Below are 72089 nucleotides of genomic sequence, written 5' to 3' on the forward strand. Positions count from 1 at the left end.
GAGCTGTAGTCTTTTGAGTCTATTTTCTAACGGTATAAAATTTATGATTTTTGGACTTACAAAACTCAAGTTATGAGTTTTCAAAGAGCGTTACAAAAACTGGAATTTTTCTTACGAAATGACAAAAAACTTGGAAGGGTTTTGGAAACATTTTCTGGTTTTTAAACCTAATTTTCTCGATTACTTGCACTCCATTTCATACTTGGATCATGAATTTATTATGTATATGAGTTTTTCAGCTTTCACATGGGACTTTCTAGTTTTGATATAACATAGTAAGCTTTGAAATGTGATTTTTAACTTGGGTGTAGGGATTTCCAGCTTTGAATCGAAATTTCCAGCCTTGAATTATAATTTTCCAACATTAGTTTGTAAATTTCCAGCCTAGGGTTTAATTTTCCAGCTTAGATGTATTATGTTTGTATGCTAGAGATAAGCCTAAATTAGTTGGTTTTGTAGTCTAGTGTAAGAACCCCTTTTTTCTTATGAGTTGTGGAGTTGATTTGGGCTGTTTTGCCATAAAGTTTAGCTTGAAAAATTGGAGAAAAAAATTGAAGGAAGAATAGGGGAATTGTTGTCCATTTCATTTCTTGAAGGATAAGTGAGTAAAAGTGGACATGGAGGTGTACTTTGTAATCGATTTGGACTTCACTTCTTTAGAAATGTTTGAGTTAACCTTGGAGGTGATATGTAAGCTGAAATTTTGTCAAAATTATTTATTTTGTAAGGTGAAAGTAATGACCATTTTAAACCATGATTTTTAGTTGCGTATGTCACATTTTAAACTTAAAAGTTTCGATCGTTTTCTTTCTAAAACAAAGGCAAGCATGCATGTATTTTGCTTGGGGTTAGTAAGTCAGAAGTCTATATATATAAGTTCTATTCACATGATCTCCTTGTGATATTCACAAGTGAGGGTTGGATATTTGGAAACCCTACTTGATTGTATTTTGTTATTCAATATTTGATCGCAGATTTAGAATCCGGCCAAGGAGTTAGGCCTCAACCTGATTTTTCCTAAACACTAATCATTGGCGAGTGTTCCTTGCATGTGTATGTTTTAAATGACTATGTGGAATGTTGTGAATGTTGTCTAAATGTTAAATGTTTTTCAATGATTGCTAAATGAATTTTCGAAGGGCGAGTGTGTACTTTATCGCACTCGACCCACGCAAAAGTGAATTTTCAATGATTGAATGCTACTTGTCCATGAATGTAAGTCTTTTGGCTGAATTGGGCCCTTGCCCTTCGTTGCTAGTCGACTCGAGCCAGAAGCGGACTCGGTCGGACGGCTAGTGACCCTAGGACAATGTTTGGTATACTTGAGTATTACCACGAAATCTGGTGGAGAACTGGCCAGTGAATTCAGTGCAATAAAAATAAATGAATGAATGACATGAATACTGAAGGAGTTTTCACTTGCAGATGTTTTCTAATGTCGAAGGGATAAGGAAAATGGTTGGCGAATGAATGAATGAATGGCTCCAAATGAGCATGTATCCTTTCAATAAATGAATGATTGATTCTTAAATGACTGCTTATTACTATGCCAAGTGTGCAAAGTGATAAATGTAAATGTTTCCGTGTATGCCTGCTTGATTACTTATTTGGGAATCTCACCCAGTTTTTAGCTCATTCCATTAGTTTGTTTTCCTTACAGGGGTGGAGCCCGGAGCAAGTATGCGTGAACTAGTGTATATAATCTCTTGTACTTGTACTTTTGTAGATGAGGTGTATTTGGAATCTTTAGAATATAATCCTATGAATTACTTTTGGTTTGTAAATTAAGTTTGAATTGTTGGTTGGAAATGGAACTTTTATGAGAATTTCGAGGCTTGAAAGGTTATTTCAAGAACGTTAGTAAGTGAGTTCTGGCGAGAGTTGGGTAGGCAGTCTGCCAAACCCTTGGATACGCCCTAGGGGGTGGTGGGGTCGTCACATCCAGGGCATTGCTTCATATCCTAAGTCCACCAGGTTATTGTCTTTGATAAAATTCTTGAAATCTCTAAAACTGCTATCTGGTCTATCTCTCTCTCCCCATTTTTTCTCATTTGATTCTATGTTATTCAAGTCTCCAGCAATGATCCACATTTGACCCCATTTTTCTTTATCCTATTGGATTTTCGTCCACTGCTCTCTTCTTTCTTTATCATCTGCACTAGCATATATTCCTATGAAACATCATGTGCACTAATTTTGCTTGTCATTAATTTCGACTTCAATGTAAAAGCTAGCACCAGTCACACTTATCACCTTGAGTTCCTTATTCCAAAAACAGTAAGGCCACCTGATTGACCTCTAGAGTTTACCACATAACAGTTGTCATATTTTATTCTTTTCCTAACAGCTTCCATAAAAATTTTTTGGTTTTTTGTCTCACATAGGAAAATTAATTCAGGAGAGTGGAGGTTTATTACCTCCTTCAATTGGGGAACTACCAAGGGGCCTCCTGCACATCGACAGTTCCACACCACAACCCTCATTCTGAGTGTGGAGGCATTTGGGGAGTAGCCTCCATTTTCCCCTCATACTAGCTTTGTCTCTCAAAAAATTTCAACATCTTGCATCTTTGCGCATCAGATTCTTCATGATCCATCTCCACATCCATTTCTTTCACATTCACCTTTCTTTTTACATGTTGTACTTGCTGAGAGTCCTCTATCTTAATGTCTGCTAACGACTGCCTCATTTGATTAAACAATCCTTGTAGCTCTCCTTATTCCCTTATTCTTTCCTTGACTTTGAGTGTTTTCCTTGTTTCCCTCTATTCTCTCTCCCATTTGATCTCCTCTTGTGTTGGAATTGTCCTGCATCTGCTGTGGTTACACCCCTTTACTTTTTCCCTCCCTTGCCTTTCCTCTATTGGTATTTGTTTCTAGCGCGTCCAATGCCACCACTGTTTTCTCATTGCCTTCTGAACTCCTAACCTCCCCATCCATCTCAGGGGTTGTCACTATGCTTCTTTGCACTTCCATCATCTAGATTGCCTGTTCTTCCTTCTTCTTTGGTTCTTTCCCTTGGTCTTCTTTTCCTTCTTGGTCCCTATCCTTGCCAACCCTTGGGCTACTTTGGTAAGTTATGTTGGTATCTTGGATTTCCTTCTCCTTTTTTCTGTTGGCTTCCCCAGGACTAATATTTTCTTTCCCTTTCTTCAAAGTCAGCACCAATTCCTTCCTTTTGTTATTTTGCTGGATGTTGCTCTTGGTTCTTAGTGGAGATTCCATTATGTTTCCAGCTTTCATCCAAGGTCCAAATTGGTGTTCCCTTTGGTTGCCTTCAACAGCAATTTCAAACTTGTAGGATTTGTCCCCATGGCCAATTCTTCCACATCTGTACAAAAGTTTGGGCATTTTTCATACCTGAATTCAACCTAGTGCTGTGTCCTATTCATCTTGACTTTTGTTCTTCTGGCTAGTGGTTTGGATATGTCTATTTCTGCTAAGATTTTCATATGTCTTCCCTCCTAACCTCTCCCAGAAGGTATGATTACTTCCTTCATTGAGTTGAAGACTTCCCCTAGCTTAAATCCCACAGTCTTGCATAGCTAGTGAATTGGCATATTCCAAAATTGAATCCACAAATGCACCATGTTAAAAGCATTGGGATCATTTCTAGCTTTGCTTCCCATTGTCTCGCAACTAAGATCTGGTTATCTAAAATCCATGGCCCCACCTAATACTTTGTCTTTGTCCTGGCCCTTCTTAAAATGAAACTGGTACAAGTTAGCTTTAAGCTCAGTTACCCTTAGATTCCTAGGATATCCCTAGACATGCGAGGCGAAGTTTTTGACTCCAGTGAAGTTTGCCACCTTTTCTCCCATAATTTTTCCAAGTAAGCTTAATCTGCAATCATCTATACCTTTTTCTATATCTTCCAAACTCAGATCTATCCCCTTTTTTTCTACTTCAGTTAAATCAAACCTTTGGAAGGCAGTTGTTATATCCTCAGCCATATTGTGAGTATCCAAGGTGTCTACCGCACTATTCCCAGAGATGAAAAAATCCTTAGTTAGACTTGCAAATGATACAGACATAGCAAAAGTACAGTTTTCAGTAAATGCTATGAAAGAAAGAAAACATATAACAAGATAGAAGAAGCGGTTGTGAAAGAGCTTAATGCATATTTTGTTGAAAGGTACGCTTCATATGTCCAAACAATAACTGTCACCGCAATAATACAGCTATCTAGCAACTAAAAAAAGGGACTTTACTAATAAAGGCTGTCGAATCTAGCATTTAGTGAAGAAGGTTTTCTAAAAGGCTTGCAATTTAAGGTCTGAAAGTTGGTGTTTTGCTGAGATTCAGGTTGGAGTTTTTGAAATTTGAAAGTTGAAAAGTTTGTGCTGGGTTTGCCTCTCACACCGAGGAGAAGAGCTCTCATTTAGAGAGAGAGAGAGAGTCTAAGCACATTTAGTTCAATTGATCAATTTTGAAATCCAGCCACGTGAGTAGCACATGCCAATAGGTAATTTTTTTAGAAAAAATTATAAAAAGATGAAAAAATGTTTTGGCCATAATTTGTAATTAAAGGACATTTTTTTTGTTCCTTTTTTCTATTTGTTTTTTCAAAATTTAGTTGTTGGAATGTGCTACTCATGTAATCGAGTTTTGGTAGCAATTGGCTAAAACTAGTCAATTGGACTAAATGTGCTTAAAAACTAGAACATTTAGGACTGAATTTGCTTTTGTCCAAATTTTAAAAACTAAAACTATCGATGCTCCAAAATTTGGTACTAAAATTGCAATTTTCTCTTTTTCTCAATTTAGAAGTTGCAGTTTGCATGGACTTGACTATTTAAGGAGTAGAAATTTGCATTTTTCTCCAAATGACCTTTCTCAGTAAAATGGAGTTTGATGAACTCTACATGAAAGACAAATTGGAGTGCACTTTTGAATTTTGTTTGGTAATTATTGTACACGAGTGGCTTCATATGGATTAGGTATTTTTAGGAATGTTTTTAAAAAATTTGACCGTAACGGTATATGTGAAAAACTGTTATTGTAAATGATTACGTGTTTTTGAGAATGTATTTTAAAATATTTTTAGAATTTAAAATATTAGTGGGTATCTTTTAAAATTTAATAACACTGTCATCACCTATCACTCCTCACAGCCCCTTTCGCTCTCTTCTCCTCTTTCTTTCCCTTTCCCTCCTTTCTCCTCCCTCTTCCTCTCTTCCCCTCCCTTCGCCAGCAGTAGCTCTTCTCTCTTTTGCGACCAGGCTGGGGAGAAGTAAAAAGAGGAGGTTGTAGGGAAGGAGAAGGAGGAGGAAGGACAGGAAGGAGGAAGAGGAAAGGGGAGGAGAGGGAGGAGGGAGGGGAGGAGTAGTGGTGCCGGTGACGGTAGCGGTAGAGGAGAAGAAGGGAGGAAGGGAGAGATGGTGGCGGTGGTAGTGTATGTGGGTGGTGTGTGGTGGAAGAAGAAAGTGTTGTAGGATTTGGTAATTTTTTGTTATTTGTTATTTTTATTTTTGTATGTTGTATTTGACATTGTAAGTATTCTTGGAGTTGTTTTTGAAATTATTATTTAGATTCCACAAAGAAAAACAGTTTTTTAGAAAGATTTTCTGGTTGGTGTAAATGCAATTAGCACTTCAAGAATTTAGTAAAGGTTCTATTACTAATGGTTCTATTTTAGCCCTTTGATTTACTTTTGTATCCAGATACCCAAATAAAAAAGAACTATTTTTTTAACCCTTCTACAAAATAGATTTTTTAGCCCTCCTATGGATTTGAACAAAACTTGATAGTGGTGAAAACCTTTAAAACTCTTTCCTGACCATTAACTTGATTCCAATGAAAAAAAATAATACTTGTAATGTATCAACTAGAAATTTTTTTTCCAGTTATGTAGTGGAAAGAAGAAGCATAAACCATTTGTGCTAAGGTCTAATAGAAGAGTAAAGTTTTAGATCATGATGATATCCAACTTTCTTAGTTCAACTTAGTCGATCTTTCCATCACATTGCATCAATTATAGTTGGCAAATGTTTGAGCTTTCTGATCAAACATTGTTCTTAGACACAACAGAAAATTTTTCTCAAAAAGAAATTCCTTCCTTGACAAAAATGCCACTAGTTAGTCCCTTGAGATGGCAGAGTTGGTGTCATACATTCCTATCAACCCGGGTTCGAATCTCTCTTGGGACATCTGCCCGTCGCACAGGGCTTACCTAGTGCATGTTACCTCTCCATGTGGTTGGCAAACTATTGTTTTTTTTTTTTTTCCGGAAACGTTAGTGTTGGCAAACTATTGCACGGGATAGAGTTTACCTAGTGCACACTTTCGAGTAGCGGCTGCAGGTTCCATTGTCAACAAAAAAAATGCCACTAATTTATTAGCAAGTGCTTCTTTCTCAAGTGGAGGGATATTGGGTATTCCTTCCTTTATTAAATATTTTTTTGGGAGACAGAGGAAATGGACGACAGATATGCTACCAGCCAATATTGCACCCTTTTCTAGGGTGTGACCTTTTCTATGTTTTCTGTGGTGTTACAGAATCCGATGTTGCTTTCTCGGCATCTCTCTAGAGTAATCGGAATCAGAGCTGATTCTTTCAAAGATGAGGTTGGGGCTATGAGCTATGCCTTTCTCTTTCTATACGGCTAATGACCCACTCTTTGCGCTAGAGAGCCTTCTTTTTCTCATAGCCTTTTGTTCGTCCTGATTCATATTCATTATGAGTGAACAAACATTAGCAATTGGCCCATTTTTCACTTCTTTTTATCACATTCCATTGAGCATAATTAGAAATATTCAAATGAAACTTGGTACTATGTTTCATTGGTACTTTCCTTATGCCAACACAAGTTATCTTAATTAGTAAGAATGGGTTATTTCCTTACAAAAGATTGTATATTTGAGTGCTGCCGCTGATGTAAGAAGCATATTGATTGATGATCTATTAAAAAACCCTTGTAAATGACCTATGGTCTTGAGGGCACGCCATGACTCATGGTGATGATTGGAGCCAAATTCATCCAAAGTTTTAATGACCAAAAATAAAATAAAATCCTTGTACCACTAGTTTGAGTTGGGCATTGAAACAATCGAACCATGTGACTTACTATTTTTCTTTAGTGCTCATTTTGACTATTCATGTGGAAGGAGCTAGTGCAATTGAAGGATTCCCTGATGGATGCCCAAAACTTTTCTACAAGTTGGTTTGGATTGCTATTTTCTGGTTTTTTTGTGGAAAATATATTATAATAATTTAATATATGTGAGGTAAAATGGTGATCAACAAATATGATCAAGAACATCGTAAAAATTTTCTTTAGAACATTGCAATCCAAATTTGAGACAAACACTTAACAACATTTTTGCTTGAAAATTAATTGCACTTAGGAGTTCAATGCTCATAGCGTGAAATTGTTACAACTATATACAACTTCTTTTCTAACAATTGAGTATGTTACACGGAAAAAAAAAAAAGAAAAAGAAAAAAGATTCAACTGATACACTCACTAATTTTTGCATGCCAAGGATCTACTTGTGATTAGCAATCAGAGGTTTTGCTGATACATACATTGTTACACAAAGGAACGCATATGATGGCTAATAGCGTACGGAGACATGCAACTCTCTAGCTTGAAGATAGGAGAACGGCAAGTTCTTTGACCTTTTACTCATTTGACGTGGATGAATTAAACATCACGCTTCTTTTTCTCTTCATGGATCACCAATCTATACGTCAAGTTTGCCTCAACATCCATTGTTTTTTTTTTTGTTTTTTGTTTTGTTTTTTTTTAATTTTCCATTTGCTTTGCTTCTCCGTTTTGAGTTCTCAAAGCTTCAATCGCTTTAAAGATCATAAACTTCATTCTTGAAAATTGTTCTTGTCACTGGTTGAGAGTCGTTTTTACTTCGTGTTGCAATGAAAATTTGCTAGTCCATTTGATTTGAGTTATTTGAAAAAATATTTTTGTGTATATTTATCGTAACACTTTCGTGGGGCAGTTAAAAATGTAATTAGAAAATAATCAAGACAAATTTTTCCCAAATAATGAATTACTTATTTCTTCCTTCCCACCAAGAAAATAAAAAGAAAATGAACAAAAAGCCCTCCCTCATCATTAGGCCCTCTGGACTTTGACCTGCAATTTAATAATTTTGTGACAAACGTAGTAAGACCTATGCATCTTAGGCTGCATAAGAAGTAGATAACCTTAGTGGTAAAGTCTAGCACACAGGACCTAAGACAGATTTTTGCTTATTGAATGGCCAAGTCCAATTTGCATTGAACTTCTTAGGTCACTACGAAATAAATATCTGTATTGTTTGTTCCAATAGTATTTAGAGGTTCCTCCTAGCTGCTTAGTGTTAGTTCAACCCCCACTGGTATGACAATCATTGAATTCTTGTGGCATTTTGTTTAAAAATAATAAATAAATAAATAAACTCCCACCTCCTTCAAGTGTAGCGTCTCTGGCAACATTTGCTGGCATCACATTGCGGGCCAGTATACCATCTACTGATGCACTTCCCACTAATGTGTTTGACTCACCGCTTCAAATTAATTTATGTTTTCTTATATTTCTTGAAACTTTCTAAATGCTGCAATTGTCATAAAAGAGGACAAAAAATGTAAAACCAAAGAAAACTCAGATGGTGTCAAACTCTCAAATACTCTTTTGCAATTGCCCCAAAAAAGAGAAAAAAGAAAACAAACAAAGAAAATAAATTCTGGCCTTGTTTGGATTGCCACTTTTTAAAGAAATTTTTTTTTTGTTTTTCATAAATATTCTTTCTACACATTTTTTAGTGGTTTTTTTACTTCACATACATCACGTCTTAAAAAAAAATGTTACACTAATTTTTTGCCAAAATATTTTCAAAAAATATAATCCAAATGGGCTCTTTAGAAGGTGCCAAAACTCAAAATTAATCTTTTTTTTTCCTCTTTCTACAACCCTCCCAAAAAAAAAAACAATAGGATTAGAAGTTCAACAACTCACGTAAGGTGGGGCAACTAACCACAGATACTGGGACTAATACTTTCAATTACTCAAACCAAAATATATCTCACAAATTCCAATTTTACATTGCTAAGGTGCATTGTCTCTGGGCAACGAAATTTATGTACTGGCTATTGGTTAATTTAGAAGTAAGCTTGATCAAATTATAAATTCATTGAAGTGTTTTGATTTTTCCACTTCTTGAGAATTCATTACAAGATCAACCTTAAATTAACAGCTGATCAGGAGGAAAAAAAAAAAAGAAAACTATAAACTAACAGCATTCTTCCATCAAGTATTTCCAGAGCTGTAGAAAGAAAAATGAAAAAAAAAAACAAAAAGAAGAAGAGGAGAATCAATAAACAGAGAATGACTTGGCTTTGTTGCCTCCAATGTATCTTCAATCCTTCACTCGTCAGATCCAGAAACATGTAAATCTCTATACCAGATAATGCTAATTAACTAGAATTTGCTCTATGAACAGTAAATAATTCTGCACATACTTTTCTTTGTTACCGAATCCATGTGTGTAAATGATTTGCAGCAAAGAATCCTGTTTCTTGCCAGGAAGAGAAGTACTAAGCAAAATCATCTAACGCCTTCGATTTTGCAAAATAATTGACATCCTCATCTTCAAATTCAATCAGGTAACTATGAGAATATCCATTCTCTTGATCTATTTGAATTGAGGCTTTACAGCTTCTGTAGAGCACACAACCAACAACTGTATCCAGGACAAGGAGAACTGAGTACAGGTAGGCGATGAACATTCCCTCGAAAACAATAGAAGATACGGGAGATTCAGCATGATGATAAGCTCTAACTACTCGATACTGAAACAAAGCTTCAATTGCAGCTAGGGCCATGTTGATGGGCAGAGCCAAGGATAATGCTGTGGCAGATCTTCCCCTGATCAGCACACATGCCTTGAGAATCGCAATATATCCACCAGTGTTTTCTATTCCTGACAATATCAGTCCTAAATTGCAGATAATGAGGGTATTGGCAAGAATGATGGAGTAAAGAACAGCGCCTGTAGCTGAAAAGAGGAGGAGCATTTTTGGGTTCAAAAGGCCTAATCCATCAAGACAATTAAATGCAAAGAATAGGAGACAGAAGCAGGTTGCATTTGCAGAGATGATAACTAGCATGTTGCAGATTTGTGTAAGAAAAAGAGGACTATATAGTGATAGAAAAGAGGAAAACTTGGGTTCTGCAGTCGGTTTATGGTTGCAGAAGAATTGAATTATGAATGCCTTAGCAAAGAGAAGGAAGGTCAAGGTGAAAGGAACAACAACAAAAGATGTGGCAATAGTCTGAGAAAGCTTAAGGTTAAGGATGAAAAAGAATTCTGAGGATCGCGGGAACCCTGCAGCATTGAAGAGGGATTGCAAGCGTTTCTGGATTACCTGAAGAAGAGAAGAGGAGGGAATTGAAGCTTCCGAGAGGAGAACAAGTGCTGCAAAAGGAAAGGCAAGAAGTGCAGCAGTTGTGGTGAAAAATTGATACTTCTGAAGGAAAGTATAGATGGATCTTCTCATAATCCTCACTGTATTTGCCATTGGATATCTTGGACACTGTTCCATTAGTATTTTGGGATGGAAATCAAATTGGTGTTTCAGAAGTAGTAGGCTGAGATATCAAAGGGAGGGACTGTTGTGGTGGGAACTGAGGTTTCAATCCTCCTCTATATCAGTTCATCTTTCCCCAATGGAATTGGTTGCCCTGTCTGTAATGGTAGTTTGGAAGAGTTTGGAAGTAGGTATCTTGATAAAGAATGGATGGATAGGCCAACAACTAAAATCTAACAAATCCCACACAAGTGAAATTGTTTGAGCTTTGGTTTCACCTATGAATTTGTTGGAACTCATTGTAAAAATCTTGTCTTCGTGATCTCCCGAACTCATATTGATTAGTTGGCTAACTTAGGAGGTTGGAAAGACCACCTTCTCATGATTAAAAAAAATACTAGCATTATGACATGTATGACCGACCCTATTTCACTGCCATGGCATTTTCATGTCTTGCTTGCTGATGAAAATTTGGCCAATTGTGATGACTTATTTTACACTCCATATTACCATATTTTTTTTTTTTTATAATGCCATGCACTTTTGATGTTGGTAAAAAATTTGGCCAGGATCCACATCAAGCAAAGGTGAATCATGTACTTGTATAAACAATTCTCATTTCTTTTCTTGTTCTACACCTCTTCAAGAAAGCAACCTCTCTCAACCCAACTCACCATATCCCAACTCTCCCTCCTCTTTTAAGTGGGTATTAATGACAAAAAAAAAAAAAATGTTCAATTACATCATTTAGTAAACAACAAGCATGAAACTGAAACAAATGTGAAAAGGGATAATTACACTTTCAGTCCCAAATGTTTGCACAAACCCTTAACTCTTCCCATGAAAATGAATCAGTCCCTTAAGTTTTCAATTTTCATAAGTCTCACTGTTGAAGACCAACAAACAGCCCATGGTTGACTTTTTTAATTAACTAGCTTGTACCCTTATTTCTGTTCAATTTTCCTACCTGAAATTATTATTACTAACCAAAAAATGAAAGCAAAAGAATAGTAGTCATAAAGTGACACGGTTCATGTGGCCTTTTTTTTTCCCTAGTAGATATTAGTTAACATGCATAAGCTTTTTCTTGAATTGTCAATATCTGTATTTAGTTAAAGAACCACCAAAAGCAATTCTTGCAGAATTTGATAGTGAAATTGGTCAATCATCTTATCCTTGATGACTCAAAAATGCAATTAGCCCTGTTGGAAATTTTGCATGTGCTGTATAGCTCTAATTACAATGGCAATTGCCGACCTGCATCATGAAAAAAGCCAAACTTAAAGTATATCATCCACTTAAGAATTTTCCCAATTTTGCTCATGTGATTTTGCCGTCCACTAAGCTTTATTTAGAAAAGGGACTTCAACAATTGCATGGGGTTTCTCAAAATCCTTATATTTGTGGAAAAGCTTTGCTTCTTGTGGATACATCCAAAAGTAGTTTTATTACTGCTTTTGGGATAGAAAACTTTTTAAATGTTAAAAAAGAAGACTATAACTCTTTTTTATTTTTAAACAACCACTAACTAAATCACATCTATACTATGAACCACTCAATTTGATGTTTCTATAATAAATTAATCAATTGAGTTGTGGGTTTTGCCTTAATTGACTAATCGTTTCATAATTAGAGATCTGATGCTGTTTTAGTACTAAAAATGAAGAGAAATCCACTATACCGGTGTATGATTGGGCGACTGTTGGGGATTCTTCTACAAATTGTCATTATTTTAGTTAATTACTAATTGTCAACTATTTAAAATATTGCACAAACATAAAGAAATTGGATTATTTACCACTTCAGAAGACTGTGATATCGAATCTTTTAATTTTTAACCTAAAGGATGATCAGTCTCATGAATTGTCATTATTTTAGATAATTACTAGATGTCTAACTATTTAAAAAATTGTACGAACATAAAGAAATTGGATTATTTACCACTTCAGCAGATTTTGATATCCAATACTTTAACCTAAAAGAGGACCATTCACATGCAATACACATATTCCCGGCGCGTACTGTGCCAACAACGAAATTTAATCCTAGTCTCGTTTCAAAACATAAAAACCAATTCCAATGTTCTAATTATCAGATAAAAATATTCATTCCAATGTATTTTGATATCGATTGGAATTTTTTTGCTTGCAAGGAAATATTTCAGACAATCAGCAACTCCAAATGATTGGGCAAAAGGAAATGGCAGAGATGCAGTTTGAAAATATCTATAGCTAGTTCAGGAGTTACAATCAGATATAGTAGATAGCAACCCTCTTACCATCTAATTATATTATTTAAATTATGTAATTTAATCATTTAAAAAAATTAATCATTCCTTGGTGGTTTGGAAATGGAATTAATGGAGAGTTTATTTAATTTATACAGTATTAGGCCGTGGTCCATTAAGAAGATAGTGAAAATGAGGCATCATTCATCATGATGAGGTTGGTCTGCAGTTTGTGATCAAAATATTTAGATAATTATTGATTAGTTAAGTGTCCCTTTCTCTCTCTTATGAGGTTACCAAATCACTTGATAGTTGATTAGTTAAGAATCCACAGCAAAGTATCCCTCTCTGGGGTTGTTTACGTTGAAAGGAATGTGTATAGGGCCACACTGAAAATTCTAACAACTAAAACAAGTATAAGGTCAATATACCTCATGATCTCCCCAAACAGATAAAGATCCAAGTCAAACACTGAAATGCATGTGAAATTTCACATGTATGTAATTTAAAAATGTCTACTGGAATACTATTTGACAAATGGATTATAATCTAATAGCTTAAAATTCTATTTTGGCTCTGAAATCATAAATGCACTTTTACCTCAGTTGTTATGGATTTCATTGTGAAATCATAAATTCTATAGTGTTCTCAACTATAAAACCTATCATACTTCAATCCTTCTATTTCAATTTCGAACACTTTACTCTTGTAAGTAAGAAATTCATCACACTTCAATTCTTAAATTTTGAGCATTACTTGCTACTATTCCGTTCGTTTTTATAATTTTTTATAACGAATTTCATATTTTAAGGGGCAAATTATCTAAAATTGAAATTTAAGGTCTAAACTAATATCCTAAGAAGCTCAGAACATGTAGTTAAGACAATACAATCACAACAATCTTACTACCATCCAGCTAATGCTTGGAACCTTTTGGTTGAAATATACCCTTTCTCATGCTTTTGGGTGACCATACATTTCATTAGTCAAGTACTACAGTTGAGATTTTTTATCAAAAACAAAAAGCGATAAAAAAAAAGGTGCTATAGTTGAGATTTGCCTCAGACGACCAATCGAGTATAATTAATGCAGCACACATGCACTAGAAGTAAACTCTTGAAATCCATTGATACACATTCTTATCAACAACTCAAAGTAGGTGGAACTCGTGTGGTTTGTGCAGTAACCAATGATCGAAGGTTTTGTGCCTTCTTGTCTAAAAATTGTAGTCAAGAATTAGATTAACAATGGGACGATGTCGATGTTTTTCTTTCTTTCTTTGTTTCTTTCTTCTGTTTTGAGTTTTCAGGCGTTCACATATTTATTGTCTATGCCAAATGAAGCCAAGAAAATGCCTTAGAATTTCAGTAAGGGGCATGACACTCTCAAATTGGAAATTGACAGAATTGTAATTGACAGAATGACCATTTATGATATTCTCAAATGGGAAACAGACAATTTGGTGTTTTACGGACATAATAGTATAATATTACATATTTGAACTTTGTCAATTACGTCATACTCACAATTGTCTTTTTTTTTTAAATTTTTTTAAAGTGTAAGTAAAAGATATCAAACCCGAAACCTCTCACTTACGTTCCCCCCATAATTGTCTTTGTTTAAATTATATTCTACTAACAATGATTGAATAGTTTAGGATACTTTGTCCTTGTTTTTCTCCTCTAGATAAAACCAAACAAGAAAAAAAAAATTTAATGGCAATGCCATAATTAAAAAATTGGTAGTTAGAGTCGGTTGCACGCAAGATTTTAAAATACCATTTTGTTTCCCCTTGAATATTTTCAGACTTTCACTTCTAATTTCTAATGGATTATATTTGGCCTGCTAAAGTTTCAAGGCCCCCAGCGCATAGTTCTTGTGTCTGCCTCCAATAGCTAGCAAACTACTATGCAAGTTTCTTGTAGGTTGTATCACTGAATTAGTACAGGGCATTACTAAGTGCAACATTTTAAATTTTTCAATGTAAACTTACAGCAATATCAACATCTGTTGTTTCTATATTTTGTTCTTTTTTTTTTCATTAGGTGGCTTGCCATTTTTTCTAATCAAATAAAATTGTGTATTGGTTGATAGCCAAATTGTGCTATCTTATTGGTTTTGTCCTTTACATATATATTAATCCTGAACCAGAACCTACCAATGATGTAAGGCAAATATATATATGATAATCTCCTGAAAAGAATTTGTCATTAGGATAACCCCTTTTGCATATAAATGAAAACAACTTTGAAGTGTATTTGTATTGAATTTTATTTTATTTTTTATTTTTTGGTAAAGATGAAAAGTATGTTGGATGTCCGTCTCAATGATTTGATCAATTAAAAGACCACAAATAGAGGACACATTGAAATCATGAATAAATGGTATCTTTCGTCTAATTGATGACAAATGTACTATGTATTAAGAATGTGTAAAAATTAGGGATAATTTCAGAAACCTCCCTTGAGATTTCTGACAATTTCACTGAGCTCGCCTGAGGTTTAGAAAATTAAACCTATCTCCCTTGATTTGATAGTTTTAGTAACAAAACCTTAAAATAATATTGACTTGGTCAAATTTTTAAATGAATACCCAAAATGCCTTTGTATAATGAGTTTTAATTTACTTTCCTATACAATTATAAGATTATATAGTATAATTATAAGAAAATGTGCCAAAATTTTTATGCCCATACCTATTATTTGATAAACAACTATAATAATAATTTTATCACTATGATCAAATACTTTTGATGGTATTTTATCATGGATTTAAATTTATAAGATAGAAAAGAAATGTTGAAATAATTTATTTAGAGTTTATGAATTTTTTGAGTAGTGGGATCATCATAATTTAGTAGAGATTTTAGGCCATTTCCTTTTGATTTATTGTTAATTTTAATATCAAAAAATAGAAAACAAAGATCAACAAAAACATTGGATTGCATATAAAGTTAATTCATAAAAAAAATCACTAGTTCAACATTTGATTACAATAAAAACTAGAGGTCAAAAAGTTAAAAAAAAGGAATAAGAAAGAAAAAGAATAAAAAAATAATTTTAAAAGTCATTCTAAGTATAAACATACCAAACAAGGGAATTTTATTAAAATATTTAAGGATAGTATTGTCATTTTAAATGACAAGGGAGGTATGTATAATTTTTTAAATCTCGAGAGAGCTACATGAAATTGTTAAAAACCTCAAAGGGAGGTTTCTGAAATTATCCCTAAAAATTATTAAACAAGAAAGTAGTATGAACATATAAAACACTTAACTTTATTTTATAGGTTACCTCCTGAAATCCATAGTAAACAAGAAGAAGATGGCACCTCCAACTCTCGATTTTGTGAATTCGTTTAGACAGGGAAACAATGTTGCGTTTGTCTTGTTCGTTCATTGTTTTGCCAGTTGTGGTTGATTTTCCCGTTTGGGAACTCTTATTTATTAAGAAAAACTCTTACTCAACTATGCACTAGTGCATCATGAATGCTTTGGAACAGCTAAGTCAAATAACAATAACCAGCATATTATACTGCGAAAGTCTATTTTATTACATGAGTTAGTGATTTTTTTCCCATTTTAAAATTAAGTGTCTTCCTATTAAAGGAACCTTGGCAACAGATTCGTATTTGAATAAAATTTGACGAAGAGAATTTATCATCTAATGCGTATGGTTTTCATCTATCTATATCGTTAATGTTAAATGTCTATAACATGGGAAGATATTTTCGTTATTATTTAAATATTTAAAAGTCAAATTTAGTTACCTGAACCAAAAAGTGTTACCTTTAATGATATTAGAACCCAAAGTTAAGTGGGTGACATATTTTTGCTGGCTAGTTTTGACAACTTTTAAACCAAACACCAATAGAGTTTGTTGTGAAGGATAATCATGAAAGGAATGGAACATATTTTATTCCTAAAAAAAAGTTTTTTAGCTGTTTTTTCTAAGGGAGACTTTAAGTTTTAAAGTAGAAAGGGGAAAGGATGAGAGACAAATTAGGATTTTGACGATCATTTGAAGAAAATATGTATTATTTTACAACATTGAATGGAAGAAATTATAGAGAAAAAAGAATTATAAAAAGGATAATTCATGTTGTACCCTAAGGGTTATTTTGCACTATGCTGCTTAATGTTATTTCTCTTGTACTTTACCCCTTTAACTGATGGTCATATGCAACTATGCCATAAATTTTTGTCAATAAGACAAATTTATCCTAAAGGTTAATGATGTGGAACATTGAGCCTCGAGGAGAGGAATCCATCCATAAAGCTGTCCAAAATTCTTTTAGGGCTCTTTAATTTGGGTAGTGGCCATAGGTTTCTTTAGTATTTTAATTTATTTTTCTTATATTTCTAATCCAGTTTTTAGCAATTTCGTGTTTCCTAAGTAGTTTTCATTTCCATTTTTGCATTTCTTTATGATAGCTTCCATTAGTTTTTTTTACTAGTTTTTAGCCTATACATTGGCTTAATTATAATACATTATTAGGAGACTTTAACACAGTTTTGTGATCCTAAACGCTTTATGTTGGTTGATTTATTCAACATTTCTTGAGTATGTTCAAGGTTTTAATTTGCATTGATGGAGTCGGCGGTTGTCTTATGGTGCAAGCAATTCTTAATAGCATCGACATTCACCTTGGTCGTTGCGATGCTTGTTTCGATCACAAAGTTTCGTCTTCTTGATAAGCCATCACTAGGGCTTAAATCTCCAGGATGTTACAAGAGACATGTACATGGTGAGCATCCAGATGAGACTTTCGCTTTTGACGAGCCTATTGGTTGTATAGTCCCTTTATGCTGTCATAGTTATAAGATCTATGAGAGTAGATATTAGATCTATCAGAAAACATATCAAATTCATGAAAAGAGGGGGAGAAGAATCCTAAGTGCGAGGTTTGGAAAAGAATCCTATAGTTTCAAAAACTATACATGATCTCTTCATAGTTTGGATTAATGTGTCAAAGTGGCGGAAAGAATATTCTGTAATAGAACTCAAGAAAATGTCGAGAATATCGTTGTTTAAAAACTAAAATAGTTAAAATGACCAAAATACATAAACGTAATATGTATGACACTTTAATGCTTCATGGTTTTGTATTTTACTACATAACCCCTTTATAGTTTAGTAGTTTACCACATAACTATGGTTTTCAAAATATATACATAACCCCTCTGTAGTTAATTAATAATTTTCAATTTTATAGAGGGGTATTTTTGACATTTTAGTTGATTCTATTATGAAATATAAATTCTATTACTTTGACATTTTAGTTTAAACTATGAGAGGGTTATACATAGTTTTTCAAACCATAAGAGAGTTTATGTAAAAAAGTGCTAAATTACGGGGGAGTAAAGTGTATTTTACCCTTGAATTTATTTTTTATTTGTTGTTCCTATTTTTGGAAGCTTGGCACTCAGTTTGGAGTTGATCAAGCTACAACTCTTTGAACACTGACCTGTTTTATTTTACACATTATTGTTGTTGAATTGGAAAATTGGTGTCACTCTAGTTCAACTCTTTCTTTACTTTTTTTTCTCTTTTTTTTTTGTTATTTTTGAAAAGACCTAGAAAAGGAAATGTATTGTATAACAACTGTTGTATTCATCTTTTTACTGCACAATATAAATAGCCTAGGAACTCAAAACATAGCAAGAATGCAAATCTTGAATGTGAATAATTTCAAATAAAGGGTAAATGATTTCAATAGTCGCTCAACTTTTACCAATCATTTTATTTGGTCTCTAAACTTTTAAAAGTATATGTTAACTGTTAAGTTTCTCATTTATCAATTTTGGTTTTAAATGGTTCACTTAACTTAAGTTTTTCTAAGGATGATAATTTTCACCTTACCCCCTAAGGTTTGATTCTATATCTATTTTCCTCATATATGTTTAAAAATAAGGTATATTTGCCATTTCCATAGTTTTGTGTATCAAGTACTTGACTAATTTGTATGGCAAAAAATGACAATACTATTTTTCTAACATTTCACGTGAACAAGAAGTAAAGAAAAAAAAAATACTCTTTAACAAAGTAACAAGCTTAATATTGCTTATATTTACAGAATTTTGGTGACATTATTATTTATGATTACTATTATCATCATCATTATTAGTTGATCTAAAGACTAATAAGTCAGAAACTACATATACAAGAATTAGATTAATCCAAACGGAGTAAAACAAGATTCATTTATGCAATTATACTTTTCCATGATTGAAAATACAAACATTGTGACATTTATGACCCACCCTATTTCATTGCCTTGGCTTTTTCAAGTCTTGATTGCAAATAGAAATAGGCCAATTTTGGTAACTTATTTTATACTCCATGTTACCAGATTTTTATGATACCAAGCACTTTTGATGTAGGTAAAATATTTGGCCAGGATCCTGATTCCTGTACATGCAAAGATGAATCATGTACTTGTATTAACAATTGACACTTCTTTGCTTGATCTACACCTCATTAAGACAGCAACCTCAACCATATCCCAACTGACCCTCCTCTTTTAAGTTGGTACTAATGACAAATAATAATTGTTCAGTTACATCTTTAAGTAAACAATAAGCATGAAACTGAAACAAATGCCACAAGGGATGTTTGCAGCTGAGCAAGCTAATGCCTTAACTGTTCCTAGAAAAAAATAGTTAGTCCCTCAAGTCACTCTTAATTTTTTATGACTCTCACCCATTGAAGATAAATAAACAGATTATCTTTCAACTTTTTCACCGATACCCTAGTTTTTTTCTTCCACTCTCCAATTTTTATTACCAAAAAAAAAAAGAAAAAAGGATAGTAGTCACAAGGTGACATGGTTCTCTTAAGTTTTCCGAAGAAAACAATTGTTCGTTTCTTGTAGATTTTTTCCTAGTGGAATCTAGTCAAAGTGATCCACAAGTTTTGTCTAAAATTTTCAGAATTGTATTAGTTGAAGAACCACTTAAAGCAATTTTTTGCAGGATTTGATAGTCAAATTGTTCAATCGTCTGACCAATATGGACCTAAAATGCAATTAGACCTGTTGGAAACTTTGGAAGTGCTTGTATGGCATTGATTACATTGACTTGCCCACCAACATCGTGAAGAAAACCAAACTCAAAGGATACATCCACTGAACATGGAAGCTTATATACACAGGAATGTATAGATTCTAACTACACACTACTAAATACTATTGAATACACAGGCAATCATAAATTAAAACACATACGAGGCAAGCCGAGTTTCAAAGCTAAATTCCAATTGAAAGATGTCTCTGCTAAACTCAAAGCCGAGTTTCTTAACTCTCCACAATTGATAGACCACAACATTCAAAGCCAATCTCCTGACTTGATCAACAAACGAATTTGAATGACAGTGCTCACTCATCCATTTAAGTTCTGCCTGCCAAGTTAATCTCCCATGGGCTATGAAACATAACTTCTGCCAATGTCAAACAAGCAAAGAAGAGATGTTCCATTGCTTTTTCTGCTAGCTCTGTTAAATAGTTCAGTTCACATTGATCACTAGACAACTGCATACCTCCCCCCCCCCCCCCCCCCCCCCCAAGCTTTGAGTCTGTCTTTGGTGGTCAATTTCCTGTGACATAGTATCCGAGTAATAAAAGAAAATCATACGAAAGAGACTTTGGTCTACTGGTTAAGGTTGAGGTCCCAAAATGTACAGATTTTGGATTCTAATCCGCTTCTTAAATCCCACCTCAACCCTGCTAAAAGAATTTAAAAAATAATAAAAGAAAATCTCGGAACAGTGCCCTTTCACCGCACAAATTTATGCCAAGTAACCTTGTTGCCTACATTCCTGAGTGTTAGGTCATAACTGAACCTTGTCGCCTACATTCCTGAGTTTGGTCATAACTGATTTTAGTGTGAACTTCCCAGAACCGCTAGCGAACCAATATACCTCATCACTGCTGCTTTGACAAGGTATAAAGATGGTGTTTCTTGCATAAGTTTTTTCCACTTCAGCTGTTCTCCTTTCCCTTAGGCCATTTCCACTCTCCACCCTGTATAAATCTAGATACAGAGGCAGATTTGCAAAAGCCAAGGTTATGCGAAAGATTTTCAGAAAAATACTGGTAGAGGGGCATGGGTGCCAATGATCGTACCAGAAATTGATTGCTTCCCCATTACCAACAACAATATATTTAATAAGGGGCTGAATTTCATCCCTCATCATCAAATATGTCCCTCCAAGACCGTGAGCAATCTGTAGGGATCTCAACTTCCCAGATTGTTAAACCTCGTCTTCCTTGGATAATCAGAAATGTTGAACCGAAAGTGTGTTACCACCTTTTTCTTTTTTTGGTAAGTGGGAGGTTTGGAACTTAAACCTCCTGCTTACAATCTCTTCTACCTTACCACCTAACCTAACTCTTCCCCAAGTATTTCCACTTGATGCTTCCTACTTTTCTTAGCACTATGACAAGTCCAGAAGAAAAGGCGCAGAAATTTATTTGCTGATCTATGCACTCACTCTCTGTGGCCGAATGTTAAAAGATGAATCCGTTTCACAAACGTTACGTCTCAATCTTTCTCGGTATCTTGATTAAGCAGAGAAAGTGCTTTTAGCGGGTCTGGCTTCCTTTGTTATCTAGTAATATTTTTCAACCTTTAAAAAAATTAATACTTCTTTAATCTTTGTTTCTGCCACCATGCGGGATGAAACATATCCATGGGAAGATTTAATTAATGTTCAGAGTTCTTAATTTTCATACAGTCATCATCCCCGTTCAAGGGTTGAAATGCGCTGTGTGTTTTATGTACAATAACATTGAAAAAAGAATAAAAATGTCAAAAATGTTGATGATACAGAACTAACAAAGAGGAAGAAGACGTTGGAGAAGTAAAAAATATGGGCGAAGTATGACAGGTGCATTTTGGATTGTGTACGGCTCTCTTTTTGTGAACGTCAAGTTTGCTGCAGAATACACAATACTTACCTCCAAATGCCTCGTGTTCTAGCTCGAATTCATCTCCATCAGAATCTTCTGTGTCGTCCAGGAACTCATCCTCCGACTTCTCCACTGCGTTTACCTTTCCTTCATCATACCTGGTGTAACAGAACCTGTATCTTGGAAAAATCAGCAGCAGAATTCTTTCTACATGCTTATCGGACCAGTCCCTCCCTTCCTTGCAGACAATTAGTGGCCAAACGATAACTGCTGCTCCAACACCAAAACCCAGACCAGTGAATATGAACTGCCAATCAAATCCAGTCTCAATCACTGAATTCGCATCTACAGAGGAAGGCACCGGAGCATGGTTATTGCCCTTGCAGTTGAAGTTCAAAGGGGGGCCGCACAGCCCTTTGTTTCCCTCATAAGAAGTTTCGGTAAACGTTTGAAGCTGGCGCCCCCAGGGGATACTTCCAAGGAGTTGATTAAAGGATAGGTTCAAGGATGAGAGGAATGTCAGATTGGCAATCTCTACTGGTATCATTCCACTTAGCCGGTTCATTGAGAGGTCTAGTGATTCAAGCTGGGTCAAGTTCCCAATTGATTTTGGGATTGTGCCGGTGAGACCATTATGTGATAAGTTGAGAAGATAAAGTGCTCTGAGTTCTCCTATTGTCTCTGGGATGCTTCCTTCAAAAACATTGCTTGAAAAATCAATGGATGCGAAGATCAACAGAATTTTCCTAAACTCCAGCTCTAGTCCTTTGAACGTTACCGTCAAAGTTTCCTGATAGTATATGTTACTAAGCTTCAAGACAGTAAAATGCAGATGGTCCTGTGCTGATTGCCCATTTTCTACATGGCTAATCATTCCTCTCCAATTAGAGAAGCATTTAGGGGATAGAGCGCCACTGAAGTTGTTGAAAGCTAGGTCAATGATTTGAAGGTTTTGCCAGCTATCATCGGCCAATGAACAGCTGAGGTTTCCGTAGAACTTGTTGGATCGCAAAACTAGTACCCGCAAACTAGCCAAGTTCTTTAACATGCAGGAGAAAGTATCTTCAACTCTATTGCTGCCAATATTGAGGACTTCCAACGATGTACAATTGACCAGGGATCTTGGAACCCGTCCTTCTAGAACATTTTTACTAAGGTCTAAACTTTTGAGAACACAGTTAATTGGAAATTTATCTGGAATGATACCACCCAGTTTGTTTCTCCCTAGCTGCAGAACCTCGAGATTCTCCATTTTGTAGAATAGACAGTCTGGTATGCTGCCTCTCAAAACATTGTTAGACAAATCAAGAACTTGGAGGTAACTTGCATAGCATATGGACTGAGGGATAACTCCGGAAATGCTGTTGTTTGAAATAGAAAAGAAAACAGCAAAAATAAGAGAGTTCCCAATATCTTGTGGGATGGAATTGCTGAACTTATTGCTTGAGTAGTCCACATATATAGCTGTTTCTGGTGGTTTTGGAAACTCACCTTGAAGTTGGTTAGAATGCAAGTCAAGCACAGACAGATTGGGCATAGTGGCATTCATGGGGAGATCCACTAGGTGATTGCAGGAAAGGTTCAGATATTGAAGACTTCCGTCACCAACTTCCCATATCCATCTAGGTATTTCTCCAGCAATTTGGTTGTTTGAAAGGTCTAGATAGATCATCCTGGACTGGTTTCTTAGCCCTGGAAACTTTTGCAAGTTGCAAGAAGCTAATTTCAGTACACTGAGCTGAGGGAAGGTGGACACGGTTGAATTACCGCTGCTTGCATCAATTGATAAGTTGTTGTAAGAAAGATCAAGTGTTGTAAGGTTTCGGAGCCCGTTTATAATTTGAAGTGGCAAACTGCCATTAAATCTGTTGGAAGAAAGTGAGAGTACATTGAGCCTTTGCAGTTCAAAAATGGACATTGGAATTGAACCATTAAGTTGGTTGCCACTCAAATCAAGTGTATCTAAGAAAGGGGAGGATGCATTGGGAAATTCGACTGTGCCTATGAAATTATTGTTGGCAAGCTGGAGTTTCCACAAGGATGGAAGAGCAAACAGAGATGGTTATATCCCAAGTTAATAAAGGAAAGATTTGCAAAGCCTTCAAAGTGAGCGGAAGGAATGTTGCCTGTTAGATCATTGCGAGAGAGGTCCAAGTGATTGAGGTTCTTGGACATCCCAAATGACGGGATTGAACCGTTGAACTGGTTGTTTGACAAATCCACATAAACCAGTTCTGTGAGATTTGCCATTGTTGATGGAATCGGTCCTGTGAAATTGCAGTTTTCCAGATCTATCCTTGACAAATCTCGAAGGACACCAATGGAATCTGGTAATGAACCCGAAAAATTGGTAGAACTAATCACTATTGTCTTGAGAGATCCACTCTCGGGAAACCGCGGCAAAGTGCCTGTAATGAAGTTGTTGTTTGACAAATCTATATTCTGCAGCAGTGGCAACCGGAGTATCTTCTTTGGAAATTCTCCCAGCAGATTACAAGAGCTGAGACTCAATGATGTCAAATTCGTGAAATTTGCAAAGAAGTCTGGAACTGTAGTTGAGAGGTTGTTGGTGTTAAGATTGATGATTGAGAGTGAGTGGAGCTCTGAAATGGATGAGCTGATAGGACCTGAAAGATGACAGCTGGACAAGCTGATTTCTCTTAAATGGAGTAAAGATGATAAGGCACTGCCCCACTCACCCCCCGGAGCAGAAATATTGACACCATCAAGGTAAAGTTCTTGGAGCTCCGTGAGGTTCTGAACAAGTGTTCGTAGATTTGGATTCTCCATTTCCAGTGGCGGAACTCCAGGAAAACGGGTTGAGAGATCAAGAGTAACCAACCTGCTCATGCTAGCCAAATCCCTCGGAATTTGCCCAACAAAACCAGCACCAGACAAGTTCAGGTATGTCAGATTTGTAAGTTTAAATAATCCGCTGGGAATAGTAGAGCTGAAGCTGTTGAAAGCCAAATTCAATCTCTCAAGATACCGAAGATTGAACAGACTACTCGAATTCTCCAGTAGTCCAGAAATGGTTTGGTTATCAAGCTCCAGCCTGATCACATGACCCAATCTATCACATCCTACCCCATCCCAAAGGCAACAGTCCTTGCTATTGTTCCAGCGCGCCAGTTTGGTTGAACTCGTGGAGTTGAACGTGGGACTGTTCTTCAGTTCCAGCAGCAGGGACCTCTGATCTTCAAGACATTGACCAGAGGCCAAGAGAATAACATGTCTAACTGACAAAATTTGGAGTAAGGGTATCAAGAAAAGCAAAGGAAAGAGAAGAATCCTCATTGGATACAGTTGTTTGAGAAACCCATGAGCTCGAAAATGGGACAGGCAAAGAGCTTATAACCCATCAACCTGACGACATTTCAAACTTGTGGTTTCATACCAGAAATTGCATTTTGGTTTGGCTGGACTGCGTCTGACTGGTGGAAAAGGAAAAAATGAAAGCAGACGCAACCAGACAAGTGATCATGAGAAGAAGTTAGTAACAGAGGACTGGCGGTCAAAGTAAAACAGGGAGATGCGCGTTTTGTTTATTCTCAGTCCATGGATTTGTACGAGATTGAGGTCGTTCTACGCGTTTCTTGTCGGGCTCCTTTCCTATTCTCTTTGATGACTTTGGAGCCAACTCCAATATGAAACACCAACTAAACAACGACGACTTTCCATTTGGTTGAATTCATCAAAGGGGTAATTCCAGAAACCTCCCCTGAGGTTTTTGATAATTTCACTTGGCTCGCCTAAGGTTTTAAAAATTACACCTACTTCCCTTATCCATTTTTAAAATGACAATACTAATCTTAATATTTTAATAAAACTCTCTTGTTGCCATATTTATGCAAAGGATGGATTTTATAAATTTTTTTTCCTTTTTCCTTCTTATTCATTTCTCTTATATTTCATTAGAAGAATAGAAGAATTATCAATGTTGTCCTTAATATCTATCCAAATCAAACGTTAAACTAGTAATTTTTTTTTTGATAATTGTGAACATCATCCATTTTTTTGTAACTCTTTTTTGTATCAAAATCAAGAATAAATCAATAATAATTAAAAACAAATAGCCCAAAATTACTACCAAACTATGATAAATCAATAATAATTAAAAACAAATATCCGTATGAAGAACTTGACCCTTTTTTATAATTGTGCTAAATTATTTTATAATTATTTAGAAGAACAAATTAAACTTTATTCATTAAATTTTTCACTCTATTTTAAGTTTTGGTTATCAAAATATCAAATTAAGGGAGGTAAGTATAACTTTTAAAATGTCAAGGGAACTAAGTGAAATAGCTAAAAATCTAAGGGGAGGTTTATGAAATTATCTCTTCATCAAATTGAGGTAAGTAACTGGTACTAGTAGAATTTTGGAAGTGGGGTTGGCTCCTCCGCGTTGAATTGTCCGTTGCGCAGCGGCCGGTCATTGACCATCACCATTTTCTGCTTCGACTTGTCTGTCTTGTCCGCCCACTAATACTAATACTACACCTGTAATTTTTTTTTCCTTCGGAAATACTGGAGACATATTGTAGTTAGTGGATACTCAAAGTGAGGTTTGGACTGAAAGCCTGATATAAGTTTTAATGCCTAGAGAGTATCAAAATTTGGATCCTAAAAGAAGAAAGAGATAAATTGAGTGATACAGAAGAAAAGAGTACAATTAAATTATCCCGATTTTTAGACCTCTCACCTATACAGCATAGAAAAAATGAATCCGGGACATAACAAATTGGTGCGCATAATTGGCTCGACAATTATTTGAATACAAGACACATTTTCGGTTTCTATAATAACTTAATCAATTGACGTCTGGGTTTCTTTACAACTTATCTGATACTACATATTTTTGCCTTAATTTAACTAATCGTGCATATTTTAGGATAAGATTTTGTTTCTACAAATTATTTTGAACTACTCAACCTATTCATTGCAATTTATGTAATAGCGAGCGAAAATTTTTCGCTTGCAATAAATTATTTTGGACAATCAATAACTCCGAATTTGGACAAAAGGACAATGTTTTTTAACCCAAACTATTAATTGAATCGGATGAGCTTCCAGTTCATGGTTCAATCTAGTTCAACCGGTTCAATATGGTTCAATTATTCTTCTTTTTTGTTATTCTTTTATTTATTATGTAAATTGGAAAACTTATAAAATTAAAAAAGAAAAAGAAAATTTAGTATGAACCAGTTGAAAAGTCCAATATTTTTACGCATTTTGACTGGTTCAACTCATTTTTGATCGAGTTTGACTGATTCCAATGATTTTCTAAATTACTAATGAAACGAATCGTACCATGATCAGATCACAGTTCAATCGGTCAAACCGACTAATCTGATCCAGTTTTCAAAACACTTGGATTAACTTAGATACAGTTCTGAAATACAATTAGCTAGTTATGGAGCTTAATTAGATAAACGAGAGAGCAGCTTGCCTTCCCTCTAATTAAACTATATGTATAATAAGTCATGAGCAGTTCAGAGTTCAACCGGTCAAACCAGCCTATCTGGTCTAGTTTTCAAAACGGTAGAATAACTTAGATATGGTTCATAAGAATTGTTAGCTAATTCTAGAGCTTAACCAGATACACTAGAGAGCAGCCCTCCTTCCCTCCAAGTAAACTTTATGTAAAATAAGTCATCTAAAATAATTGATCATATATTGTTGGTTAGCCAATGGAATTAATGGAGATTTTATATAAGTTGCACAGTATTAGGTCGTGGTCCATTAGTAAGACGATGAAAATGAGCCATCATTCATCATGATCAAATTGGTCCGCAGACTTTCAATCAAAATACTTGGATAGTTTGATTAATTATATCTTTCTTCTGTTGTTATCCATTGCTTGTCTTTAAATTGCATTTGGCACAGAAAATTTCATTGGTGTTCTTTGGTTCAAGAATTGCACTGCGTTTGTCTGGTGGTGTTTCTTTGACTCGTGAGTTTGGTCTTATGTTTGTCTTTATTTGCTGATTTTACTGCTTTGGTATTAGCTATTAACTTTTGGGGGCTTTGTTGTTGTTTTGCTAGTTGATTGCTGGTAATTGGCTTTGCTCAGAAGTGTTTAATGCTTTGCTGTGATTGGTACTTTTTGGTGGTTTGTTTGACTTTTGTGAATGCATTTTGTTTATAAATATACTTAGTTACTGGTGCATGTTGATTTGGGTTTTTTTTTATCCGGTTGGTACTTTTTGGTGGTTTGTTTGACTTTTATGAATGCATTTTGTTTATAAATATACTTGGTTGGTGGTGCATGTGTTGATTTGGGTTTTTTTATCTGGTTGTTAGTTTTTTTTTTTTTTTTATACAAGGAGACTAACAGGTATATAGACCTCATTAGATCAAAAGAATACTTTGAGGTCTCCTTTAAAAATTTTTCACTGTAAGTAAGGTTCGAACCCTGACCTACAGTTCAAAAAGGGATTTAGTCTCTTTTTGGTGATCACTATGCCAAAGCATAATGGTTTTATCTAGTTGTTAGTTGCTTCAGCTATTTATTATTTGATTGTTAGTTGTATGACTTATTTACTGATTTCTTTGTCTATAATAGTTTATTTTGTGTTGTTCTTTGTTTTGTTTGTTTGAGCAGGGCTTATTGCATTTATTGGTTCCTTTTCATGGAATTTAGTGAGTTTTTGAACGTACAACCCCTTGTTTGTTGGGGTTGCTAGGATCAGTGATTCCTTGTTTTGACTGCTGAGTCACAAATATGCCTTTTGTCCTATTGCTGATCTATTATTTTGGTTTCACCAAAAAAAAAAGAGAGATCTATTATTTTGTTAGCTTATTCAGCTTATTGGATTGGCAAGTTGTTGTTTTGTTCAACTTAGTATCATCTGTACTATTTACTTGGGTTCATCGTGGTATTCCTTGTACAATTTTAGTTTTTGTTTTGGTGGTTTTAATGAAAAATGAAACATAAATCATGGATTTGCTAAGTCGCATCAGGGACTTCGAATTTTTTTTTTTTTAGTTTGATTGTCAATTACCTATATCTGATTTACTCTGTCTTTATTTTTTTTTTAGTTTCGTTATTCTTTCAGTTTATTAAACTTGTTGGCTCTTTCTCATGGGATATAATCAACTTTTGCACTTGCAGTTTTTTGTGATGGTTGGCTGAATATTTTCCCCCTTATTTATTGGCTTGTTTGAATAGGTACTTTCTTGTTTTCATTGTTAATTTAGTATTATTTGTACTATTTACTTGAATTTATCATTGTTTTTAGTTAATGTTTGTGTTTGGTGGTTTAATTTTTTTTTTTTTTTGCTTGTTTGTTGGCCTTGGGATATTAGCTGGTTGTTTGTTTTGTCGGTGTGTCATTTGATAAGGGATAATACTTTGTTTACTACCTTTTTTTTTTTGCATTTCATTTTTGTGCTTTGCTCTATATTAGCTTAGTTTGCTGCATGTGGTAATTTATTTATAAAATAAATCTTTTTACTTGATGTGTATTTGCTTTGTTTTGTTTATCAAGTTGAAGTCCATTTTTTTTTTTAGTATTGCTGAGTGTTACATGAGTTTATAGTCATTGCGGGCTACCATAAACAATATCCAACACTTAAGCTCGACATTCATTCAATCCTAAACAAATTTATCCCCAGCATAGCATGAATTATTTAGGTGCTTAGCTTTTCATATAATGCAAATAATTCAACATTAGATTTGTGAATTGCAATTTTCTGAAGTTTTTATAGAAAATGTCTATAGTGATTTGATATATGTGGGATAAAAAAGTGATTGAAAAATGTGTTCATGAAAAACGTAAAAATTTTTCGATGAAAATTGATTTTCCAAACAAGGCCACTTCGATAATGGCATTCACTAATTTAACAAAAGATATGAATTAGTTTCTTAATATAGCTTATTAGAGTCATAATATATATCGTATAGTTGCTCAACTACTCATATAATATACAAAGTTAAATATCAAAATTTTCTGACTGTTCAAATTTCGCTGATTTTTCTTACCAACATGTCATTGTAAATATAGTGTAAATACCTATCTTTTGAGAATTAATCATTTTTTAAAAAAAATGCAAACACTAAATATTTACTCTCATTATATATAGTAAACTTACAAGTTATAAACTTAAACTTTTAATTAATTGAGTAAATCTTATATACATCAACAGTGTATACACTATCACGGTTAGATGCATAACACATGAGCAAAATTTGGATTTTAAGTTTCAATTCAGATGAGTTGTCATACATCCAATGGTGATAGTTTATGCACTATCAGTGTATAAAAGATTAATCTTAATTATAATCTTAATCTCATAGGCAACGAAATTTCAACATACACAAATGAATTACTCCTTTATATCAACCATTAATTACACCAAATCAATTAGCTCCATCTTCTCCTAATGACTAATGCCATAGCCTCAATTCAGCAACTTGTGGAATACCCACATTATACATGACTAGGAGGATAACACCGCGCGATGCGCGGTGTAATTTTCACGGTTGCCCAAAAATGTCCAGTGATTCAAATTCTTATATTAAGTATGAAAAGTTACACAAATATGCACCAAAAGCTTTGCCGTTCTGTTTTTGTAGTCTTATTTAGTAGTGAATATGAATATTTGTTAAGAAAATGCAAGACAATATCATGATTAGACTACTAAGATCACTAAGATGCTCCTTGCTTCTGCATAGAATGAAAATAGAATTAAAAAAAATAGATACACGTAATCAAGGAGAAGCTAATAATGTTGTTCATAAACTTTAATTTGATTGAGCTAGATCATCACGCACAAGTGTTAAAACATTAAAAGAAATCATCAAAAAACCAAGAGAAAATGGAATTTTTATAGCCACTAATTGTTAGGGTGCATAATGAACAACTTACTAAAAGTATTAGAAAGGAAGACAAAAACAAAGATATTGAGCTAAGAACTCCATACGCTTTCAAGGCTCCAATATCTAGGCTCTTAATCAATCAAAATTGAAAGAAAAAATTAACTGGGTCCTCTTCATATACATATATATATATTATATATATACAATTTTTTTAGAATCGCAAGCAAAATACTGGCATCCATTGACTATAATCCGAAAATTACAAAATGCCATTCCATCTTGCCTCCCAATCTAGCTAGCCCATCTACACATCTATTCACTTCCTGTTGCAACCGCAATAGGACTCTGCAATCAACAATTATATTGCAAACAATGATTATTATGATTACTGAGAGTATTTGATTTCATTAGAGATATGATGTCAAGGCAGTCAACTTCAATATCTAGGAATTGAAAATTTAACTCCAAAGCAAGCAGAATTCCGTCTCTAAAACCCCATAGTTCAGCCAAAATATTGATAGCAATTCCCAAGTTTGCACTGTTTCTACTATAGCCTTCCATCCAACAACCAGAGGAGTCTCTACTGAGTTCTTTTGCTCCTGCCAATCCTGGATTTCTTAAGGCTGTAGCATTTCGAAGAAGTTTAGTTTTGTGCATGTTTCTAGCCTACGAATAGAGGATTCCAACAAAAACAACAAAAGATACATAGTGTCGATAATTATGGCAACCAAAACCCAAAAGGAAGAAGGAAAAAATAAATAAATAAGCACAGTCCATATTGATAAAATCGTATTGGATGTGTGAATCAAGAGCTGAACCTAGCAGGACAACCTATATTAGACTGCATTTGTGGGTTAAATATAGTGCAAAAATATCATCCATTACCTAACACGAAACAAAAATGAATAGTTTCAAATATGGGCGCTTACACTTTCTGATTTGCTGTCCAAATCAAATTATTGCTCATAAATAACACAAAAAAAAAAGACCAATCATGTTTGCCTATAAAATTTATCTAACAATGACGAAATCTGAAATGTTTCATATCTCAAGCTAACCTAATTTTGTTTTTAATCCAAGCAGTGCCAAAGAATTGAAGTTATTGGTAATTGGAAAGGCTATAAACAAATCATACATAAGAAGTAATTTTCAAGGATTCGTGGCAAAGTTCATTACTTGGATCTTGCCCAATGAGAATCAAGAGCACCATAATAATTCTTGCAAACTGCAACAACACAATTGAAATGCAGTAGCTACAAAACAAAAGATACCTGGAAAGAAGATGCGGCAAATATGGCATATATGCCTCAGCCTAAAAACAAAAGTGGAAGAAATAATAATTGTATTCTAAGATCCTGCAAAGAAGTCTATACCATTTTCTCTCAAAGTAGAGGGGTCTTCTTCTACTGGAACATCTAGATGCCATATTTGGCATGGATTATGCATCCTACTGTAATTTACAAGAGAGTTTAGCAAATCTACTTCAAAAGTAACATTTCCTTCCATTAAGTTCTTTCTCGTAGAAAAACTTAAAGGTAGATTGAAAATCTGTTTAACATTCACTCATTGAATCTTTCAATTGGCAATTCGAAATTTAATTGTTGTCCGTTAACCTGTTTAGGCTTCTTTCTCAGTTGAATCCAATTTCACAAAGTACAACAAACTGGCTATAAAAATCAGACTTTCCAAACTTAATCATACTAAAATGTTACAGGGAACATCATGTTTAGCAAATACAGATTTAAAACACCCAAAACTGAATTACCTAGTAATTATTTCCATGCTAGTCCAAGTTATTAAAAAGTATGGTGATGTCAAAGGGTATGTTTAAAATAATAGTAGTCTATCAAACCAATGACATAGGGATCAACGGAATAAGAATTGATAACATGGCAGCCGAAAGCTTGCCATGGATGCAATTATAAATGAGATTTTCATGTTAAAATTTTTAGAAGTGGTAAGAGGCAATTTAGGGTCATGAATTAAAAGCATAGAGCATTGAAAGCAGAGCACTTTCCAAACAAAATACGGCTATCATTTCTTTTATGATTCAAGGCAAGAAAATGTTATATAGAGGATGAAGTCTAGTTAAGCAAGCAACACATTAGCAAACCTCTTGGATGGAAACAGATTGTAACAAAAAATCTTAACTCCAAAAATAAAGTAATAACCGATTCATTGAGTACTAAATTTGCTGGTCACTTGCATACCTCCATTGCTTAACTAATTACCAGTGGGTGAGAAAGTCCGGACCCTTCATTTGAGATCAAACTCTTTTTTCAGTACACTTTTGCTGAGGCATATATGAACCACTAAGCTAATTTTGTTCATACATTCTAATTGCATATGCATTTTTTCAAGGTGAAATCCTACTTTTGTCCCTATTTAGTAAAAACTCAATCAAAAAGTGCAATTTTTAAGCATTTGGAAAATAAGAGCATATGTGTCATATTTAAAGATTCTTCAATTAATTCAATTTGACAACCCCAACAATATTTAAAATAAAATGAAAATGTTAATTTCTAAAGTTTTCCAAGCACATGAGTTTCAATTGAACTTCAAAACACACAGCAAGTACAAGAAATAAGAAGACCACGTTTTCTTTTCTTCTATTTCACAAATTCAAAAATGGAGATTTATACAAACGCTACCTGTTTGTTTTGGTATTTTGCAAATATAAGATCCAGTATGTTGTGCTACTTGAAGTGAATGATTAGGAAATAAGTCAGAGGGGAAATTTTGAAAAAATCATAAAAAACTTTTCAGCAAGGAAAACAGATATTAAGACATTAAAATCCATTATATTTGCATGAGTTCTTTTAACCTTGAAGATAAAAACATGAAATCAGACAAAAAGGTAATAACCTTTTTTGCCACGTTTACTGAGTTCTTTGACCTTGAAGATGAAAACCTGAAATCAAATATAAAGGTAGGAACTACTTTTTGCTACTTATATATAGAGAAAAAAATTTAGAAACCATAATTGCAAATTAAAAAAGTGGACAAAACAAATCCTCCAAATATAAACAGCAACAACACTTATAACAATAATAAAAAACTAAAAATAGAGCTCAGGAAAAAAAAAAAAAGTAAGCACGGATGCAAAAATTAGAAAACTCACCATGAGGAACGAGAATGCGGGAGAGAAGAAGCACTAAAAATTTTCTAAAAAGAAAAAGGCACATATCAATAACAAGTGAGAAAAAAACAGCTAGCAGAATAACCATATAGATGTTCACACAAGAAGAGAATAATCACACAACAATAAAGATAATAGTGTATAGGAAAAAAATCAATAATAAAAAATGTATTTGTCAGATCTTAAAGATGGAAGGAGAAAATAGCCGACTCTCCAAGATAGAAACAAATGATCACGAATTAATCTGTAGGAAAAAAAGCTCACCTCTACCTTTTTCTCATAAAATATGAGACGAACAACTGTTGCCTTCCAATCTGCCCAAAAAAAAAAGAAAGAAAAACAATGATTGAGTAACCTAAAGTAATCATAATTTTTTCTCTCTTGTATTAAAAAGATAACTCCATGAAACGAAACAGGAAACATCGAACAGTAGAAAGTTGTGAAAAAAAGAATGCAAGATTTGAATCCCAAGACTGGAGCAAAAGCTAGCGAATTTCTAATATCTGGGCATCCCTAATTTTGATACAGACCATCCATATTAAAATTGGGGGTGTAAAGAAGATATCTTTGGGACGAATATTACAGCAGATGGGCTCGAGGAATCATGCGCGGAAAAAACGAAAAGGGGAAAAAAGATTTTTAATATGGCTAAGTAATATGAAGAAAAAATTATGACTAAGTAGCCTAAAATAAAATAAATGTTTGCTTCCCATTCATTGTTACACCTTGATCAACGGAGAGTAATGGAGCTGGAGAGCCACGGAGAGGCAGATCTGGACAACAGCGAATCAAGGAAAGAAAAGAAGTAAAAATGAGAGAAGAAAAGGAGAAAGAAACCAAGAAGAAGGATTAGATAGGGAGGCCCATTCATTGTTATCACCTTGATCAATGGAGAGTAATGGAGCCGGAGAGCCACGAAGAGTAAGATCTGGACAACAGCGAATCAAGGAAAGAAAAGAAGTGAAAATGAGAGAGAAGAAAAAAAGAAAGAAATCGAGGAGGAGGATTAGATAGGGAGGCGCAAAAGAGACTCTCGGCAGCAGCTTCAGAAACCCTATCTATTGAATGATGAGGTGAAATCTCGATTTTGTCCTCAATTCAATTCATCAGCTCAATCAACGGAGGATTACCATCAATCGACCAATCACAGCATGCCACGTCAGCAATTGGGTTCAATTGGAGGGATTGGCATTCACACATTTACTATATATGTTAACTAGGAGGTGAACACCGCGCGATGCGCGGTATGACTTTTCAGCTTGCCCAGAATGCCCAGACATCTTAGTTGAGATAATATGTTTCGGTCCGGAGGTACCATATGAAATATATATTTACCAAGTCTTAACTTCAACTAAAAGTAATAGAAGGACATCAGTTCATAGTTAGCAGGGTTAAAATGCATCATCTTCCAAGATTAGAAACCGCAAATCAGGGAAATTACTCTTAAAATAGCAATCCATCGTCATGATTTTCTGCTAACTAATGCAGATATAATTCCACCAGCTATAAGTACCACAGCAGTAACTGAAATACCAATTCCAATGACACCAGCTGCACACAAACAATAGATAGTTTTTAGCAGTGAGAGTAGTTTGTAATTCGTATTTAAATCAAATTTAAACACCAAAACTCCAATTGCAGTTCTCTGCTTCCAACTTTCTAAAAAGGTCATACACTCTCAGAACAGTATTTTTTATAGTATGACAAAAAATTACCATTCTATGCAAGTAACAAGCACTACAATTAAATTTATGTAAAATTTTGATTCTTCTACTTGTGAAAACCCAACAAACTCTAACACAGGCAATGACATAATTCCTTCATAGAACATAGCAGATGCTTATGACATGCAGTATTATAAAAAGAAAAAAGAAAAAAACTCTTAATAACATCATTGCTTCTCTGGATAGCAAAAATCTATATTCCAGTAGTAATATCTATATTACTTCTCTAGTTTTCACTCTTTTGAAACATGATTTGAAGTTAAAAATAAATCAATAATGATCATGAGATCAGTGCACAGGACAATTTATAAATTATAACAATCATGTAGATTCACAACTTCTCGAAAACGTGGAATTATAAAAATCACTGATAATGACTAAGTTGAGAGGCTGAGATCTAAAACGAATGAGGGAAAAATTATGTTGATACTATTAACATGTTCAATTTAAAATGTTGGAAGTACGCAGGGGAAAAAAAAGGTGCAGATGGTTACAGTTGGCTGTTGTCACTTTGACTCTAATGGCAATGATAACTGTGAAGGGATCATGCTCAGTTGCAATAGCATCATCGTGAGCTTCCTCAAATTGATTACATTTGGTTTAAACCATTGGCTTCATGCTGCAGAGGCAAAGAAAAAAAGACTACTGATTATAAATCTATCTAATACGAAGTCACGAATTCTTGTTTTTCTCAAGCATTGATTTACATTGACAATACCGGAAGGCACAAAACAACAGATCTTAAGAAAGGTAAGCTAAATCAAAACAAATTATCAAGGGGCAAAAATATAGAAACACAACCTAAGATTCCCAACAAAATTTTTAGCCAGCTAGTTGGTATAATAAAAAGAAGCAGCCGCAGCACTTACTGAATGAAAAGGTAATCTTCACAAAAGATTAGAAATTAATAAATAGAATGAAAAGCAATCACACTTTAAAAATGTTGTTTCTATGTCAGGCTTATTACCAAAGTCCGAATTTACTGCTATCATTTCCCTGTTCTATGTTGTGGCAGCATACAATATGACGAAACAATACACTGATGTTATATTCTAACAGCATGCAAACATCATTAAAATTTTGGTTCCCTCTTTCGACAGCATACAAAGTGACAAAATAGGTCATTATTATTAATCTTTATCATGCACCTTTCTAAAGACCAATAATAGCATAAAGACAGCAAAAACTTACAATAAAAGTGCTAGGGAAGAAATCCGTTAATAAAAGGAAAAAATACGAAGACAAAACCTTGGATCTGCACGAAACAGACCATTTCCCTTTTGTTTTTTTCCTTTTGGTTCAGGAAAAACACCCAAATAAAACTCACCTTGAGAAAAAAATTCCCCCAATCCTTTTGTATCATACAGCAAATTTTAATAGCTCAACCTGTAACAAACATTTAAAATCTTGGATCTGCACGAAACAGACCATTTCTTTTTTTTTTTTTCCTTTTGGTTCAGGAAAAACACCCAAATAAAACTCACCTTGAGAAAAAAAATTCCCCCAATCCTTTTGTATCATACTGCAAATTTTAATAGCTCAACCTGTAACAAACATTTAAAATCCAATAGAAAATAAAGACGCCTATAACAAAAAGAAGAAAACAAGAGGAAGAAAACAAATAATCTGTAATTTAAACAAATAACAAAAAACCTAAAACTTAAAATAGCAAACAGTTAAAACTTAGAAACTTTTAAGGTTACTTTTGTTGCACCATAGGTATTCATGAAAGAATTTTGAACCACCCTAAGCAAGTGGACAACAAAACAATGCACCACAAGAAAGAACACATAGAATCACATAAGATTTTCACTAATACACAAGAAATCATAAGGGGAAAAATTACAAAGAATAAATTAGCATTTTTGTAAAGTTTTTGTACTCCCTATAACAACATAACAAACTTTCCAAACAATCTGATATGATAATTACACATCAACCCTAACCAAGCTAGCAGATATAGTAGCATCAGTAAAAAAATCTTTCTAAAAATGCGACAGAAACACTAAGATAACATGAAGCCACCAATTCTTGTCTTTTGTTAAGAAAACAGGAGGTGAGCAGTTAAACATCTTCATCTTTTGTTATTTTTGGCTGAAAAAATACTACTGTTTTAAATGCAGAAATGACTTTCAAACTTCATTCTATTATTAGTGCAGAAACCCAATAATGATCTAAGAGGCTTTAAGCGAAGAAATTAAGGGGGAAAAAGGTAAAACATAAAGCAAGAAAATAAGAAATTAGGGCACAAAAAGTTTACCTTTTGATGATCTCTTCAACCTAAATTAAAAAAAAAATACAAAACAATTGAGCAAATGATGAGATACCAAATAGGGTAAAAAAAAATCTAAGATTAAGAATTGAGGATGTTAGGGTACCTCAATGTTAGATCAATCGATTTCTTCCTTCTGTTGCAATAGAGACCTGTTGAAAAGAGAGTTTGAGAGGGAGGTACGAGAGGTAAGGGCATTGGAGGATCAGAAAATGAAATCACGTTTGAATCTTATAGGTAGATGAATAGCACAGCCTCCGTATCCAAACACATCCTTATTTCTTAATCTCTCTGATATGATCAGATAAAGGTAGAAAAACACTAACAAATATACATAAAAATAAACGGATATTCCTGTTTGATCTTGTCAACACAGGCCTCCATATCCAAATCCATCCTTATTTGCTTTCTTAATCTCTCTTATGGGATCTAAACAAGGGGAAAAAGACTAACAATATACATAAAAATAAACGAAAAACTCAAAAATTTTAAGAGATTGGATTTTTTTGGAATTTTTTGCTTAGAACAAGCGATTTTTTTTTAAAATTTCACCAAAAAAAGTTAAAATACTTACTGAGCTAAAAAATCACTTGTTCTAATAAAGATGCTGAAGATCCAGTTTTTCACTTGTCTGCTTCTTTCCATGTGGCTTTTTTTTTTGTCTATTTTCTTGTAGCCAAAAAAAGTATCAATACTTACGAAGCAAAATCCAGACGATGAAGATAAATTTCACAAAAAAAATAAAAATACTTATTGAGCAAAAAAATCATATGTTCTGATGAAGATACCGAAGATCTATTTTTTCCTTGTTGCTTCTTGTTTCCACATGGCTTCCTTGTTTTTTTTTTTTTGTCTTATTTATTGCAGTAGAAAAGAAAGTCAAGATACTTACTAAGCAAAAAACTCAACTGTTCAAATGAAGAAGATGAAGATGGAGAAGATCCAATTTATCTTTCAGAGAGAGAGAGGAGAGAAATAACGTTCAATCAGCAAAATAAACCTTATAAAAAAAAAGGCACAGAAAAATGCAGCAGCACAATGTAAATTTTACGCAGAGAGCAAGTGAGAAACAGTTTGAATTTATAAAATAGAAAGCAAGGAGTTGAGCTAACCAGAGTGCAAGAAACAGTAGCAGAGCAACAAAGGAAAACGGAGAAATGCACTATTATCACTAACCATGATGATGATATTCCAAAAATCTGGAAAAGAATAGATGGCCGGTGTGCAAATTGCGTAGAGAAATAGTATCAGTCTTCTCATCGGTCAAGAAAAGAGGTAAAAGCTGTTATTTGGCAGATTGCAACAGTGACGGTAGAAGCAATTTTCAGTCAAAGCCCATGGGGACAAGAAAGGCTTCACAACAGCACCGGTAATTTTGGATACAAGAGTAAGGTCAGAATTGTAAAACCAACAAATTAGTATTGAGCCCAACACCACCACTTGTCATAAATCAAGCTAATCACTGTTACAACAAAGTAGACATGGACCAGGTGGCTTTCAAACGGGTTTCTCACATTGGGTAAAAGAATCAATCCTCCGTGTAAAAGAAAACAATGAAGCCAATTCTTCTCTTTAGCTTTAGTTTCAGCACGTGAGATCCTCGTGATAGACGACCATACTTGAACCAATCCCATTCGACCACGTCAGCACAACAACCACCACCCTTAACAATCCCATTCGCGCTTTTACTATATAGGTAGATAATGGTCTCTTGCTGCGTAGCCAATGAAACACCTAAAAAAAATTAAAAACAAAAATTTATAATAGGAACACAATTACAACACCAAGAATAGCTATAAAAAAATCATAGTTAGAAACTGGCAATTATTATAAGAATAAAAAATAATTTAATATATCACAAATACAACTATTAAAAACAATACTTATAATTGAATCGCGAGAATAGCACAACGATTCCAAACTACAATTAATGTAGTAAGAGTTAGAAAAAACTACAACCCAGAAAAATTCTATACGACTTCAAAAACCATACTCATGATAAAACTACCAAAAATTCATGGTTAAATAATGATCTATTCATACCCAGTTTCATCATTTAAACAACAAACAGATAGGTTAATATTTTCTACTTGATTATGATTAATTAAAAATTGGTAATGCTCTATACTAATTTTACTAACATCTAACTACAAATGACATTTGACAACTGTCTTCCATCATAATTACAAGATAAGAAAAATTATACTTGTTCAAAGCCTACTGATATTTATCACTTAGAATGACAAGTATTGTGAGAACCCGAAAATTCCTTTAGAATTTCCTCCCATTTTTGAAACATTAATTTATATTTCCTTCTATATTTCTATACTTGACTATTTAACTATTTACTAGCCCTAAATTTCATGGTGATTTCATTAGTTGAGTCAAGAGTTTTACTTTTATTTTTAAAGTTAGAGTAAGTTAGGGTTTTGGTGCCTTTTGGTAGTGTGATCGATTTGTGAGGTGTGTGCACTAAATTTGGTGGATAAGAGCGGGTATTAAGTAAGAGGAAGTATGTGGTTAAAAAGTGCTAAGAGTAAGTTAGTGAATCATAAGTTAAGATAAAAGTATAAGAGAGTTAAGAAAATAGGTTTGAATCGACGTGCACCGTTTGTTACCGGTGGAGGACATCACTTGATCAATATTTTTTTTCCCTAATCTCCTTGTTTTTATTTCCCGAGGGTTGGCCAAATTGTTTGATCAAGAAAAGGAAAGAAAAGAAAAAAAAAAGGGGGAAAAACTTGGCTTGCCAATTGTCAACAAGCCTACAAAGTTTGACTAAGACTTGACCAAGACTAAGCTTTCCTCTTATCTTTAGTAAGCTTCCATTTCAACCAAAAATCCTCCATTTTTAGATTAGGATAGCCGAAATTTTTGACTAGAAAAGAGGGGAAAAGAAGGCAAAATAAAGGAAATTTGAGGGAAAGCCAAGTGTTAGCAATCAAGGCATTCTTTGACCAATGTAACCTCTAGTCCTTATCTTGCAAATTTCACCAAAAATCCCTTCATTTTACTCCTTTCTTGGCCGAACTAGAGAGAGAGAGAGAAAAGAGATGAGAAACTTCAAATTCCATCTTGGGTTTTGCTAGATTTGGAGAGAAATCAACAAGAACCACAAATCTAATCCGAATAAAGGTGCAACAAGATGACAAGGAAGCTTGAGGTGGAGTGATTTTGCATAGGCAGCCTTGGTTTTGTATTTTTCCTTGAGGTTTGAAGGTATTAAGCTAATAAACTCTCCTTCCCTTTCTTATGTTGCATTTTATTGGATAGATGACTTGAATATGGAAGATATCATGAATTTGTGAAGTTGGTAGAATTTTCCAGCTTAGGGTTTCAAAATTTCAGCTTGGGTATATTTGTTTATATATCAAGTATATGTTGAATTTGGTTAGTCTTTGCTATCTAAAATATGTACCAATTGGCTCCTATAATTTGTGAGCTTGATTTGGGGCTGTTATACTATGAGATTGTAGCCTTGAAAATGGATGGAAATTAGGGAAAATAAAGAGAAGTGCTGCTGAAAATTTTTCCGCAGGAGACCTTGAGCAGTCTTGGAAAATCTGCTATATCTTGGAGTAGAAAAATTCAAATTGAGTTCCATTTATTGCATTGGAAACTAGACTCATAGATCTTTTAAGATTTTTTCTCAATTCCTATGAATCTTCCAAAATTGACTAAATTTCCATTCCTATTCTATCTTTCTACTGAATAAAGCAGCCGCTTGACATTGGATTTTGACTGACTTGTGGGCAGAATCTTGCAAAGGTGTCTTCTGAGAAATTGTAACCCTTTGAATCTATTTTCCAACGGTATAAATTTTATAAATTTTGGACTTAAGAAGCTTGAGATATGATTTTTCAAATAGCGTCATGCAAAACTGGAAAAAATTCTGTTTTATTAAAACTGTCCTTACTTTCACTTCCAATTTCAAGTTGGAGTTGTTGAACCATTTTGAGCTTGATTTTTCTTTTGGAATAATGTGACTTGGCATAGTGGATCTCATGGCACTTTATAAATGTGATTTTAGGACATGTAGGTGAGGTCGAAAGTGCACATGAGGCGAACACTTGAACTTGTACCGTAATGAGTGTTCCTTGCATGTTTGTGTAATAAGTGACTATGTGAATATCTGTGAGTGATTGTTTGAATGTTAAATGCTTTCCAATGACTATTAAATGGATTTTCAATGGGCGAGTGTGTACTTTATCGCACTCGACCTAAGTGAATGTGAATTTTAAATGATCAAGTGATTGAATGTTACTTGTGCATTGACGGGTATTTTACATACATGCAAGCTAAAAAATACCGAATTACACCCGTTCACTGCAAGTATACAGATCAACTAGTAGTTTAGGGTATATATCGGGTCGATCCCACAAGAAAGAGTGAACAATTACCGGTATTACTAAAGCTTCTCTATTATTTAGACTATCAATGAATGATAAGAAATTTAACCTACTGCACTTATACAAGAAATTAACAAATAAAAGCTCCTTAGGTTGTGGTATCCCTAACTACTCATGCAAGTGTTATATTTGGATCATTGAGTACTACATCTAGGCTAATTATGGTGTAATTTCCTTATGCATTTGAATCCTACTTTCGTAGTGAATCAATTATACTTATAACTAATCCATACCTATTCTCATGGTTATGAAATTAGCTACAAGTTCATTTCTTCAGTGAAATTACATGAAATGAATCACTAAAAACCACATAGGTGCACCTCTACTTTCGTGAGTGTACTCCCTATGTTTAGCACTTCTTGAACTAATGTTAAATCTCAATTTTCATTGTAGAAATAACACCTTAGATAATCACAATTAATGGTACCAGATTAATCATGATTTAAAGAGCTAAAATACTAAATAACTTGCTCAAATACTAGCAATCAAATAGCCAAATAATAAACACTAACAATCATAGGAAGTTCAACCAAACCCAAGGTATAAACTTTAAAAACACATATTAAATATAAAATCCAGAACTTGTATATTAGCTAAACTTGGAATCAAATACAAAAGATAAAGAGTTGGAAAGGAATGTAACCCATGTCACTTGAGCTCATCACCTTGCCTTCTTCATCTCCATTTTCATCCTAATCTAGATAATGTACAAGAGTGGATGAACTAACTAGCTAAACTATACTACACTAATCTAATACTAAGAGAATGGAAAAGCTACATTTTTGCAGACTCCAAGCTTCTCCCGTATGATTCCTCCCTATCATAGACCTCAAATGTCTCTACATATAAGCTGATGAAAAGTCCTTCCCTTACCAGTCATAAATTTCTGCTATGACTCTCCACTTTGATTCTCCAAATCTGGATTTGTTAAGGGAGTCAAAAATAATGGCTTTTGACTTGGAACCTTGGCTATATCTCTTCCTTATGTCTTCTGAAGCATGTGCAGCCTACGTTTTCTCTCCAACTCTAGCTGGAAAGTAGTGTGAAGATGAGAAAAATGGCTGAGCAAATTACAGAAATTCGGCTGCCATACACGTTTTTACTTTTGACCTCACTTCAACTGCATTTTTCTCCATGATGAAGGCCGAACTGGCTTTTGTGCAAAACACAAAAGTTGTAGCCCTTTGAATTAGAGTTCCAATGCTTCAAGAATCATCTAATTTGGAGATCGGTGGACTGAGATATGGTCAAAATACCATAGACTGGTCAATTCTGGGCTTCAGCTTTCGACCATCCAGATAAGTTTCTGTGTTTCGACCTTTTGACCAAGAAAACGGCTGAATTGGACTTTGATGTCTTCATACCAAATGTAGATATATCTCTTAGCTTCAAAATGGTACCAAGATCACCTTGATCCGATCATTGTAGCTCCTGATATAGTCAAAATACGAAAATGTGTCTGAGTTGTGAAAGCTGACTTTTCTTGATTTTTGTCCTCAAATTGCATTTCTTCCTTTTACACTTCATATTTTATTTTCCTCACTTTAATCCATCTTCAATCATCCAAATATCTTCTCCATGCACTTCATTTGATGATTGAATCATTAAACCTACAAAATATGAAGTTTTTACCATAAAAATCCATAAAATGCAATGTTTAGCCACTTTAACATAAAATGTAGTTTTTTACCAAAACCTTAGTTATTTTAGTTATTAAACTAAATAATCAAACCAAAATTAACTAATAAAACACACAAAAAATACGTAAAATAAACTCTTATCATGCATGAATGTAAGCCTTTGGCTGAACTGGGCCCTTGCCCTTCGTTGCCAGTCAACTCGAGCCAGAAGCGGGCTCGATTGAGCGGCTGGTGACCCTAGAACAATGTTTGGTATACTCGAGTATTACCACGAAGTCTGGTGGAGAACTGGCCAGTGAATTCAATGCAATGAAATCAATGAATGAGTGACAATGAATACTGAAGGAGTTTTCACTGTTAAATGTTTTGAAATGACGGAGGAATAAGGGAAATGGTTGGCGACTGAATGAATGGCTCCAAATGAGCACGTATCCTTCCAATGAATGAATGTTTATTTCTTCAATGACTGTTTATTATTGTGCAAAGTGTTCAAACTGTTAAATACCATAGTTTTATGATTTCTCTACCTGATTGCTTGTTTAGGAACCTCACTGGGCTTTTAACTCAATCCTTTAGTTTTTGTTTTCCTTACAGGAATGGAGGTCTGGAGCAATTAAGTGTGACCTAGAGTGTATAACCCTCTTGTACTTGTACTCTTGGTTGATAGGATGTATTTTGACATTTGACGTTGTATCATACATTTGGCTTTTGGGTTGTAAATAAGTTTGCATTTTGGTTGAATTATAGAACTTAAATATTATTTTGGAGGCTTGAATGATTAATCTTGAGAGTTGATTGAGTGAGTGAGTAAGTCTTGGCGAGAGATAGGCAGGCGGTCCGCAAAACCCTTGAGTACACCCTAGGGGAAGGTGGGGTCGTCACAAGTATATAATCTTTATGTTTTAATATCCATTAAACAAATATTTCACTCTAACTCTACTATTATCCACAGCCTTGAGCATATTGACACACATTTATTAGTCCCAAATTCAACTAGTGTGTCTGTATATATATAGTTGAAAGGAATGTATATGGCCATATTCTGAAATTCCAACAACAACAAAAATAGGTAAAAGGTCAATTTACCTCATTATATCCCCTAACAGATATAGATCCAAGTCAGACACTAGAATACATATGAAATTCAAATATGTGTACTATTAGAATATCTACTGGGACATCATATTTGACAAGTGGAAGATAATCAAATATGATAGGAAACTAAAACCATGTAATTAAGATGATACTATTACACTAATCTTGTTACATCAAGCTAATAGTTCAACTTGGAATCTTTTTATCTTTAAAATTCTACCTTCTGTCATGCGGTTTCATCACTACATATTTTGTTAATTAAGTAATACAAATGAGATTTGTCTAGATGATTCGATATAATTAACAATAACTACATGCATTGGAAGTAAATTATTAAAAAAAATTAATATACATTATAATGAATAACTCAAATGAGGTGACATTCATTAGGTTTGTGGAGTAATTGGTGTCATATTATCTTGTCTAAAATTTGTAGTTAAGAATTATTTTAACATTGGAATCTATGTTAGTGTTATTCGTTGTTTCTTTGTTTCTTCTTGAATGCGTTTCTCACTTTTGTATCTACATATTTGAATTGTCTACTTTTGATATGCCTTTAGAATTTCAATAGGGAATGTGAAATTCACATTCAACAATTGTAATTGACGGGATTATCATTTCTGAGATCCTCACAGTGAAAACATAGAATTTGGAGCTTTATGGACGTAGTATTGAATGAATCAACTTTGTAAATTGTATGATACTACCATCTTTTTAGTTTTTTATGATACTATTATCTTTGTTTACACTACAAGTATTATCTTTAATGGAAATGATGACATAGATTAGGATAGAGTGGCCCAGTTCTTTCTCTTGGTAAAAAAAAAATTTAAAAGCAATATTCTTTTTTAGAATTGATAGCTAGAGTACCGTAAGTCCATAACCCCCATGATTTCAAAAACCATGTTGTCTGCCCTTGAAAATATCAAGACTTTCACCTCTAATTTCAAAACAATTATACTCCACCCGAGAAAAAATTGAAGTCCCTAAACAAGTTCTTGTAAAGTAGCTAACAAACTAAACCACATCCTACCACTGATGTAAGACCAATGTATATGATAATCTCATCAAACCATTTAGTCATCATGAAAATTCTTTTTGCATATTTCAAATTGAAACATCTTGCAAACCCAAACAACTGTTGGTGTGTATTTTCTTTGAATTTCTTTTTCTTGTTTTGAAGAAGGAAAGAGTGTTGATTATGCATCTCAATGGTTTGATCAATTATAGACATCATAAATAGGAAATATTAATATAATGTCTTTTTCATGTAATTTATGACAAATGTACCATATATTAAGAGTTTGTATCAATCTATCGAATAGGAAAGCAATAGTAAGATATAAAACATTCAACCTTTTATCTAAGTTACATCTTGAAATACATAGTAAACACGAAGAAGATGGCACCCCAAACTCTCAATCTGTAAATTCGTTAACGTACTTTGATCTAGTCAACGCAAACGCAATTTAATACTTGTCATGTGTAGACCTGGCAATTATACCCAAAATCCAATAATCCACCCAACCCACCCACTAATTTGAGAGGTTGGGTTGGGTAAGTTGGGTATTGGGTCAATTTTGGATTGGGTAATAAAAATTCATACATATTTTGGATGGTTTGGGTATTTATGTTGGGTACCCATTACCCAACTTAAATTAAAAAATAAATAAATTAATTAAACACAAAATGCATGATCACGCACGCAGGAGTTGATCTGTTTAGTCAACGACTTCCCCAATATGTGGGGCCCCACAGATCGTATAATCAGGTGTAAGTGTGTAACCCCAGTGCACGAAATCTTGACCATCCAAACAAGATCATATCTGCATGTCGGCTTTTAGTTTTAGCAAGTGGGAATCTCATGTGGCTAAAGTCTTGTAACGGCTCGATGGGATGCAACCTAATGACTATTAAATGTTGGTGTTTGTGAGTTGTGTGCACTGGGAACATAAGATCATAACGGTGTCCAATTGCTACACAATACAAATCCAATGGCAGCCCAAGGTGAGATACACGCGCCTTAATGCGTGTATTGTTTAGATGTTTCTAATTTCTCCATTTTACAACAGCTCAGATGTGTTATCATGCATGATTCTTTTGTGTTTGTTTTTTGGGTCAAAATTTCAGTTTATAACTTTCTTTAAAGTGTGATTGGGTCCAAGTACTTTAAACAGTTAGTATGTGTGTGTATTTGTGAAAGTGTATTAGTGTGTTTGTATGTGTAAAAATAACAACATATTTCAAAAGAACTTAAAAAGTGAGTATGTGAAAATATATCTATCTATGTGAAAATGTATTTATGTGTGTGAATTTTTTTTTTGTATGTGAAAATATATTTGAGCGAGTTTATGTATCAAAATCTATTATTTAATATATCAGGTCATATTTGGGTCATGGGTTTGAGATAACCCAATATGACCCAATCCAAAATTAACCCAATCTAAAGTTGGACGGGTTGGGTGTAACCCATTTAAATGAAAACCCAATATCAATTCGCCCAACCTGCCTAATTGCCAGGTATAGTCTTGTGTGTTGAACATTTTGCCAATTGGGGTTAATTTTCCCATTTTGGACTATATATATTTTCACCATGTGGATATCTCTAATATTTGTGTTTTTATTTTTATTTTTTCCCATTTTTTTGTAACCATTAATTCCCTTCCTTTTTACTTCTTTAATTAGTTTCTTATCTATAGTCAATTTTAACAAATCTATTAACGACCTACCTTATATAAATTTGTATTAATTGTACCTTCTTTATTTTTTAGATTAATCAACTCATATATTTCCTTTTCTAATCAAATTAGTAGAAATATGGATTGTAGGTGTAAAGGTTTTACTTTCACTAACCACAATCATGGCAACACAACTGCATTGTTGCAATAGGAGCTGGCCCATATAGGCCTTCCAAGTAGAACAAAGATAACAACATACGTCCAAGATGCATAGCTGTGTATAGAAATTAACATATTCAAGTGCCAAATAAGTGGGAGGGAGGGGGAAGAATTAAGAATGAAAAGACAACCAAAAGAAACTATGCAGCTCTCATCTACCAGACTCTGTTATAGCTATCATAATCTCCATTTTAATGCTAGCAACATGGTCTATGTATCACAGTAGAGGTCTGTCTTAGTTATTACATAAGAAACATGAACTAGTAGAAAAATGAATAAAAGTAAGTGTCAGCAGGATAACACCAAGGTTTGTAAAATCGGGATCCTACGTAGGATCGATTTTAGTTTCACAGAATCGGATCGTAGGATCGTAAGATCCTACCAAAAGCTCCTAATTGCAATTAAAGGCTGCAATTCTTTGATAAATTACAAATATACCACAAATATTTTCATTTACTTGCAAAATGGAGCTTCGTATTTCACAAATTTACAAAAAAGTGTAGGATCGTACGATCGTACACGATCCTACCGATCCTGCTACGATCCTACACGATCCTACATAGATTAATATGATTTGCGACTCTGAATACGATCCGGATCGATTTTGGTTATCCGGATCGTAGGATCGTCCGATCCTACGATCCGGATCGTGATTTTGACAACTATGGATAACACAATGAATTTTGCAACATATCAATGTGCCAATCAATGTAGATGTAGATCCATATCCAAGAGTAATATCTCTAGAAACCAATTAAAATTAAATAAATAAACGAAATCAGCAATACTGATAACTTTATGTCAATAAAATCTGTAGTCATTGATACAACAAGTTGTTCCAATAAAAGGAGTATTCTTTTTGCTTTTACACCCCAATTTTTTCTTGTAAATCTATGTATAGAAACTATTATTTCAAAAATGTTATGTTCAATGGGTCATGCACAACTAAAGAATAATGACGAAGTAGGCAAAAGTTTTTCCTTCATGTTTAGGACCAAAAAAGAAAATTTAAAAATTGGTTGTAGCGTGTACATATGGTTAGTTGTTTTGAGAAATTATATTTTATTGTATATTCAAAATTTTTAAGTTGTAAATTTTCAAAGCCACAAAAAATTTAAAAGGTAAGTCTAATTGTGTGAGTACACATGGTATGGTTAGTTGTTTTGAGAAATTATATTTTATTGTATATTCAAAATATTTAAGTTGTAAATTTTCAAAGCCACAAAAAATTTAAAAGGTAAGTCTGATTGTGTGAGTATACATGGGATGCTTTTGCCTTGTTTTAGAATAAAAAATATTTTCCATTAAAATTAAGATTCATTAGAGAGAAGAACATGGAAGCTTAAAATCTAGACAAAGAAACTAGAGTTTTGAAAATCGGACCGGATCAACTAATTCAACTGATTAAATCACAAACCAACTATGATGATCCGATTCACTAGTCAACCCAAATAATTATTTGAATCAATTAGACCTGATCATAACCGATTGAACCAATCAAAATTCGTTAAAAAACCAAACTTTCAAATTGGTTAATTTTAAAGTCACACAGCTTACATAATAAATAAAAGAATTAAAAAATTGGACGGCATTGAACTGATTTGAACCCTAAATCAAAAGCTCATTCGATTCACTTAATGGTACATGTTTAAAAACATTAAAAGAAGCCATATTGCCTCATATTGCCATTCACCCCCTTACAAAAACGTGGGTTTTGCATTCTACCCCCCCCCCCCTTACAAAAAGTTTCGTCCTCAAAACTTATGTACCTTGATTAAAAGGATAAGGATATTTATTCCGCATGTCTTCCTCTAACTCCCACACCCCCTCTTGCAGTGTATGGTTCGTTCATTGCATCTTCATGTTGGGTATGGTTTTTCTTCTTAGAACTTAATTCTTCCCTCTATGATTCTTAAAGGGACTTTCTCAACTGACAAGCTCTCCCTCACCTTGATGAGTTGATTCTCTAAAATATGACTTGAATCTGACACATACTTCCTAAGTTGAGAGACGTGAAAAACGTTATATATCCTCAACAGAGCAGGAGGGAGGGCTAGTCAATATACTAAAGGTCCAACTCTCTCCAGTATTTGTAAGGTCCAACATACCTTGGACTTAACTTATCACTTCTTCCAAATCTCGTTACTCCCTCGGTGGGAGATATCTTCAAATATACTTTTTCTCTCGGATGGAATTCTAAAGGTCTTCTCTTTAAATCCACCCAACTCTTATTTCGGTCCTGAGCTACCTTTAGCTTTTCCCGAATAATCCCAATCTTCTCCACAGTTCTTTCCACCAAATCGGGGCCAGCGATCAACTTCTTACCTACTTCATCCCAATACAAGAGAGATCTATACTTCCGCCCATACAACGCCTCAAACGGTGTCATACCTATCCCACTATGATAGTTATTATTATATGAGAATTCCATTAGTTTCATCAATTTATCCCAATTATTCGAAAAGTCTAGAGCACAAACTCGTAGCATGTCCTCCAGTGTTTCTATAGTCCTTTCGGACTGTCCATCCGTTTGAAAGTGGAAGGCAGTACTTAGTTTCAGATCCGTCCCCATAGTCTCTTGATAGTTCGACAAAAATCTAGACATGAATTTAGGATCCCGATCTGACACTATATTCACTGGGACACAGTGAAGACACACAATTTTCTCTATATACATCTCTACTAATCTCTTCATTGTTAGTCCATTCGATATTGGTAGGAAGTGGGTAGATTTGGTTAGCCGATTGACTATAACCTAAATAGTATCATTGTTCCTAATTGTTCTAGCCAAACCTACCACAAAATCCATTGTCACAAATTTCCACTTCCACTGTGGGATTTCTAGAGGTTGCAATAAGCTGGCAGGTCTCTGGTGCTTGACAGTTACTCGTTTGTATACCAAATACTTAGTCACATATTCTGCTATTTCTCGTTTCATCCCATTGCACCAATAATTTCTCTTCAGGTCCCAGTACATTTTAGTCCTATCAGGATAAATTGAGAATCTTGAATTGTATGCCTCCTATAGTAATTCTTGCTTCAATCCTTCATCTCTCGGCACACATAATCTACCTTTCCTTCACAAACTCTCATCATCCTTCAATTCAAACCCATTGACAGGTTCAACTCTAACATTTTCCTTGATCTTAGCAAATTTGTCATCCGAATGTTGTACTTCCTTAATCCTATCTATCAAGGTAGGTGCAACCACTAGAGCAATTATCATCTTAGCAGTGGAGTCCACAATTTTTAATTCAAAAGTCTCCATTTGTTCCTCTATCATGGGTTCTCTTAATGCCCTCGACATTCTACTAAGGGCATTTGCTACCTTATTTACTCTGTTTCGGTGATAGTTGATTGTTAAATCATAATTTTTAATTAATTCTAACTACCTTCTCTGCCTCATATTCAACTCTTTTTGATTAAATAGATACTTGAGACTTTTATAATCGGTAAAAATTTCACATTGTACCCAATACAAGTAATGCCTCCATATTTTCAGAGCAAAAATTACTATTGCCAATTCCAAATCATGCGTTGGATAATTCTGCTCGTAAGATTTTAATTGGCGGGAAGCATATGCAATTATTCTCTCATGTTGTATCAAGATATATCTTAAATCATTTCTAAAGGCATCACTATAGATTACAAACCCTTTCGTTGTAGATGGTAGGATAAGTATTGGAACTGACACTAATTTCTTCGTTAATTTCTGAAAACTTGTTTCACATTTATTTAACCATTCAAATTTTGCCCTCTTTTGAGTCAATTTAGGAAGAACATAGCAATGGTAGAGAATTCTTTCACAAATTTTCGATAATAGCTAGCCAATTCTAGAAAATTTCTTACCTCGGTCAAAGTAGTGAGCCATGGCCAATCTACGATTATCTCAACTTTATTTGGATCAACCAACAGCCTTTGGTCTGATGTCATATGTCCTAAGAATGCCACATTTTTCAACTAAAATTTACATTTACTAAATTTAACATACAATTTCTCCCTTCTTTATATTTCTAGAACTTTTCTAAGATGAGCGGCATGAATTTTTTCATTTGGGGAGTATACTAGAATGTTGTCAGCAAATACCATAATAAAATAGTTTAATTGTAGTTTGAACACCCTATTCATCAAATCCATAAAGACTGTCGGGACGTTAGTTAATTTGAAGGGTATTACTAAAAACTCATTGTGCTCGTACCTCATACGAAACGCTTTTTTTTTTTTTTGGATATTTTCGATTTTAATTTTCAATTGATGGTATCCAAATTTCAAATCTATGTTAGATAATACCTTAACTTCTTTCAACTGGTCAAAAAAATCGTCTATCCTAGGAAGGGGGTATTTGTTATTTATTGTGATTCGTTTCAATTCTCTATAATCAATACATAATTTTAGACTATCATCTTTCTTCTTAATAAAGAGGACTGGCTCACCCCAAGATGAAATACTAGACCTAATAAATTTCTTATCTAATAATTCTTATAATTGATCATTGAATTCTTTTAATTTCACAGGTGCCATTCTATAGGGGGTCTTAGATATAGGAACCACATCCGGAATAATATTTATTTTAAACTCTATTTTTTTTGTTCAGAGGTAGACCAGGAAGGTCGTCCGAAAATACATCAGGAAAATTCTTTAGTACCAGAATCTTTTCTAAAGGCGTTGTGTCCTTCCCGTATCTACTATATAAGCCAAATATATCTCGCATCCTTTTCTTATTACCCTATAAGCTCACATAGCAGATAGAAATGATAATTTATGAAATTTTCTAATTTCATCATTTTCTTGTTAAGAGTAACTCTTCTTGTATAGTTTCATGAATAACACCCTCTTTCCCCTACAATCAATATGTGCAAAGTGTCTAACTAGCCAATCTATTTCTAAAATGACGTCCAAATCACTCATATTTATCTGCACTAGATCCACTTCTAATTTTCTATTTTCAATTCCATATTATAGTTTGGATACTTGGTATGTGATACTAGTACTCTATTTTCTGGAGTAGCCACTCGGTAGGAGTGGTTCGTTCATTCAAGAGACATGCGTGAGTATTTTACAAATTTCTTAGTACCAAAAGAGTGACTAACTCCATAGTTAAATAGTACATATGCTAGCACAGAATTGATTAGAATGGTACCTGTGATTACGTCGCCCGACACCTCTCCCTCAACATCAGTCATGACATGCACTCTCGCATTAACCTTTGGCTTATTATTAGTTGAGTTGCCACTCTTATCTCCTTTTTACCTTCTTATTTGGACAATTCATAGTTCTATGACCCTATTGCCCACATTCAAAACATGTTTCTGTCCAAATTAGATTTTTTTAATGCATTTTTCCATAAATTTTACACGTAGGAAAGGTCGTTCTAAGTCGGCATTCTCCCCGATGCATCTCTCCACAAGTTTTACACGTAGGAACGATAATTCCTCCAGTTATCTTTGGAGGTGGCCCATGACTCTGCTTCACTAAGCGGAACCGTCTGCCAGATTTCAGTGTTTCTGACATTGTAAGTTCGTTCCCTAGTTTAGATCTTTTATTTCTAACCTCCTCATCTATCCTTTTGCAATCCGCCTCAGTTTTAACGCTTGCATCTAATACATCATTAAATGTGGGCGTGTAAGAGGTGTTCACCCTAGTTTAAATTCTTCTCCACAATTCCCGTATGAACTTATATTTCTCAACTTTACATCCGTCATTGCAGACGAAACAAACATTTCTCACGCAGTGAATTTATTCGAATACTACATTACAGACATTCCAGGTATTTGTTTCAAAATTTTAAATTGGTCTATTTTTTGCATCCTTACAGCGGGTGGAAAAAAGTATTTCAAAAACTTCTCTCTAAATTTTATCCAATTTACTAGTGGAGCGACAGTAGATTCAAGAGTTGCCCACTACTTGTTGACTTCTTCTACCAAAAAAGGTTTGATGATTTGGTGTTTCATCTCCTCCCACACTTGCAAAAGCGTAATTTTATTTTCCATCTCATCTAACCACTTTTCTACTAAATTCGGGTCAGGAGTCCCATTAAAAGTGGGAACATGGACCCTTTTTATTTTCTAATAGTAGGATTGGATTTCATCCTGTCCATGATTTTGAAATTGAACAGCCTAAATCTGTGTTAATTGTGCCTGAACTTGTGTCTACCCTTATAAAGCCTGTGCTACCCCTGTTAGTGCCGTCACTAATTCAGTAGGCAACATCATGTAGGGTTAATTCCCACTTGGTCCAACCCCTTGGTAATTCATGTTCTGGTTATTGCTCTCCTGATGTGGTTCTTGGTCATGGTTACCATAGTCGTTCTCACCATGAGATATATCATTCTGATTTTCACTACGTCTAGTGTTTGGTACCATTTTCTAAATCAAACAAATAAGTTTCACACTAAAATGAGTATTTTATTATTATTTATTATTGTTTATATATATATCTATATATATTTTTCTTAAAACAACACAATTAAAGTAATTTACTTACATGTTTTATACACACTATCATATAAGATAAAATTTAAAGTAAAAGAAATTTATTCACCGACTCAAGATAAAAGAAACAACCAATTTCTTACACATAAGAAATCAATTTCCTAATTTATTCTAAAAACTCCTAACGAATCTAGTGTTCGAAATTTCCATTCATGTCTTACAATTGATAGATGAAATAATCAATGTAAACGATTACCAAAACCTATGTACTAATGTTCTTAGAATAACACTCAATAACATAGAAAGTCTCTCCTAAATCGATTCTACTGCTTATTCGCTGGGGGGTCTGCATCATTGACTACTCCGCCCCCTACATCATCCTCGGTACCATCCTTAAACTCAACTCCATTTTTCACTGAGTGATCATCTATGGGCATGTCCTTTAGGGGTTTTTCGTCAAGATTCACCTTTGGGTCACTATCTAACTCGGCGTCACTATCAGGTCACAGTTGGTCCCACCCAAGCATCTAGGATGCAAGGGGTAGGTGATCATCTATCCAGTTAATCATATGTTACCTTCTCTCTTCATATTTCACCACTAAGGTATGGTACTTTGCATCCTGATCTTGAAGTAAAAAAGTCATTTCTTAAAATCCCTCATGATGCATATCAGCAAGTCCCTTCTGTACCTCATTTTCCGCTTTCAACTTATTGACTTCCTCCTATAGACGGAGAATCTCGTCATGCAGGACTTCCCTGCTTTGCCTCATGTGCTTCCTTGACACTATCAATGTAGAGATCTCGTGCATTTGGTTAGCTACTTGATCAGCCAATGCATGAGCCTTCCTAACTCTGTCCGTGGCTCGCTCTAATTTCTCGAGATATAAGTCCCTATAGATTCTCAACCACTTCCTAAGACGAGTCAAATCACATCCTGTCACGTGAATTGGGTAGTCGCAATCCTGATTTTCCTCGTGTACTGGATCAGCCATTTCCTAAAATGATTTCAACTTCCTTAATGTACACAGACCTTTCCAAGCCTAATTTTCTAGTTGATCACCTGACATGGGTTACCTTATGGCATTAATCATGATCTAGACTCTGATACCACTAAAAATGTCATGCCCCTAACTCGTACGTGCCAGTGGCAAGACATCTGTTGTATCCTCAAGTCCTGCTAAAAAATTCAAGGCTACATTGAACTAGAATAAAACTTAGAAAGTACTGAATAAAATAACTAATTATAGTATGGCACAAATCTCAAATGGAAGGTAGTTTACGAGTATCCAATAAGTTTGTACATTTATTTTCTAGACGAAACAACATGAAAAATATTAAATAAAACTAATAGCCAAAAGCAGCTAGACTGCTAATTTCTATCCACTTAGGGTTACTAAATATCATCCTCAGGGTTTTCAACATAAACAAACTCATATTCTTCAGAATCTGCAAAAGTGATAAAAAAAATTGGTTGAACGATAAATTACTCAATAGGTAGCGTCGATCCTTCTATTGGACCATGCAACCATAACTTACATATACATATACATATATATATCAAATTATTTGCACACAATTCACATACATGATTATTGAAAATACATTGTTCGTAAGACAGTCAATAAAAATAAGTGACACAACTTGTAAACATCCTATATATAACCGTACATGAAAGCCATATAGTCATAAATCGTTTTATATCAACTCATAATAAGTACATGTAATGACCGACTTCTAAGTACTTAATCTAGAAATTAAACCCCTTCTAGGTGGGCGACCAATAAATTTTGTGACTACTGATTGGTCTCATTACATACATAGATTAATCGATCGGACTCTATAGCGAACTACCATAACAGTCAATCGGTCAGCCTCTGTACTGAATTACCATGACCGTCAATCAACAGGGCTCTATACCAAATTACTATGACCTTGTCAATTGGTCGGATTCTATACCAGACTACCATGACCATTAGACAAGACTATAATTTCTACTGTCCATACCATGACTATTTTGAGTTTTACTTGACATAAATTCATTTCACACGTCACATGTATAGTTCTTTGATTTCACAAAAGATACCACTCATTTTGTATATAATAACATATCAAAATGTTTCAAATAATTCACATGGTCTATCTTTATACAACAAAAATAGAACTTCCATAAATACTCAAGTAAATCATTTAATCAGGTAAATTTCAAATTGACACATCAAAATAGGATTAGCAATAAAAATTTCATTTTGATCTTTTGAAATCCCAGAAGTAAATCATTTAATCAGGTAAGTTTCAAATTGACACATCAAAATAGGATTAGCAATAAAAATTTCATTTTGATCTTTTGAAATCCCAAAAGGGTAAGTACTACCTACCTTTGACTGACTACTCGGTGAAATAGACTTAGACTGCTTAGACTTATTCTGTACCTATATCAAGTGCATGGACATTTTAATAAGTTGATATTCCATATAATTTCGGGATTCATGTCTAGATCTTCTGCATAAAATTTTGAAAACTTTCCTAAATTGGAAGTTTCTATTTGGAAAATTTCCTAAAATGAAAAGTTTCTATTTTTTTAAAGGTTCTTAATTTGGAAAGTTCCCCTTTTTCTATGTAAAGTTTTCTAGTTTAGAAATAATTATTCATAATCATATTTATTATCTTGGGTATTATTTTATTATATATATATTTATTAGTTTATTATTTATTCATTATTATTGTTATTATCTTTATTATCACTATTTTATTTTATTCCCATTTTTGCACATATGTATATGTGTATATATGTATGTATGTATGTATGTATGTATGTATGTATGTATGTATTATTATATATATGTATATATATTTATTATTATAATTAGTATCTTAGTTTATTTCACTTGTATTTATATTTATATTTTATTTTCATTTATATCCTTAATTTATTTCATCCTTATTTATATTATTATTTGTTTTTCAAGCCTTTCGCTAAAAAATCTAAGACTTATATCACTCTTTATAAATTAACCTAATAATGTTAGGCTAAAAAGTCTTAAAATTCTACTAAATTGTTTTAGACTTAATTAATTAAGCATAAGTCTAAATAACTAAATCTTTAAAGGCCAAAACTATCTTAGGTTGGGTTTTGAAGTTTAATAACCATAATAGTTCACAAAAGATGGACCGGTTATACTTGGAATTAATCTATTGAATATTCACTAAATCCATACAATATTTTTGGTCCAAGTATACTTGCCCTTTTTTTTCGAAACTGATTAATAATGGCCCAAGGTCCTTAGGTCTCAGCATTTCCTTATTTCTTCCTGTCTTAACCCGATAGCCCTTTACACTTGACCCAAAATCCAATTTAACAATTCCACACATACCCAACATATACCCAACTACATTTTGACCCAAACTATTTCCTTCATGCCCGACCCGGTTCCTTAACCCATCAACATAGCAGGTCATCTTCTTCCTCAAATATTCTTAACATATATATATATATATTTAAAACTCTAGCTCTCAATTTAATTCACAACTTCATCACCATCATTAGCATCATCTCCATCGCTATCTTTTCCATCTCTACCGGTGGTTGGTGGTTGAAACTGCCGGCGACAGCATCAGCAGCAGTGGCGACAGCAACAGTAGCGGTGCCCAGCCACTGCTCTCTCTCTCTCTCTTCTTCCTAGGCCAGCCTTTCTATCTAGTTAACGTTGTCGGCGTTTGCCCGCGACCTGGTATCCTTTGTTCTTTTTCTTCTTTCGTACTGAAGCCTCAAGCTTCAACAATGGTGCAATCCCCCTTTTTTAAATCTTTCTAGCACATTTATATGAGTTTAAGATCCTTAGGGTTCATAAAAAAACAAAACTATTTCATCAAATAATTAAAATTTAACACAATATTCATATTAATCCATACATGAATCTTCCTATATTCCTCATAACAGGCACATATATATATATCCTAATATACATATACGTAAAATTCTTAAAATAATTCACACAATTAACAAGACTTAAAAGGAAAAGGTTTAACGTACGTTAGGGACTTACTGGTCTAGATGCTTAGTTGCTTGCTTAATTGACGGTGACGTCTTCTTCTCCTTCTCGATTCTTAGATAGTTCTTGTTCTAAGGGAATGTAGATAGTAAGAATTAAGAATAATGTTGTTTCTTTAATTCTCAAATAAGTGTTTTAAATTTCTAATAACTACCCACTACATGGTGGTCACGTGATTGGAGTTTTTTTTTGTGAATTTTAACTTGTCCTATCTTATCTCTTCCTTAACTCCCAATTAACCCCTTAACATTCTCTACAAGTCTCTTTACCTTTTAGCCGTAGTAAAATTACCACTTAATTAATGAGAAAAATTAAAATTAAAAAAACGTGGGTTTTACACTTGTTCACTTTGAAAGGAACGCATAGGGCCATATTCTGAAATTGCAAAAACAACAAATAGGTAAAAGGGCAATTACATCATGATATCCCCAGACAGATATGGATCCAAGTCATACACTTAATGCATATGAAATTCATATGTGTGCACTATTAGAATGTTTATTGAGACATCGTATTTGACAAGCGGAACATAATCTAATATGAAAAGAAACTCAGAACATGTAATTAAGACAACACAATCACAGTAATCTTATTACATCAACCTAATATTTCTACTTGAAATATTTTTATCTTTGAATTTCTACCCTCTGTGATACGTTTTCATGAATATACATTTCATAGATTAAGTACTACATATGAGATTTGCCTAGATAATTCGACATAGTTAACATTACCTATATGCATTGGGAGTAAATAATTAAAAAAATGATATACATTATGATCGAGAACTCAAAGGAGGTAAAATTCATTAGGTTTGTGAAGTAAGTGGTCATACCACCTTGTCTAAAATTTGAGTGAGTTAAGAATTAGCTTAACAATGGGATTAATGTTAGTGTTTTTCCTTGTTTGTATGTTTCTTCTTTAACGATTTTGTCACCTTTGTATTTACGTAATTGACTTATCTATGCCAAAAGAAGCTACTCATTTGTGATATTAGAATTTCAATAAGGAACATGACATTCGCATTCAACGATTTTAATTAATAGGATCATCATTTTTGAGATTCTCACAATGGAAACATAGAATTGCTTCATTTTTTATTTGTTTGTGGATATTATGGAAGTTATGATATTATAGATTCTTTTTTTTTTGGACATTTTGACACATCCATTGCATGAATTAAGAATTTTGTGAGCTTTTAATTCTAGATAGTGTTTACAAGCAGGGCATTGATTCTTTTTTTTTTTGATACATCAATTTTTTAATTAATTTACATGACTAAGCTTAAGTTTGTGCCTGAGATTTATAGTTTGACTAATTTGTTTTCCTAAGATTTACATGCTGCATTTTTTTGTGTCAGCTACTTTATACCTTGAAGGTCTCTTTAAACAAATGTTCATGCTTTCTTTTCTCAGTAAATGTCTTCAACATTTGAGTTGGCTTAATCCTAAGGATCTTGAATGAAGAGGTAAAAGCAGTTGTGTAGTTTTCTTTCAAGTTTTGGGTGAAATGGTTTTCTCTAAAACCAAGCATTTTAAGCTTTCTTACTGTAGGCCACTTGCTACAAGCATAGCTAAAATGAGTGAAATGCAGAGTTATTAGTGTTTGGACAGGAGATTATTTGCCCAAATATATTGCTTACATCACCATTACAATTTTCAATACGCCTTTTTATCTTTTCAATTATCTTTTTATCTCACATACATCACATCACAAAAGTGCTACAGTAAAAATATTTCAAATAATTTACAATCCAAACACACTCGTGTATCAAGTTTGATTGGGGACAAATGACAAACTACCTTAGGTGTTTTTGAATTCGGTAATAGTCATCTTTAGGCTGTACGTAGTAGTATGAGTTGATAGATTTTATATTTTTTGCTGTCCTTTTGCTACAAATTATGTCAACCATGGGAATCAAGTTTCCCCCTTTGTTATCTTTCAGGTACATGCAAAGTTTAGTTTCATGCAAGAAACACTACTAATGGTTACACTATTAGACCATTTTTTATCCTTTGTAAGCATCAAGAAGATACTGCTAGTTGGCCTTATTGCACTGTTGCTTGTAATGTGAGGTTTTTAATTTCTGGATTGTTGTGCTACTAGGATAGCTCATGAGGGTAAATTTTTGTTGGCTATTGGTTACAGGTGATGGACTTAGCTTGCTTTTGAGCAGATTCATACAAGAGATCAAATGCTTAGAATGGCAAAAACCACCTAAATAACAATAACAGACAATGGTCTATTTCCTGTTTCTTCCTTGACTACAATTCTACAGATAGAATCATTCAATAGTTGGAGTCGTTGAAAGTAACAAAATGAGAAAGAGTCTTAAAATCGAAATTCCAAACAAGTGAAACTCCCTTCGCTTCCAACTAAGCATAAAGCAATAGAACATATGCTAAAAAGCTTAAAAATTCAAGACTAACAAAATCAAAACAGAATGCTGGTAAAACTAACCTGCATGCTGTATATGTGGAGAAGCAACCTACGGCAGAAGTCAAGCCGAGCTAAAACTACCTAAAACCACAAAGACAAAGAATAGACGTTAAAGTTAAAAAAAAAAAAAGAAAGGAAATAATCCACTGTTCCTATTGATGATCTAAATAGTCAACGAGCATATCTGCTGACTAAGCTTTCCATGAGAAGAAATTAACAGTGCTGCTTAAGGATAGAAGTGAGTCAACCTAATTGTAAATAGTTCGATGCTCAGCCCGAGAAAAACTCGAGTAGCAAATTGAATCGAATTCGAACTTTAAAATGTTATGCTAGCGAGTCTCATCGATTATTTTTTTCATTGTTCACTTTTAGCATTATTTAATTTTTATTTTTAGTGTTTAATATTCACAAAATTTTTAGTCTTTAGTTTTCAATTTGTTATTGATGGAATTACTATTTCCATTTAGACATGGATAATTTGTTTTTATTATTTGAATAGCAATCAAGTATTTATGGCTTTTATAATTGCACATGCATTATCGAAAATTTTTGGTCAATTTTTTTTTAATTTAATCAAGCATGCTTGATTGAGCTCGAACTTGAATACCTCTATTGTTTAGTTGAGTCAACCTCGAATAGGATGGTTCTCTAGTTGTACTTGACTCTATAAAACCCCTATTTGCCACCATAGCCAATTAATCTCTTTCAAAAACCCTTCCACATGCAATATTTGATAATCTACAATTTGATTAAGATAATTAACTAAAATTAGGTTGATAAAGTATTGGTTTAGTTGCTAAAGTTGAGGACTAAGATATTAGAAGTCCTAATTTTTTTTGAAAAAAACTAAACTTAGGTTAAGTTAAATAACTCAAGAGTTATATATACGTATTTGTTTTATTTCTTTCTTGCTTATTTAGGTTTTTTATGTTTATGGTATGTATTTTTTCCCAAGATATTTTCTGTTCTTTTAATATAAAAGTTCATATGGTTCAGTTTTTTAATTTTTAAAAATTTTAAAATTAGTGAGCTGGAGAACTGAATGGTTGAACCGGGAATGGTAGCTCTACCAGTTCACTTGCCAATCTAGTTTAAGAACATTATGGTCAGGATGACAACCCAATCCGTTCCGGTGGCCGAACCGTCCAATCGATCAAGGTTTTATAATTGTACCGTTGACACATTTTAAAGAAATGGATAATTACAGAAACCTATTCTGAGGTTTCTAATAGTTTTGTTGCCCTTCCTGAACTTTTAAAAATATCATTTACATCCCTTATCAACCATTTGAAGCCCAATGCTTACCTTATCAATGGTCAAATGACTTTATTACCTTTACAACTTAGGAAATATTACATAATTTGAGCCACTTGTACTAAATTAACCATATTTTGGAATACAAAATTTGAAAATCTTGAACATTAAATTTTAGAATGATAATTTTTAAACATTTTAAAATTCTTTTTCTATATTTTAGTAGTTCTTGTAATTCTTTCTCCTAAAAAAATTAAAGATCCCATTGAGATATTATTATTTCATAAAGTTTTCATAAGAATAATAAGATGAATACCAAAATACACATAGCAAAGTAAAATTTTAAAATATGTTTACAATTAAATTTTTATTAAGTTATGAATAAATTATAACTACACATAATCTATTCTTTCCCTTTTTTTCCAAAATTTCTTTTCTTTATGTATGTAATCCAAATAATATGTTTAGAAATGATTTTCTTTGTTTTAATTTACTTGTTTTTCCAACAAAATCATTTCCTTTTGATTAATGTCAACATTGCCTAAGAGTTGTTTTTTTTTTCAATTATAAATAATAAATTTTTTTTGTTAATCATGTGAAATAATGGACCTCATAACTGATAGAAATAATTCAAAAAACATAACATATTTTAGCATATATATATATATATATTTCATATCTTTTAGCATTAGCATATATATTTTAACATATTTTACATCTTTTATCATTAACATTCATGTGAAATGATGGAAACACATTTCATTGAATCCAACCCGAGCTCTGCAATCAGACACAACAATAAAATCCTCGCACAAACATATCTCACTCTCCCTCCAGTTCTCCCGCACAAATCTCTGCTCTCTCGCCGTTCCTTCTTCGCTAATTTTCTCTTTCCCCTTCTCTCTTTCTCTCTCACACACTTTTGCACACACAGACAGAGATATTTGCATAGTTCTATCATTTTCTCGCATTCCCATACTGATCTCATGAGAAGCTATAGCTCCATTAACTCTTCTTTGGCTTTTCTGATGGATTTTCTCCAATTAATTTCTATCATTTTCTAGGTAAATCCTTTCTTTTTCTCTCTCTTTCTCTCCCCCCTTCTTTGATTTCATATTTTTTTACACTTTTTCTAGCATTATGAAATTATGAAATTTATGACTCTTTTGATAAATCTACTTTTTAAAGATACAAACTTTTTAACTACTGATAGTTGCATAGTACTTCTTCTATCTCATTTCCTTACAGATCTCACGAGAATCAGTAGCTTCATCAACTCTTCTCCAGTTCCTGCAATTGGTTTCTCTAATCAATTTTTTATCATTTTCTCACTGTAATTCTCTCTCTCTCTCTCTCTCTCTCACACACACACACACTTCTGATTTCGTCATTTTTCTCAGAAATTTTTGCATACTTATCATTATGATATTTATGAAAATTTTTTCATCAAACTTATTTGTGAAGTTTTAGATAATTCAGGGATAAATTTGTTTTAATTCCTAATGTTTGCATAGTTCTTTCACTCATTTTTCTTTGCTTCTATTACTCATGTCACTAGCAATTGTAGCTCTGTCAATTCGTCTTCTCCGATTGTTTTCTCATATTAATTTCATCATTTTCTAAAAACAAATCCACTTTCTCTCACTTTTGGTTTCGTTATTTCTCTCACATTTTTTCATACACTTAACATTATGAAATTTATGAAATCAGCAAATTTTCAGGAATAAAACTATTTTCAATGCATTTTTAATTATGTTTAATTAGAAATAAGTAATCATTTCGATCATTTGTAATTATTATAATCATTTTAAATTATTTTTATGCAATTTGAAAAATAATTTTTTTATTTTTTTCAGATATTCTACCTCTTTTTTTTTGTAGGATTGACCATGCCAATCACTTGGGACGAATTGAACAACCTTGCGGTCACATTTGATTTTGCTTGTAAACAACTTAGTGTTGTTAGAGACCGGTTGATCCGTCATCACATTGAGCTTTTGGTTACATTAAATTTTATAACTGTTCATCCGACTTATCAAGCTATGCAAAATATATGTGCGACTAATGGCCTAATGCTAACTTGCTCGGTCAATTGCATGGTGTTGAGGCTATGCAACAACAATGGTGTCAAATGCGGCTCATGTTCCAAGTTTCATCATTGGACTATGACTTGCCAAACAATAAATACATCATGGCACTGGAGACTCCTAAGGACGTTATAGCTGTCTACCAATCAGTTATGCAAAATGTAGGTGCAGCTAATGCTAACTTGTACGGTCAACTCCATGGTGTCGAGGCAATGCATCAGCAATGGGGTTAGTTGCAGCACATGTTCCAAGTTGCGTCATTGGACTATGACTTCCCAAGCAATAAATACATCATGGCGTTGGAGACTCCTAATGACGTTATAGCTGTCTATCAATCTATAAGAAAGAGGGGGAGCATAAGTCTTATTTTGTTGTGTGAAAGACAGTTGTACTGCTAAAAATATTAATACTTTTGCACTTCAATTCTTGCATAGGCTTAGGCAAGCATTTTAGTTGAACATACTCCACTACATTGCTCTCAATAATCATCCAGGGTGGACGGCTGTTAAATAGAAAAGATAAATCTTCTCGATACCCTTATCGACGTCTCTGAACTCTGTAACGTTGTCATCAAAACATTCCGATTGACTTTTTTCAGTAAATATAGTTGGATGAGCTCTACATGAATGACAAATTGGAGTGAACTTTTGGATTTTGTTTTGGTAATGACTATATTTTAGTATTTTTCATCTAGGGTTTTCGGATCATAAAATACTCTCATTGGTGTAAATGCAATTAGCATTTCAAGAATTTACTTAAAGGTGAAGGATCTATTTTAAATTTCAGATTAAACTGGTATCTGGACACCCAAAACAAACTTGGTTGCTAGAAAAAATTACCTTTATTTTTTACCCTATCTCCTCTCCCCACACTTTTTCAACTGATAAATATCAAACACAAGATTCGAATTTGAATTTGATAGCGAGGAGAATATAAGGTCATTTCTTAACTACTTAGCTGACCCCAATGGTTTTTACTAGAGAAAACTACGTGCTAGGTTCAAATCTAATAGCAAAGAGAACACAAGAGTCCTTTCCTAACTATTTAGATGACACCAATGATTCTTGTAATAGAATACTATTTGTAATACCAACTAGCTATTTTTTCATTTTTTTTTTGGTGGTGGAAAGGAGAAGGATAAACCTTTTGCCCTAAGATAACTTTAGATTATTGGTGGATCTCCAACTTCTTAGTTCAACTTAGTCAACCTTTCCATTACATTGCATGAATTATAGTTGGCAAATGTTTAAGCTTTTCTGATCAAACCTCATTCTTAGACACAATAGAAAATTTTTCTGAAAAAGAAATCCCTCCCTTCACAAAAATGCTACTAGTTTATTTTTCAAGGGCTTCTTTCTCAAGTGGAGGGATCTTGGTATTCCTTCCTCTATTTTAATATTTTTTTTGGAGCTTCTTTCTCACATAACATTTCATTGAGTATAATTAGAAATATTCAAATGAAACTTGGTACTTTGTTACATTGGTACCTTCCTTGTAGCACTAGGTTGAGTTGGGCATTGAAATAATTGAACTAATAGTGACTTCGATTTTTCTTTAGTGCTCATTTTGACTTTTCATGTGTAAGGAGCTAGTGCAATTGAAAGATTCCCTTTATGGATGCCCATACATTCGTTTGGATTGCTATTTTCTGATTTTTAGTAGAAAATATATTATAACAATTTGATATATGTGAGGTAAAAATATAATTAAAAAATGTAGTCAAGTAAAACATAAAAGTTTTTTTTTGAAGAAAATTACAATACAAACTTAACAACGACGTATTTGCTTGAATAGTTGCACTTAGGAGCACAAAGCTTATAGAGTGAAAAATATTATTACAATTATGTACAATTATATACAACTTCTTTTCTAACAATTGAGTTTGCTGCATGAGAAAATGAAAAATACAATTCAACTGTCACTAATGTTTGCATGCCAGGGATCTACTTATGATCAACAATCCAAGGTTTTGTTACTGCATATATTGTTGGGATAATTTTAGAAACCTCTGCTAAGTTCTCTCCTAATATCACTTAGCACACTTAAAGTTTCTAAAATCTCACTTTACTCCCTTTTCAACTTGATAAAATTAGATATATATCTCTTTCAATAGTAACAAATTGATGAAATTACCCTTGCATTTCTAATAATTATTTAACCAAAAATTCCAAAAAAAAAGAGAATTTTTAACCCAAAATATATAAACAAAAAATAACCGAATGTCCGTTCAATATCAGCCCATATTTCTCTTATTCAATTAATGGTAGGGCAGCAATATGGACTGATATTGAATGGACATTTGGTTACTTAATTTAGTAGCATTAATCACTTAAAAGGATTTTCGTAAGTAAATTAGAAAATTTTGACGGATAGATTTAAAGAAGTCAAGCAATATTTTTAGGAAGTATGTTTTAATATATGATGTAATTCAACTTAAATTCAAAATTAAAGTAATTTTTTTATATGTGTGGTTTGCATATAAAGCCTGTTTATAGAAAAAAATTATAAATAAGCTAATATTAAAAATATTAATAAATAATGATCTCATGAGCTAATATCAAAAAATTGTCTATGCTATTTTTTCTGCAAAAAGATCATAGGCAATTTCTAGATATTTGTAACTTTATATTTTACCCTTATTTTAATTTTTGTTTTTGATCTAATTTTCATAAATAGGATGACATAAGGGTAGTATTGGAAGTAAAATTTTATCTCTCTTACTTTTCACCCAAAGGGGCTAAAATGTTGCAAAAAAATATCAATCTAAGGGAAGCAAGAGAAATTTTAGAAATCTTAAGTGCTAAGTGATATTATGAGAAATCTCAAGAGAGGTTTCTAAAATTATCCCTATGTTGTCACACAAGGGAGCACAAATGATGGCTAATAACGTATAGAGAAATGCAATTCTCAAGGTTTTTTTCCCTCTCTATCTCTAGTTTGAAGATAGGAAAATGGCAAGTTCTTTGAACTTCTTCTTATTTTGCGTGAATGAATTAAACATCACTCTTTTTTTTCTTTTCATGGATCCCCTATCTATATGTCAAGTTTGTCTCAACACCCATTGTACTTTTGCATTTGCTTTGCTTTTGAGTTCCCAAAGCTTCAATTGCTCTAAATATCAAAAACTTCATTCTTGAAAATTGTTCTAGCCACCGGTTGAGAGTCATTTCTATATCATGTTATAATGAGAATTTGCTAGTCCTTTTGATTTGAGTTATTTGGAAAATTTTTTGTGTATATTTATTGTAATACATTTGTGGCATACTTAAAAAAAAAAGATTGTTGAAAAATGTACTTAGAGAATGGTCAAGATAGATTTTTTCCAAATAATGAATTACTTAGTTCTTCCTTGCCACCATTCAAAATGGTAAATTACAACCCAACCCAATAAAATTAAAAAAAAAACCAATAAAATGCGCTCTCTTATCATTAGGCACAATGGACTTTGAACTGCAATTTGATAATTTTGTCACACATGTAGAAAGACCTATACATCTTAGGCCACATGAGAAGAAGTAGAAGACCTTAGTGGTAAAGCCTAGTATAGATGACCTAAGATAGATTGCTCATTGAAGGGTCAAGTCCAATTTGCGTTACACTTCATAGGCCACTAAGAAATAAATATATTGCATTGTTGTTCCAATAGTATTTCGAGGTTTCTAGGTACTTAGTGTTAGATCCAACTCCCAATGAATATTTGCAGAATTTGACAGTTAAATTGGTCAATCTTCTGATCAATATGGACCCAAAATGCAACACATCTGTTGGAAACTTTGGAAGTTGCTTGTACAGCTTTGATTACAATGGTAACTACCCACCAGCATCATGAAGAAAATCAAACTCAAAGAATACCATCCACTAAGGTTTCCCAATTATGCTCAGGCAGCTTGCCATCCACTAAGCTTCGATTAGAAAAGAGGGTGACCATTTGTATTGGGTTTCTCAAATTCCTTAAATTTGTGGAAAAGTTTTACACTTCTTATATACATGAAAGTTGTTTTAATACTCCTTTTGAGGGTTAACAACTATATATGTGTGAAGAGAAACTAGAATTCCTTTTCATTTCTAAATTCTAAAACATTACCATAACTAAATCACATACATAATGTCGACCATCAAATCAATTATTTCTATAATAACTTAATCAATTGACATCTCGATTTTTTACTTATCTTATACTACATAGTTTTGCCTTAATTTGACTAATCGCACATAATTAAGGATAAGTTTTTTTTATCAACCAAAAGCAAAGAGAAGCCTACTATACCAATGTCTGATTTGATGACCTTTTTGGGGATTCTTCCATGAATTGTCATTATTTTAGTTAATTTCTAGATGCAAAAGCATTTAAAATATTCCACAAATATAAAGAAATTGGATGGTGTATTATTTCAGAAGATTTTGATATCTAATATTTTAACCTAAAGGTGACTCACATGCAATATACAAATTTCCGGCAAGTATCATGAGGAACAACAATACGAACTCCTAGCCTCTTGTTAAAATAAAACAAAAGGTAAATCCATTCATATAGAGAGAGTATGTGTGTGAGTGATGCCATAGTGGAAGCAAATTTAACGGATTAATTTCATGAATTAACCAAAAGAAGTGATTCAAGGTGATTTACAATTAAGCCTAATGCAAACTATGATCAACCCTGACACACAATCAAGATTCAAACTAGAATCTAAAAAGAATCAACAAGATTCTTTACTTGAGTGCACTCAAGAACAGGAATAAATCCTAATTCAAATGAGTTGAAACTGATATAATATGTCAAAAGTTTGATAAAACAAACCCTAGTACGTCCCTATATATAGTGAAGAGGTTTTAAACTAAAAAAAAAATGAAATTACAACTAAATATAGAAAAAGAAATGAAAAATAAAAAGCTGATCCGACAATGACCGAAGCTGAACATGGCACTAGTCTTAGGACCGGTTATGGTATGATGTTGCCTCCTATGAAGTCTTGATTTCGTTTCGTATTAGTCCTCCAAAGAAACCTTCAAGCTCCCATGAGCAAGCAATCCCACGACTCTCCTTCGAAGTTGAAAGGTCTTGAATACAAGCATAAACTGGATCATCAAGGGAAATTTGAACTCCTTTGGCGCCAATTCAAGTAAAACTTCAAAAGCAATAATCCCACCATCCACCATTGTCAAAATAAACTTGGACTGTAGTTCTCAAACAACAAAAGTCTATACTTTTTTTTTCAAAACAAAAGTCTGTACTTGAGAAGGCTTTCCTCAATAACCGCTGCTTTAAAATCCACCAAGCTCAGATTGAGAAAATTGTCACGTCCGAATGCCACCAATTCCTTTGCAGTTGAATCTGGAGGTTTGCTAGGGTGCACATTATCTTTCTCAAGTTGTAGCAACTTGTTTTCAATTATATTCGGAGGAACAGTTTCATTCGCCTCAACACCACTCTTGTCATTACCTGCATTGAAATCACAAACTGTGGTAAAAAAAGTTAATAATTTATGATCCATCATATGAGCTATTTTTAGATTGTGCCCTTCACTAGTACAATCTTCTTACCATCCTTGATGAAGTGGTAGACATTCTCCCTTCCATGATAGGTTGCATCTCGATCATATTGTCATAGTCTTCCAAACAATGCATGGCAGACATCCATATCCACAATATCACACATAATGCTATTATTGTAATATTTACATATGGATAAAAGAACTAAACATCTCTCACCTACTTTAATAGGTTGCATATCCTTTATCCAACCAATCAGGTAAGGCTCAGGATGTTTCTTAATAGGCAAATTCAGTAGTTCAACCAAGGCACTAGAAATAATATTTTCATAGCAACCACTATCAACCGCCAGGTCAAAAAGTTGATTAGAAAATATTCACTTGGTTCGAAATATTTGCTCTCATTGTGTATCAATATCCTTCTCTACCTTAGACTCGATTTTTTGCATCATATACACCAACTGTTCATATTCTTCCTCCTTGTCATCAGCTCATAGGTATCTTCTTCTTCTTCTTCTTCTTCCTCTCCTTTGTCTACAGCTATAATAGTCTCAGCAAAATTCTCAAATCATTGCTATGGACAAATATTTGAATGGTGCCTAGGTTGTTAACACCTCCAACACTTATCCCCTATTGGCTTATCATAGGGATTTGTGCTAGTTTTAGTATTTCGTGGAGGGTTTGGATTGGTATTGGCCTTTTTTGTAGCTCTCTTTACTTCACCAACTGACATTTTATCTTCCCTATATTTGCCTTAAGGAACTTTCGGTGTTGGCCAATACTTTTCTTCAGTTGTTGGTTCGACGAACTCTTCAAGATCATGTGAACTCCCTCTCCTTGCATTTCTTTTCCATGCCAAATTAAACTCAACTTTCAAGGCTAGGCTGTTCACATCTGACAATGTAAGAACCGATTGAATACCAATTCCTGCCCAAACTAACTAACTCAATCCATCAAGAAATCTCGAGACAAGTCATCTCTCGGTCCCCATTAAATTGTTGCAGGAAAGTAGGTGTAAAAGCTCTGAATAATATTCATGAATAATCTTATGTTAAAATTGCAAAAATATATACTGCTCATAATCTAGCGGTAAAAATCTAGTAGTCAGAAGACGCTTCATCTTGATTCGTGTCTTTACAATATGTTTTCCTAGGCGATGCCCTTGATTTTGCAATTGTTCTCACCAAGATAAAGTTCCACCCTTCAATCGATAAGCCATGAGTTTGACTTGTCAAGTCTCCAGGAGTCTCTAGGATTTCCATGTAGTCGAAGAATCCATCAATTTTCACAATCCAATCCAAAAATTCCTTGATACCCAAATCACCATTAAAAGATGGGACAACCACTTTTAACTTAAAATTTTCAACTTCTCACTTACGACGTTCAAAACCTCGATGATTAGGGCTATCAGCCAAAAGCAACTAGGGTTTCATCTCCCTGACGAATCTCACCCCATAGGGTTGGTCACTGCAAGGTCTTCTTTGTTCATCACTGACTCAGTTTTAGTCAAGAGCCAACCTCTCATCCCGATCACATTGTCTGTTTTGTCCCAGAATACCTATACAATCCAAAGATTGAATAACTGAATCCAAAGTTGCTGGTATACGACCCAATTGGGTCCTTTGTTCATTTTGATCATGCTTCCAATGATCCAAGCGCTTACTGTAAATTTGAATCTCGATTTTCAGGGCACAAGGTTCATCGTTGGACTTGTCACCGACCATTGGTTATAATTCAAGAACAAGTGAATCTTACTCTAATGCCAATTGATGCAACAACAAAAGCAAATTTAATGGAATAATTTCACAAATTAATTCAAAGAAGTGATCCAAGGGTGATTCATGATCAACCCTAACATACAATTAGGATTCAAACCAGAACCCAATAAGAATCAACAAGATCTTCTACTTGAGCTTACTTAAGAATAGGAATAAATCCTAACTCAATTGAGTTGAAATTTATATAATATATCAAAACTCTAATAAAACAAACCCTACCATGTACCTATATATAGTTAAGAAGTTCTAAACTAAAAAGGAAAAGGAATTACAACTAAAAATGGAAAAGAAACAAAAAAAATAAAAAGCTAATCCAACTATGATCGGCATAGGATATAGTATTGATCTTAGGACTGGTCATGGTCTGATATTGCATCCCATGAAGTCCTGATTACGTTTCGCATTAGAGAGAGAGCAAGGATGGGGAAATTTAAGAAGTCAAGAGGGATAAAGGGGATTTGACTCTACAACCTCTAATTGCCTACACACACAGACACACACACAGACACACATATACATATTTAAGAAGCCAAGAGGGATAGAGAGGATTTGAATGTATAACCTATAATTGCTAGAGTTTCAACTTTAGTTACTAAACCAAATAAAAACATTTCACTTACAATAAATTATTTTGAACTATTCAACCTAATTATTCCGATTTATGTAATAGCAAGAAACTTTTCTCTTGCAATAAATTATTTTGGACAATTAACAATTCCAAATTTGGAGAAAAAGAATAACTTAGATGCAGCTTAGAAATACCATTAGTTATTTTTGGAGCTTTAATTAAATATACAAGAGAGCAACCTTGTGGGGACCAGAAAATCAAAAAACCAAAACTATGTATTTTTTGCTTAGGGCCCATGGGGATAGGAAGTGAAAATAAGTTCTGGATCGATGA

The 72089-nt window shown here is 33.6% G+C and overlaps 1 protein-coding gene, 2 long non-coding RNA genes and 1 pseudogene across 6 annotated transcripts; 1 reads left to right on the plus strand and 3 right to left on the minus strand.

Moving 5' to 3' along the window:
- Window positions 1-9111: 9111 nt before the first annotated feature.
- LOC140006126 (uncharacterized) lies at window positions 9112-11003 on the minus strand. Its single transcript, XM_072047944.1, has one exon. The coding sequence runs from the start codon at window positions 10540-10542 to the stop codon at window positions 9535-9537; it is 1008 nt and encodes a 335-aa protein (XP_071904045.1). The 5' UTR covers window positions 10543-11003; the 3' UTR covers window positions 9112-9534.
- A 10447-nt stretch (window positions 11004-21450) lies between these two features.
- LOC140006127 (receptor-like protein 40) lies at window positions 21451-25233 on the minus strand (annotated as a pseudogene).
- A 5397-nt stretch (window positions 25234-30630) lies between these two features.
- LOC140006128 (uncharacterized) lies at window positions 30631-34669 on the minus strand. 4 transcript variants are annotated; one of them, XR_011813760.1, is made up of 6 exons: window positions 34505-34669; window positions 34350-34397; window positions 33895-33938; window positions 33607-33650; window positions 30949-31710; window positions 30631-30830 (listed from the first exon to the last, which is right to left on the minus strand). It is a non-coding gene; the product is annotated as an uncharacterized lncRNA (long non-coding RNA). The 4 variants fall into 4 exon arrangements; XR_011813759.1 differs by having other exon boundaries at window positions 33889-33938; XR_011813761.1 differs by lacking the exon at window positions 30949-31710 and having other exon boundaries at window positions 33889-33938; window positions 34505-34667.
- A 5877-nt stretch (window positions 34670-40546) lies between these two features.
- LOC140005796 (uncharacterized) lies at window positions 40547-44451 on the plus strand. The gene is made up of 2 exons (XR_011813366.1): window positions 40547-40839; window positions 44264-44451. It is a non-coding gene; the product is annotated as an uncharacterized lncRNA (long non-coding RNA).
- Window positions 44452-72089: the final 27638 nt, after the last annotated feature.

Source organism: Coffea arabica, chromosome 4e (genome assembly GCF_036785885.1).
Source record: "Coffea arabica cultivar ET-39 chromosome 4e, Coffea Arabica ET-39 HiFi, whole genome shotgun sequence".
NCBI classification, from domain to species: domain Eukaryota; kingdom Viridiplantae; phylum Streptophyta; class Magnoliopsida; order Gentianales; family Rubiaceae; genus Coffea; species Coffea arabica.

Bases quoted from the DNA above. Each gene is read 5' to 3' on its own strand.
- LOC140006126 (XM_072047944.1), bottom strand. From the start codon at position 10,542: ATGGAACAGTGTCCAAGATATCCAATGGCAAATACAGTGAGGATTATG.